Here is a 70,150-nt window from a genome sequence, read left to right as displayed (position 1 = left end):
TATGCATTGTGAAATACAAGTCATCTTTTAAACAACTCATCGGATCAAACCATAAAGATGTAAAATATGTATTGGTGAGCTTCTTGCTGTTATTATGCAAAGTTAAGCAAAACATCTCCCCGCTAATGATTTGACAGGTAAATTGTGATATCCTCTTTTCTAACTCTTCGCAAGCATCAGTCTTGCCAAAAGGGAAATGTTACGAGAGGTTTAAAATCATCGCATTGGAAGGAAAATGAACAAACACAAATCATAATCAAGAAAACAAATAAAGAGCACACTATTCATCCAGGCAAAATACTTTTTTCCATTAATTCAGAGTGCAGCAGCTCTGTCGTCACTCTCAAGCAAACTCCTCACTTGAGCAAGACAGTGAGCCAGCCATTCTTGCTTGTTGTGATGAATGAATGTGACTCACATAGTCACGTTTATTGGCTGCAATGATGTAATGTAAAAAAAAAAGAAGCGTGGAAACAGAGACGGGTGAAACAATGTGGATTGCCCGATTACAGTTCGTATCACCAAATATCACGAAACCATCAAATTATTGCACATTGTTGGAATTATGGGTTGTAAAAAGGTAGAATTACCCTTTAAATATGAAGGCTTTTAGCTCTTGCTTTTCACACAGTTCATTGTTGTCTGCTGAACCATATTTGCAACATCTGTCACAAAACAATGAATAGCTCAGCACAAGACCTGCCAAATCCCAGCGCACCCAACTGTATTTGCTGCTACTTTTCCTGGAGACACATAGTCAAACATTGATTCATCTGCTCAACACATGCAGTCACATTTTACTGCTTTCCTTTTCATGATTTCACCAAATTTGCAACGTTCATAGAGCAGAGGAGTCTTTGAAAGCCAGAAAATTCATATCAGGTGAGAAACGGTACTCCTCATATACGATCCTATATTTATCTCCAGGTGAGATGTGGCCCAATTACTTTAACTGAGAGTTTACCCCTGATGTGGAGTAAACTAGGACCAGAGGATTGTGTGTAAACTATCTACAGAATTAAATGAATCTGGAAGAGGAATATCCAAGTATAATGGAGCTGACATAAGGAGATCATTTTGCTTAAATTGTTTTCATCTGCTCTGTTTGCCTGGAGGATGTTTGATGCTGTAACAGAAACAATTATGATTCAGAGGAACGGTTAACATTTGATTAACAAAGAAAAGACTTCTTTTATATATTCAGAGAGCACACGCTCTTGGCTGAATGTCGAGGGCAACATCAAATTACAGTGAATAAAACTAGTTAGAGAAAGTTATTCCATGTGTGCCATCATGCAAATGTATTACTGAGGATCTTAAAAACTGACAAAAGAAATAAGAATGGTTTGTCATCATGCAGTGGAACGTAAACATGAAAACAGACGAACCTGATTGAAATGTACCAGTTAACTGATGGAGACAAATGCACTGAGGCTATGACTGTTCGTGTCTCTGAGAAGCGATACCTCAAAACAAATACTGCGATCACCTTTTTTAGTCGAGTGCTAATATGACATTTAATATTAGAACCTTTACAAATATACAGTATAGCAGTCAAACAAAAAATTTGGATAAATCGGAATTTGGTTTTGATGATGCTGCCAGACTATAAGTCCAGGGATCAGCGAGGTTATTTCAGTTAAGGCTGCTGGGATACGTGTCAAAGAAGAGAGATCAGAGGACCGCTAGACTGATTGTGTTCCATTATCTGCCATCAAGAGCATATACATCATGCCACATTACATCAGAGTCTATCCAATAGTTGTTGAGATATTCAAGTATGAACCAAAGAGGCGGATCAAGTGAAGGAGGCATATCCTCACGTGACGGATATACTGCTACATAATTAGACCAGCGCCTCCTGCAGCTTCTGTGGCACGGATGGTAGGAAGTGGTTTACACCACTATAACATCAAGCCACCAGTAAATCCTGTCGGGAAACTGATTGCATCTTTAAAGCTTTTTACTCCCTCCATCTCACGTGTGGCATTTCTCCTCTCATTTCCAGGCTGTAATGATACCAGTAACCACAGCATGACACCATGTTTGATCACATAGAATGCCGGCTGGGCGGCTGACTGGGTGCGTCACATTGAGAAAGCTAAGCTAAGTGTTACATTGATTGATGTCATAACGACCTGCCCGACTGAGTTTATTACAGCCATTTTGATTTTAATTAAAACGAATGATCATCTTTAATAATCAGAATGCATGATTCAACAATGAAGTTTAGTGATGTTTTACTCACTCTTGGTGAGGGTGTCATTGATGCGAAAGCTGCACAGGACCTTATCAACATTGCGCGCGTGGTGGAATCCATTCCCTCTCACCACCACCTGGAAGGACTCTGGTTGGGGGGAAGAGAAACACAAATATCAACAAACAACTAATAACTTTGAAATACGGGTAGCATCCGAACCAGGGTATGTGATGCTCAGTGTTCTTGCGTGAGGGTCTGTGCCTCACCTCCTGCACAGATACTGGAAGGCTCTGCTGCCAGAATCTCAATGCAGGATTTCTTCAGGATCTGAGTAAATGAGCAGAAAACATCATCATTTAACCTTCTGAATAGAATAATTTGGTGTCCTCCTTATTTTTTGAGCAGCTCTGTGCTTTCTTCTGATCTTTTCTTTTTTTAATCATCTCACTGATTTTCGTGTGCTTACTAAATAACTTTTTGTCGTTTAATGTTGACATCCAAACTAAGTTATGTATTGAAAATGAACTTCAGCTCTCCAGGAATATACAGACGCTGAAAATCTAAAAACAAAAACAACTGATTCATGAGCCACTGGACTGCTCACGTGAGTAAGAAGCAACACTTTTCAACTTGTTAATCAGCTGCAGATGTCAGTCAACTGCCAGACCTTTAACTCTGCTCTACAAACTGTATATCTCACAGACTGTCACGACAATCTATTTTTCATTTCTTGAGCAAGCGCATGCAAAAAATATAACTGACACCACTGAGGAATTAGATCCAGCAAAAACTTTGATCCTGTTTGGCCAGACATCAGCCGCAATGATCAAAAGCAGGAAAGTCACAGTCGTTTCTGGAATTCTATCCCTGGCTAGGCTCCATGGATGGAAGAGGTTATAGAGCTTTAAACTTGTTTTTGTCTTGTTCCCCGTGTGTTGTAGCTGTGCTGTGAAAGGTGGCATGAATTCCATTCATGCAATGAAACTCACGTGGGCATGAGTGGCATTCAGCTGAGAGAGAGAGGTGGTGAGTGAACACACAGCCGTTGGTTGCTCTTCTCTCTTTTATGATGGGAATCTCACAACTGACTGTCTTTTTGTCTATGTTCAGCAGCTGAAGGACACGCCTGGTGGCTGCAGCCAGGGGAATCCACCATCAAGGGCTGATGGTTGGTCAGGTTGTGCTTGAACAATTCTTGGAGGGGCCATGGAGTTGATACAATGCCCTTTAGACCAGGGGAGCAGCCATCTTCTTTGCAGAGGACAATCTCGCTGCTCGTCCCAGGGGCCAGGCAACTGAGCAACCAGCACCACACACCTACTTGACCTTTGCCTTGTCGCCTCTCTAATCCTCCTCATGGTCAGTGGTGACACAAGGTTAGTGACATTTGAACACACTGTTACACTTGTCATTTTCATTCAAAGTGCACATTTTTATTGTTTTGTGTAAGGCCTGGTAGACTGCACAGTTTAAATACTGTCAGTAGTGCCCCAAGGAACTCTCCAAACAATGACGTGTAGGTGCCATTTCAGTTTATCCCCAGTGGGGAATTCCAAAAGTCATCCTTACTGACAAAGACACACTGAGGGAACAAGTCAGATTATTTGGGTGATTAGAATTATTGCATATTATCCTCAAACTTGATGGTCTAGTCGAATGTCTAATTAAGTCCATGCTTGGTAAGTTCATGCTTGAGGACAATTGAGACAGGTGAGTTTTTGATTTACAATGCAGTGCCAAAGACCCCCAAGGAGTTTCCTTCCTGTGAACTGCTGTTTGGCAGGAGTCCAAGCCCAAGCGGGATAGAAGTTTCAACCGACCACAGACTCCACTCCATGGAACTGTTATTGTGGGAGATTTAACTCAAGGCTCAGTAGTACAGAAGAACTAGATTGAGACGTTCCTGTACTGGGAGACACACCTACTTCTGTCCGGCTTTAAACTACTCTGGACCCTTTGTGAGTAAGTGATGTCCAACGAGTTTGAGTATCCTGACAGGCGAGGGGCAACGCTGGTTTATCACCTCAACCTTAGAGATCAGTTCGTGCCTGGCGAACAAATTCGATCGATCCTGTGTCATTCCTTGGTGATGAGTATCTACAAAGGAGCAGACAATGCTATGTTGCCAGTGTGTTTGACTGATGTGTCCTCTCTCCTGGGTGAGACAATCATTCATGGCCACGCACAAAAGAAAAGTGGCTTTGCAGGAGTTGCGCAGAAAGTTGGAACAATAGAAGAGGGTCTTGAACCAGTTGTGAAGAAGAATGGGTTTATCTGGCTCTGTGTGGACATGTCATGGTGAATGATGTGGCATGAATCATTGTGATCCTTCCGGTGCTTCACGTGCTTCTAAATTGGTTGGACACTGCTCTCTTTACACACCAACACTGGATTTGACCAGGGCTATCAGCGTATTCCCTTGACTACAGACTCTAAGGCCCTCTCTGTGTTAGTAACAGTAAGGAGGACCAGCAGCAGGTGTGAAGTTGTACAGAAAAAGGTATCTGGGATGGGATTTGTTTGCTTCCTTGGGTGGATACGACAGCAGCGATTCAGATGCAGCCAAAGTCCAAGACTAAAAGAGTAGTGAAGCAATTCTTTTGGCAAGCCAGCAACCTGGCAAGCTGTTACCTTACAGACAAAACCAGCCCGTGAACCACAAAAAGGTGCCTGATATCTGATCCAGGCCCTTGAGAGAACCCACTTCTCCAGCCACAATACCTGTCCCTTTAGTCCAGCAGACTGATGCCAGGGACAGAGAGCTGGGAGCAGTTTGGACCCTGCAGGGTTGAGAGCTGTGTCAGAGGGAGACACAGTAAAAAGGGAGTTTGACTATGTGGTTGCTGGTTGATTGCTCTGTGGGGTGCATAAACTGTGGGGCTGTCCGTTCATCCTCCCCGTTCAGCTCAAGCTCATCTCCAATAACTCAAACATATAAGGTGTATCAACATGTGGGTGATCCCAGCAGAGGAACCCACTGTGGCAATGAGTTTACTATCACTGCAAATGTGTACCATTCATGATTAAAGCTAACATTTGTGTTACTCTTTTCAATGTGTGTGAACAAATCTGAAATACTTACGGAACCAATGACCCCTTGCAATGCCTCAAATCCATCGTTCACAGGGAAGACGTGGTCCTTACTGTCCGCAATCTTCGCCAGCTAGAAAGGTAAACAAAAAGTTAACACAATCACAAGTGAAGAGTCCAACTCAGTCGTGTCTAGGTGTTTACAAGTTAGCTGGAATTTCTCTCATATTTGTCTGACCAAACTCAACTCGCCAGATTTGTTACACGTATATGTGACACAATCACAGTAAACAATATGAAGGATTTAATTACATAACAAGAATGAGAAAATGCCACATGAACATGACATTTAGTAAAGCAGGTGTCCTTCACTCACATTGCACTCAATCTGTTCCAAGCATTTGAATGACACTATAAAGTTAGAAATATAATGTATAATGAGTATAATTGCTGTTCCGAAAAATATACACCTCATATCTAATTTCAGTGGTCAATGAGAAGAGTTTTCTGCTTGAGGGCTACTGCGAATCATTTGGTGATTGTCTCAATAGCTTGGATTGATATATGAGAGACTGGATATTTTGATACTGGGATGTACAGTACAGTGGGAAGTCTGAATCACTTCTGTAAAAACTTTAAAGTATAAATCTAGACTTCATACTCTCCCTATCCGTCACCCTGAAGCTTAGATGTCTTGAGACATTAAGAAACAGACATACAACTGGGTGAAAAACACACCTGTGTCTCATTGAAGTCCTTCACCCCCACGCAGTAAACCGAGGCACCCAGAGTTCGGGAGCGATTGGCCTGTCAGTTACACACAGATTCACAGCAAAAACAGGAAGATGTTCAGCATCTGGCTTCAATTACACCTCTACATTTTACAACATAATTCAAAACAGGGTCACATGGGCTCGTGTTTTTCTGCCTTCTAACAAGTTGTGCAACACTATGTTCCTGTTGAATAATATTATTCAGCCATCACTAGAAATGTCACCAAAATGCCAAACACAACACACAAGACAATTTCTTCTTCTGTACATAAACCCACACCTCTATGGAGTCTGGTGCTTACAGCTAAAGGCCCTAAATAGCTTGTTAGAGGTTGCAGCTCCTCGATACTTGAGCCCCACTTTATCCCAGCTGCCAACATGCATGTGAGGACAGTTAAACCTGAGCCCCACACACCTTCACCTGCTCTGGCCAGCACTGATATGCAGCTAAGGACCAGCTCTGATACATAAATCTGACAGAAGGTCTGATCACACCGAAGAAACTGGTGTTATAAAGGATATCCATCACACACACAGACAGATATTTCCCCCTGTTACACTTTTAAACATCCATGTGACCTCCGTGTGTCTCACCTCTCGCTCAGCGTAGAAGAAAAGATCCTCATGCAGCTCTCCATCAGTCAGAGCGATGATGACACTGGCAGTGCGATAACCTGCAGACAGTGGACATTTGATGACTTCTTTTGCAACTTTGTCTCTTGATAATAACCAAGCAGCATTTGAATTGTTGCAGTGATGTAAAATATCATTGATTTTCAGTTCACAGTCCAATTGTAATCTTAACTGCACAAGAGAACGGACCAGACCTCCCACTTAGAATTAAATACACTCATTCAGAACTGAGCAATGCAAATCCACATCCAGGTCCAAGTCCAAACTGTAACTCAATGGTCTGATTTAGATTTATTTTAAAGATAAATGATACATCGAAAAAGAATCTAACAAGTTGTCCATCTATTGTCTTCCACTTATTCCTGTTAAGGGTCGTGGGGGGGGGGGGGGGGGGGCTGGAGCCTATCCCAGCAGCTACAGGCGAGAGGCGGGGTTCACCCTGGACAGGTCACCAGTCCATTGCAGGGCCAACACATATAGACAGACAACCATTCACACTCACAGTCACACCTACAGTCAATTTAGTGTATCAATCAGCCTCGTCCCCAATTGTATGTCTTTGGACTGTGGGAGGAAGCTGGAGTACCAGAGAGAACCCACACAGCCACAGGGAGAACATGCAGACTCACACAGAAAGATCCCGTGCTGGAGCCAGGACTTGAACCTGAAACCTTCTTGCTATGAGGCGACAGTGCACCACTGCACCACCGTGCCGTGATTTAACACGTTGATTTAAAGTTTAATGAATCAAATTAAATTTCAAAATTCAGTTGAACTGAATTACAGATTACATTGAATTTAGTTAATTTCTAAATTCAATTAAATACATCACAACAGTGATCAGTGATTTGGACCCATCATCTAACATTCAGCCTGACCATTCAGTGTTAAATGCTGTAAAAGTGAAATGTTTCACAAAAACTGTTTAAGGGCCTTACTTCAGGACTAACCCTCATTTAGTGGCCTTTGTCTTAGTTTTGCGCCCCTAATCTGTAACAGTTAAACGCGACAAAAATACCAAGTGAAAGTAATCCATACCTTCAGTGTTTCCATAGTATATCTGTTCACTGGCCTGTGAAAAAGACAAGCAGGATTGAAACAGTGGATGATCGGCTGTAGCAGCACGCAGTGAATCAAACAACTCTTCCCTGCGCTAACACAGCAGTCATTTGTTTCACTGGGCCAAGTAGTGTTTGCTCTGGAAGCAGAGTAGAGATGGAAGCGGTGCCAGCTGGAAGTTCATCTCACCCTCAGGATGCCCTCGTGCATGAAGGTGTCTCCCCCTGGAAGAACCCTCTGGAGCTCCTCAAGACCTTTGCGTATGCGTTCCCTGAGCAGACATAGAGGAGATGAGGTCGTTTGATCTAATTAAAAATCTATAAATTCTTTTTAATTGTGCTTTTCAACTGAAGACAGACATTTTCAATGACTGGAACGTTGTAATGGTTGCCATTTGGCGATTCTTGGAGGAAATACCATCAATGTGTGACAAATAAATGACCTGAAATGGTATTTGTGTGTATTGGCTCGGGAGAGTGTTATGGAGATAGTCAGGAAATGAGATCTTGGTTCAAAAAGATAAGGAGATAAGTGGTGAAACAATTAAAAATTTTATGAGTGCTGAGACACAAAATATGTCAAAAATTACACGAAAAAGTAGTCATCCAGACTAATGAATCCAGTGAGATCCATTGAGGATTGTACATGAATCCAAATCTGGAATAACGTTCATTCTTTTCAGATGGACGACGTGAGAGTGCAGCAGGTTGGATGTGTACCCACCTGTCCTCTGTCAGGCTCATTAAAATCCTCCCCTCTGTGGAGAACACGATGAAGGACATCCGTAACTGTGGACTACATCAAAAGAAAAGAAAATATTCTGTCACATCCGGAGAAATTCATGAAAGATGCTTCATTATATAACAATGACCATTTACCTTATAAATTTGTGAGCTAGATGCTCAACAAAGTGGTAGATTTCAGTCCAGTGATTCTGCACGCTCCCAGATCTACAAATAAAAGAGTGCATCGTTAAAACGCATCCAAACAAAGTACTGTGTTGGCGTGATTGTTCGGTGAATGCTGTCAAATTAAAAACGGACTGCTTCTGAGGGAAAAGCGAGTGAGTACAAGCTTTTAGCGGCATAGCTGGCTTACTCTGAAGCGTAGCAATGATGTCGTTGAGCTCACATTACTGTTAACATCTTTCTAATGAGCCCACAATTAAATCAGAGTTATTCCAGTCAGATAAATGAAAATGAAGCCTCATTAAACATGCGACCAGTTCTGTGATCAGAACTAGGTCAGTGTGAATGTTAATGGTTTTGTACTCTTTTCCCTCTCAGCTAATGAACTGCTGGTACTCAGATTTTTCCAAGATGTTTTTTTTGGGATTGTGAACTGCTACAAGGTCCTCTGTATCCTGCACTGCTGGGAGATAAAGAAATGTTGGTCTAGAAGAGGGAAAGCTTATCGGTCAGGCCATTCATGTAATATAATACTCTGTAAATAAAAAGATAAGAGAATCTGAGCAGCTTTTTGGTCAATAAAGTCTAAGCTTGCATTGTTTATACCTTTGATATCCTTTTATGATTGCAGATGCTTATCAAAATCTTTTTCATATGCTTTTATAACACTCCCTCTTGAAACATTTCACAAAACACCCATTTTTTTTCCATTGTTACCATGACACAAGTCCCAACACTCAGGGCCAAGCCAACAGGCTCAAACATTAGAACATCTGGATCTAATGAAGAAATGGCTTTGCTGACTCAGAGATGAGATGAGAGTAGCGAGATCAGGCCGATACTGTGAGAGAACAGCAGGGGCAGGTGGAGGACAGGGCTGCAGAGAGAGCTACATCCCAGCCAGGAGAAAAAAGACAGTAAAATGAAAATGAAAACATAACGAAATACCCGGTGATGAATGCTGTCAGGTCATACATGTTAGATAAATCAGACTGTTGGAACATATGAATGCCTAATCCCCTCAGGGAAACAGCAGAGAGCCTGGAGACAAATACAGTAGGACAATTGGACATTCGTGGAGCCACGATCCAAAAAGCAGAGGGAGAGGGGGAGATGGCAGACTTACCACACCCCACCCTCCAGATGTAGAAAATGATGTGTTGGATGAAATGAATGATACATTTGTTGTTGACCTAGTTGGCAGACTTATTAGCTCGCGAGGAAAAAGCTACTTCTGCATACCACTGATGTCATAAGATGAAGGGTTTGTTATAGTCCAAGAGGAACTGCTCAGTTAAGTTGGATTGTAAAGGGAATTGTGAGCGTATATATATATATATATATATATATATATATATATATATATATATATATATATATACACACACACACACACACACACACACACACACACACATACTTTTTTTTTTATTAAAGACCCTGATGAGAATGATAAGTTTTGAAAGCTGCGTTTTCATTGGTGGGAATGGAGATCAAGAAGCGGAATCATTGGAGAACATTACTCCAAGACTGTCATTTGCGAGTATGAAGGGCTGAATAGTCTGGGGGGGGGAAATTGGCATTATTTTGACTAATATTATAATTGTGATAGCGCTGACATCTGCGGGATTTATCACTCTGCAATCATTATTCACATTTTACTGGAAAACTATTTTCGTGGGGATTTGAACCAAACAAAGATATCTCTGTAGAAAACCGCGGGCAGTGGTATCTCTCCCACACCACTACCACTCCAAAAAACATGCAGACAAGCATATCTTTAATCTGCAGTGTTTCTACACTGTGTTATCGATCAGCAATCAATAAGGCAATTCATAAAGAATGGGACTATGACAATTGATAATGGCATTGCTATCAATAAACTCTTATCAGTTCCAGTCCTTAATGACAAATTCTCCTGATGACATTACCTTGTGTTCAGCTACATTTTTAGAATAGAACAAAGAATAGGTGCTGCGAGTGATTCTGTACTTCAGGCTGTCTAACTTATTGAGTCATACTTGGACAAAAGGATCATCCAAAACTCCTAGAGGATGGGGGATGTTTAATAATACAAAATGGATTAAAGGTTGCACACATGGTCCATGTTATCTAATGGGGAGGAACACAACAGTGCGCAGCCTGCAGCTGAATGGGGGAGAACACCAACACACCGCTAATCATTACCATCTGCAAACAAATGCCATGCTCAAATGTGGCTCCAAGCCTATGAAAGCATTGCATCATCACCATCATCAGTCCATCCATCTATTTTTCTGCATGGCACCAGAGAGCACAGCGATAACAAAGACCGTTCAAAATTTTGTTGTGCCTCTGGCTTAGCGTGTAGTGATAAAGCCAACCCTTATATGCATAAGCATAAGCCTGGACTGCATTCACTTATCAATAGAAACCATCCTGTTCATGCATTGTGACGGGGAATGTGTGTGGAACTCACTTGTCTAAAACAAAGTAGAGATCAAAGCCTCCAAAGCATGAGGACGACCCTGCCACCCTTTTGTCCTGGTTGGGTCCAGCATTAACAAGACTAAGAACAACCAGCACAGCACCAAACACAACTGGAAACCAGGAGCCTCTACTCCAGCACAAAGGCATTATTCCATCTGAAGAAAAGCTCATACAGGTGAGATGGTGAATACAACCACCTTCAGCAAAGAGAGGTTGGTGAAAAAAGGGGGAAAAAAGGTGCAAAGTTAATCCTGCTGGCAGATTCGTCTTTCAGTCTTCCACAGCTGTCTGCAGCATCCACTAGAGCAATAATCCACAGGAGAGGAGTAACTCAGAGGATGAAGTGGAGAAGTGTTCTGGGTTTGCTGGCTGTTGTTGGGACTCTCATCGCTAGGTCCAACACAGACGTGAGCAGCTCCACAACCTCCCACTCTAGCTGCTTTCTGTATAACACAAGGCCATGCAGAAGAAAAATGGGGAGACTCTTGATTTCTAACTCTATTTGCAAACACTCTCTTTCTCCCTCCCCCCCCCCCCCTCAAGGTGATGAAGACAAGACAGTGGAAACAACAATATCTGTGGGTATGTCCTGCCCCCTAGAGGTGAGAAATGACCGGTGACATTCGTTATAACAAATAAAAAACGAGTGACCCAAATATAGTGGATCCTGTTGCAACAACACTATAATGAACACTACAAACCTTACTACATTCATGTGTTGGAGAGTGTACGGTCTTTTTAAAGACATTATATGGAACTTAACTGAAAAAACGTTTCATGAAATGAAATGCTGCTTCTAAAGTTATGACTGAGATGTGTTCAGACACAGTGGTCAACAAGTTCGTTATTTGACTTTCAGCTTGTGGCCCTCATCAGGGTCATCACACAACACATGTGAACATTGCTTAAATAAGGGACAGAGAAATTTTTGTAAAAAGTGAAAAGAAATAATCCGTCCATTTTCTTCTGCTCATCCTGTTAAGGGTCGGAGAGCTGGAGCCTATCCCAGCAGCTATGGGTGAGGGGCAGGGTTCACCCTGGACAGGTCACCAGTCCATCGCAGGGCCAACACATATAGACAGACAACCATTCACTCTCACACTCACACCTACAGTCAGTTCAGAGAATCAATCAGCCTCGTCCCCTCTTGATGTCTTTGGACTGTGGGACGAATCCAGAGTACCAGAGAGAACCCACACAGGAACAGGGAGAACATGTAGACTCCACACAGAAAGATCCCGTGCCCGGAACCTTCTTGCTGTGAGGCGAGAGTTCTAACCACTGCACCACCGTGCCACCCAAAAAGAAATAATAATAACACATAACCAACAGTTTATTGCCGTATACAGCTCAGCCAGTTGAGCAGCTACAATGTGAGCCAGCCAGAGAAAAGTCCCCGGTGACATTCAAATTCTGATATATATATATATTGGTTCCAACTTCACACATTTCATGGAAGTCCCACCCCCACTAGTATTATTATTATTGCGAATATGTTTCATTTAGGAGCCTGTTTGATAATGGAAGAACCTTTGAAACTAAACAAGAGTGGAGGGGTTTGTCTATCTGCCAGAAACTTCCAGTAAAATAGGGCCAACCACTATCTTCAGAATGTTTTTTTTTAATTTTACTAGATTAAATCAAAGCAAACAATAATTAAATAAAGAGAGGTAACCAAAAATGATTTTAGCTTTGAGTCAATAAAAATATGTACTTGTTTGTAATTACATTATGAAGCACTCAAGTGTCTGTCAATGTTGGCTTTATTTTTCTTAATCATGATTCCAAGAAATGTATAATCTTTTATGACAATATTCTTGCTATCTAGACTGAATACACTCATTCCAAATGGATTTGAATAAATGCGCTTGCAGAATTTAGGTATATGTTAACTTACAGGTGTTTTCCAGACAGACTCTCAGGTTCAGTCAGTCAGAGGAAACCTGGAGTTCATTTAGTCTCACACGACACAGGAGAAAAGTCCTATTAGATGAAGAGTGTTTGACCCATTGTCTGAATACGTGTGGATGTGAAGCACCGGAAGGCCCTTCTGAAAATGAGCTGCCTGCCACCTTCCTCTGCAACATCAGTCAAATTCACAGAGTATCGAGTTGTGATTGAACCTGCTGTCTCTGTTTATTTGAGTTGTTCCAGTGTTGGGTCCCGCGAGGACCATCTAATCAGTGGGATCCCGGCTGAAGTCTTGTGATTGAGGAGTTCTTGTTGTTTAATGCAGTAACCTGCCCCTGAAGTCTGTGGAAAGAATCTTTGTTGATCTACTGAGGTCAAAGACAGTGCTTTGGGGAAACTGATCGTTCTCTGAATTCTTGCTCCACAGTGCAGGTCGTTTTGCTTACCAGGCTCTCTGTTCCTGCACTGCACATGTGCCACATGGAATGACGCATGACCACCTGTTTAGTTTACCGATGTTTGAAACTCTTTGGCAGCAGAAGTAAGCAAAGAAGGTTTTTCACTTTCAGCCAACTACATCTGATCAAAATGTACTGGTTTCTCAGTGCAGCTTTTATTGTTTGAGGTGTTGAGAATTGTATAATCTCACTCAGTAATTTCGATTATTAGCATTTTGTACTTCTGTGATAAAATACACAACTCTGATATACATATAATTGCATGGCCAGTTTTGTACTTTATCAGTAATTTGTAAATGTACTGTATTGTATATCAGTATATATATTTTTGCAGGTTTTGAAGACAGGTATTTGCATTTAGGAAATCATGCATTTTGAGTCAGAAACAGCGAAGACATTTTAAGAGTCCAAGTTTCTAGTCAAGTAACTGAACTTCATATCTAAATCTGTGACCTTTTGATGTGTTTACTCATACTCATACCAAGTAAGTCAATGAGGAGCAGTAGAACAACTGTAAGATTTATTTTTGTGTTTGCTTTTGAGTTATATATATTTCATAATTATAAGAGTTATCTTAACAAGCGTTTATTACTTTGTGGGAAGCCAGAGGCGGCTCACCCTGGTTTCTTTCTCATTCCACCAACTTCATTCAGGCTCCATCACTACCCCACGGAAGCAAAAATTGGGCATAGTTCTGATGGGTTGTCCCTCTTATGCACAATGTATTCACATTTTTTCGAGTCAAACACTGACACGCAGTCATCAGGGAACTGTCTGGGGGTGCCATACCTGTACAGACACAATAAACCCACAGTAAACGACTGAATACTTTGATACAAACATTTGTTGAAAACTAAAATGCTGACATTGGTTTACTTACGCATCACAACATTCAGTGCAGCTACAGTCCTCACATGCAGAATTTCTCCAAGTAGACCCAAATTCATGCCATGTCTTGTCAGTATCATCCATACAATGGGTCATATCTGTGGATATGAGGACCAGAGGATTTTAATGATGTTGCTGAATACGTTTCAGTGCAATCACTATGTAGCCAGTTGAAAAAATGTTGTTTTGTTTATTATATATTCTAGTCTGGGTTCGTGTGTGTCTGTATACTTTTACCTGATGAAATTAGTTTCCTGTAGCAGGCAGCACTCGACAGTGCCAGAAGAGCAGACAGCAGCAATGCCAGAGCCAAGTACTTCTTCTTAGGAAAACACAGAATCCTAGTGAAACATTCTATCATACAGTATACAGAGGCAGATGTGTGGCTATAGGACACCACAGTTTAGGTGTGTATAAAGGAAATACTCTTGTAATGAACAATATTTCTAATGTACAAATTAATTATTCTGTCATATCATTCCACTCTCATAATAATAAAAAAAAAAACTGTCGCTGTCAAACCCAATAACCAACAACTTTGATGAGAATTTCTTGAGGAAAAAGAAATAAAACTTACCATGGTTGAAGCAGATCTGTTAAGGCAAGTATGAAAGATGTTCAGGTAGCAATCACTGAGCATCTCTTTTAAACACTACCTGCAGAGACCTTTGGAATTAAATAAAGTGGGTGAAGGGGCGCTCACTCACTCACTGAAGAGGTCACTCCCCTGAATGTGGCAACAAAAAGACAACATCAAGACATGTAGCTGTGGTCGGCTTATTTTTAAGATTGAAAATCAACAGTTCCTCTCACTCATGCTGACACCGACTTGTAGTAAATTTACATGCAACCACTCCTCTACAGCTCCTCTGTAACTGTGACAGACAGCTAACCTTAGATGGGATTTTGAGGGGGTTTATAACAATTTAATATATTCCAGAATGTGTGCTCATTTAGAAGAGGGGGGCTTCATCATGTGTATGTAGCTCATTGTATGAAATGCCAAACGGCTCATTAACACACAGCTTGTGGTCTTCATGTTCTTGCATGAAGCCCATTGTGTTATGCTTTAGTTTAGCTTCACTTTTCTGGAATGTATGGAACACAAATTAGCTCACGAAACACACCAAAAAATAAACATGTAATTAACACGCAAACTATTCCTCAAGCCGATGCAGGTTATAGAGGTTTTCTTTTTTCATTAAAAACATCTACAATTATGTGGGGGGATTTACAGCGATTAACATTTGCTCAGTGCTGATTCAGATATAAGGCCACTGGAACGAATACCCGTTCTAGGGGAATATGAACATTTTCCTATGACCAGCGGGGGCATTAGTCCTAAGAGGACCTTGTTCAGAGACAAAGCTCTCAAACAGATGATAGACAGAAATATACAGGTGATACTGAGATAAGGCCAATCATTTATTCATCTACGCAAGACATAAACCAACACTGATCAAGTACCACTGCTGTAACCTTGTCCACACGCAATTGTTGTACTCCTGTGTCTGTTTATCAGAGAAGAAAATATTCTAAAAGCCAATTGCAGCTCTCACTGCTCAAATTCTATCCTTTGTGTAGCCTTTTGGCCTGTATCTAACCTCTGACATAACTTGCAACGCAAACATGTCGTCATATCTGAACCAGGACAAAAAGCAGTAATGCAGTACTGCAGTGTTACTTGGATTAGTAAATGTAATGTAATTGTTTGGGAATTTTAACCGCTCGCTTTACTAGTTACTGAGAAAAGTATTGAAAATTCCCATATTACATTAATTCAGAGATGAGCTACAGAAGGTTATTTCCCTCTTTCCTCTCCCCAGCAGTTATTGTATGTTTGTAAACCTGGTAACTACTGTGAGGAGTAGTCATTATTCTTTCCATGTTCCATGATAATACAACTGCTTCCTGACAATATCCTGACGTCTGCCATCCACTTCATCTTCCCGCTTTGTTCAAAGCAAAGTAAGTCTCTTTATTCAGTGTGAAGGTCAATGCAGATCTAAGCTCTGTGGAAACATTTGACAAATCTCTACAATATTTAAATAAATAGCATTTATTATCAAGGTGTATTTGATAGCTGAGCAGACATGGAACACACAGGGAGAAACCTCCGGGACTGTATTATCATATCTTGCATTATATCCATTAATTTACTGACTCATCAAGACATAAACTAAAAGTGAACAGAAACTAAGCAAGGGGTTTTTTTTTTCGATGGAGGAAGGAAGCGTTTACACGCTGTACAATTTGTGTGTACTGCTCCCATTCTCCTTAGATAACAGCTTATGTGCTACCTAAAACAAACAGGTGGCTCTTTTCACAGGTGAGTACAAGAAGTACATGGACTTCACCCAACAGTGTTACAAGAAAACATCAAATGCTTTTACCAATTAAAATAAATTCATTCTCTTAAAGTGAACATTACACAGATTCAGATGAATCCATCAACATTTGAGCTAAAAACTACTTGTATTTTATAGTACACGAAATATAAATTAGTTAAGGTAATAGCATTTGCCCAACGTGTAATGGGATGTTGTCAGGTGCACCCTCAAAATCACATGGTGTAGTGTGTAAGTTCTCTCAGATGGTAGGGCTTCTTGAAAGCTCGTCCTCCATATCGCTGAGAGATGCCAGGACAGCATAAGAGTCATCCTCCTTCTCCGAGGACACGGCCCTGAACAGGAGGGAGCAGATCTACAGGGAAGAGGACAACATGTTCGTGCTCACTGTAATTATAATAGTTTTCTTTAGCAATATATTGCTTTGATGTTTCAGTTTATGACCTGCATCAATTGTCAGGCAACTAAACAGTTAAATGTAAGACAGGGAGTTTTTTTACAAAAAAAAAAAAAAAAAAAAAAGCTTTGAATGTGATTTATTGTGGTGACCTTGACCATAGATGTTCAATCTCTCATATCCTGTATCACCTTGCTTGGCTTCTTCATTTAAACGTCACGTGGTTAGGCATTGCTGTGGTCTGTGCGTAACTCCAGGAAAAGTCAAAGGAACTCTTCCAAATAACACCCAAAGTGTTGAGACTACAAAGCCTACTACCCTTAAGGCCCCAACACAGGCCGTTCATGAAAATGAAAAAGCAGCAGGAAGTTTGTGTTACCGTGGAGGATGCAGGAGTTGTGGCACTGGCACAGGTCTCCTCAGGTCTACCAAATCTGTCCAGGTCAGGAGTGTGAGCCAGGAGCTGCATCAGAGGGACTGGGTTGAGAATAGGGCTGCCCTGGCTGGATGGAACTAGCTCCGTCCCTGTGGGAAAATCTGTCTCACACGACTCCACAGGGACTGCAGCAGCAGCAGCAGCAGCAGCAGGAGGAGTATCTCCACTCCTGGATATATACACAAGACATACTGTATCTAGTGCATTTTTCTGTTTGAAGTGTTCCTCTGCCAACAGAGCGAAGTGTTGTGTGACAGTATGTCTCAGTGAGAGATGAAAATGTCAATTAGTCATGTTCGCCCGAGAGGACAGGGATCAGCCATACAAAGATGTCTGATGAAGAAAGTGAAGGTGGTGTCAGTGCCAGGAAATGGACAGTGTTCCTAAAATAACAAATATAACTCATGATATTCATAATAAAAATGACTTTGAATCAACTTAAATGTTGCTTCCTGGGGTTTGGCTGGGTTTACATTCCATGAGAATACAAGGAACACTGTTACTTCATGATCATTTTCAATAAAAAAAAACTGAACTACTCATCAGAACCCTCAAAGATGCAACCACACCAGAAACAGCAAAAGAAAAAGCAGAGCACTGCTTGTTAACTGTCTCCAGACAACTTCAAGCTTAGTAGTTGTACTTCTGAAGGCCCAGAGGCAGTAGACAAGGTAGTTTAGTGACTAGCATGCCACAAATAAGAAAAAATGACACGCTTGATTGCAAAGCAGCAAAGAAAAGGTCAGTGTGTTCAGGTTGCTAATCAGGTCAGTGATGTTGCGGTTTATTCCTGGCAGCGCACGTAAGAAAACCCAGCTACTACCAACACAAATGCTCAACTGCCCAGCTGGAACTGGTGTGACAAGATGTACTCAGAGGCCAAGGAAAACACACAGAATGAGTTAGCAGAGCAGAGCAAGACTGGCAGAACACGGTAGTGTAGCAGAGATTAGGGGATTACAAAAAGTCACATGGGGTAGGCATCTAACTTAACCCTGTGTATCCCCTGGCCTGCCCCCAGACATAAGGCTGGCTGCTGAAACACTTCACCCACTAAAGACAATCCATGAGGGCAAACTGCTTGGACAGATAGCCAGGAGAGAGGATCAGGTAGAGCCCTCTGTTAGGACTCAATTCTACCTTCCTAATAGGCATCACCTTAAATCTGAGAAAGTGGGCCTACAGACTTGTGACATAAGTGTTGTCTAGTACAAATGAATCATGTCCTACGGCAGGTATAACACATCAGAACCACTGCAGACAGCAAGTACAGTGATTGGAGCTAGTGCAGCGTTTGTTACCTGGGTGAAGCTGCATGCTGGGAGGGGGCCTTGCCGTCAGATTCGATTAGAGTAGCCAGCACCACAGTGGCCTCCAGGACCATGTCCTCAATAGAGAAGCACACAGGACTACAAACAACAGCAAGGAATCACTGATTCACCAATATATTTCTCTGTGTTTACAGGCATTAGACTCATTATTAGATATATGAACTGGTCCTTTAGTTATGCGCTTGGAATATAACTAGACAAATAAAATAGCTGTTCGGCTTGTGAGGTGACTGTGGTCAGTCAGGTAGACTGACAAAGGTCTCAGTAATTTGAGACACAAATACCACTCAAATTGTTGTCAGTGACAAAGAAACTTACTTTCCTGCAGTGTCAAAGTGGACTGACACTGGAAGGCAATGCAACTCAGCAAAAGAGAGTAAACCCTGGAAGAATAGAACAATTAGCTGACAGGAACTGAGACAAGGATGTCGCAACTATCAACCAGTTATGATATGGTGCATTATTGGTGCATCTGGATGAGTGACTGCAGGAGTGTTATAGCATGAGTAATTCAGCTGAAAGTCACAGCAATGAGAGGAAGATGAAAGTCTCACAGGGAGTTGGGTGCAGCATCACTGCAGTACTCTGTGTCCAGGGGCTGGAGTCACACAGAACACACACTCTCATACCATGGGAAAATGGGAAAATCTGAAAATAATCCTGTTACCCTCAGCTCCTTCAGACAGAAGGTTATGTCTGAGTCCTCTCCAACCTGAAAATAGTCAAACTCATCAGGGTGTAAGGACATCTCAGTGGACATCATCTTCATACGACCTGGGAGAGACACAAACAGTCAAATCATACTTGTACTGTGTCCAATCATACCTGTTTAAAACATAATTTAAGAACTACATAGCTGATTTTACTTTATGAACTCTCAATCTGAAAGCTGAGCTGATGATTTATAATGTCCTGTGTGAACTGGCCAGAGTCTGGCTGAGACAAATCAGTTTAATATCAGCTCACTATTTCCTCCCTCATAGTAATTCCTCAGGCTGACTCTCAGCGGCGACAAGGACAGAGTGATTTCCTCCTGAGACGCAGGAAAATGCATCACCATATCAGCAAGCAGCCTACAGAGGTAGAAAGCCAAACGAGAGAATCAAATTAACTAGTTTTACGCTGATGATAGATGATAGCAGTCCTTCAACCTTGAGTATACGTACCTGTCATTTATATTAAAATGTAGCAAAACAAAAAGTGTTTTGTCTGATTATTGCCTGGTATCAAGTAAAAACAATATTTTCAACACACAGCCTTGGTACATCTTATCAGTTTCACAATAAATCTGCTTCTTTTACACAGGAAACTCCAGGGTACGAAGAGAGCATGTACCTCTAACAAAGAGATACCAAATGTAACCTAATGTATTTTTGCTATGCTACTCGGATGTGCCCCATCGATTAAATGGGTTCTTGCTGCCAGGCTCCACCAAGTATGGTGAGATTCTGCACAATATGTTTTACATATTCCCACTTACTTACATAAACTCCTTGGCAAAGATACATTAGTATGTGACAACATAAAAAAGTGCAATAGTGCAAAAATGATACTAAGTGAATGATACAAAAAAAATTTCCATCCATCCATTTTCTACTGCTTATCCTGTTAAGGGTCGCAGGGGGGCTGGAGCCTATCCCAGCAGCCTCCAGGCAAAAGGCGGGGTTCACCTTGGACGGGTCACCAGTCCATCGCAGGGCCAACACATATAGACGGACAACCATTCACACTCACAGCCACGCCTACGGTCAATTTAGAGCAGGGGTAGGGAACCATGTGCCATGGAGAGCCGTGCGTATGCAGGTTTTCCTTCCAAACAAACACTTTCACAGGTGATTCCACTGATTAACACACCTTCAGCCACAGAAGAGTGTTAATCAGTGGAAACACCTGTGAAAGTGTTTGGTTGGAAGGAAAACCTGCATACGCACGGCTCTCCATGGCACATGGTTCCCTACCCCTGATTTAGGGTATCAATTAGCCTCGTCCCCTCTTGATGTCTTTGGACTGTGCCTTACAGCAAGAAAGTTTCGGGTTCGAGACCCGGTTTGGGCACAGGATCTGTCTGTGTGGAGTCTGCATGTTCTCTCTGTATCTGTGTGGGTTCTCTCTGGTACTCCGGCTTCCTCCCACAGTCCAAAGACATCAAGAGGGGACGAGGCTGTTTGATACTCTAAATTGACCGTAGGTGTGACTGTGAGTGTGAATGGTTGTCTGTCTATATGTGTTGGCCCTGTGATAGACTGGCAACCCATCCAGGATGAACCCCGCCTCTCACCAGAACACAGCTGGGATAGGCTCCAGCCCCACTCCAGCTCTTAAAAGGAAAGGCAGTAAACGAATAATGCACCATTCATATTTTGGATTCATATTGTAGGTTCAGTGGGTGATCATCAGTGTTACAGGTTTATTGTATGGGAGCTATTCTTGAAAATGTAGTCTTGACTAAGTTAAACTAAAAAGAAATGTGCTACTAAATTTTTATGAGCTGAGGTTGTAATAGGAGTTAATGAGGTACTAACCTGGCTGGAGCCTTCAGTACATTGGGACAGAGGTGAGAGGCAAACACTGCCTGCATAGCCTCACTCTCCTGGTAGCACAGGTTGTGGGTTTTAGTGATGCCTGTCAGAAGAGCAGAAGATGTTTAGAGCACACTGCCACCAAGTGTTGAAAAGGTATACCAACACCTCTATAAGATCTCCTTGATAGAGGTCACCAGAGGAAAAGCACATTACAGGCAAGTGTTCAGTGTTCAAACTTTTTATTCAAGAGAGAATGTACTGTAGAAAATCCTATCATCATTTATTCACCCACAATAACATGACAAAAAGCAGTATTCCTACCATGCCTGCAGAAAAACTCCACCTTCACCCGGTCAGTGGGAGTGCCGATTGATATCTGACATCGCTCCACATTGCGATCGATGGAAGTCAAACACCGGAACAGTGGTAGCAGAGACTTGAAAGTAAAAAGAAATAGTTTTCGCTTACTGAGAATTTTCTGTGCTTTAGCTGAGTTACCCTTATTTGACTTCCACCATCAATATCCTTGTAAATGTAGTGTATTTGTGGTACCTTCATGAGCAGTTTGCATTTAATAGCGTTCCCACCCTGTTGTAATCCATGGGTGTAGTGCTGGAAGAAGAGTGGTGTGAAGAGGAAGCAGGCATATGCAGAGTGAGCAGAATTCACTGCTCTCAGTGCCAGCTGGAGAACAGAGAGAGATTCAGAAAGGGGCTACAATGGTCTGGGACGAAGAGGGAGGAGAGACCCATGATACCAGAGTACAACAGATGATACCCCCCAAAACAGTTTGTGGCGCTCACCCCTTTTACCATGGGATCCAGCCACAGCTCATCACCAACCCGAGAGAGGGCATGAATGGCTTTTCCAAAAACTGTAACACAAGGGGGCCACCAGTGGCAGGTCAGGTTTAGGAAAACACACTTTATTTATAAGGATCCCACTAAGCTGATACACATGACATAGTCCCCAGAACAAATACAAATAATCATATATGAACTTATCACAATCAATATTTTCCATCCCATACACAGCAGGTTTTATACTAACCCACCCACATACATCAACACCCAGCCAACGAGCAACCACTACCGGCAAAAACCTCCACTGTACTAATTGGAAACCTTAATCATACGTCACTTACAAGAAGGTAACCTAGAAAATTAGCAGTCAATCAACACGAGCCAATAAATTAGCATCATTCACAATACTTTAATATTCTACAGCACACTTTCATACCTTATACATTTCAACGTTTAAAAATGTTTTTTTTGCTACATAATGTAGCTCATATTACGTTACTGTTGATTAAATATTACCTTTTACACAGTTTCTTTCAATGACACACTTCATTTTGACGATTGTCGAGCAAATGGGGGACGGAGCGCGCGCGGTAGTGTATATGGAGGTGACGTCATCACGTACGCCCTTTTAAATCAAGTTGTAGACATCAGCGTCTAATTCGCGTCTAATTTGAACAAATAGATGCTAAAAATGTAGTTCGCAATGAAAGGCTAATCTCTGAATTTTCTTTTAGAAGATATTGACGATTATGTGTTGCCATTTATAAACTTTTTGAAGGATTATCTCGCAGACATACATGAATTTACATGTAAAGTGTAAAGAATTTACATGTCTCAGGATGCTACTTGAAGCAAAATTTGGAAATTTGGAATAGTTTAATCTTAAACATGTAAGGCAACAACAAAACAACAATAAAAGGGAAAAAGGGAGACATATATATATATATATATGTTTGTGTGTGTCTATATATATATATATATATGCACATATATACATATATATGTATAAGTAACGATACACAAAATTACATTATCATCAAATTTAAAACATAATAACATTGATAATTAAGATTAACAAACGGCACTTGAGGTAATGCAAATGTGAAGTGACACCGGACTGGTATGTCTGATGTCAACACCAGTCCACGTTACGGCAAAGTCAGCTTGTTCAAACAGATATGCTGTTCTGACTCGTAAAAGTGAGGCACAACAAAACATCCACTTCATTATTCACATTGTTTTGAGACAATAGCATGACTAAGAATGAAAATGACAGCTAATAAAAATTTAGATTAAGAAAAACATCCGTCCTTCCTTTTCCTATCCCAGCAGTCTTCTGGTAAGAGGTGGGGTTCACCCTGGACGGGTCACCAGTCCATCACAGGGCCAACACATAAAGACAAACAACCATTCACACTCACAGCCAAACCTACAGTCAATTTAGAGTATCAATCAGCCTCGTCCCCTCTTGATGTCTTTGGACTGTGGGAGGAAGCTGGAGTACCAGAGAGAACCCACACAGGTACAGAGAGAACATGCAGACTCCACACAGAAAGATCCCGTGCTTCAGCCGGACTTGAAACCAGAACCTTCTTGCTGTGACCACTGCACCACCGTGCTGCCCTTTTAGAAAAACACAATTGATATATTTATTTTTAGCTTTATTTTTTGTAAATACTACATACAAGTACTGATCCTTGATAGCCTAAAGTATACAAAACTATCTCATCTGTTGACTATTTTTGGAAGTATGACATTAGAACTAGCTGTGCTGTTGCTGCAGTGGTTCATCTGCACTGATGGCTTGGTTCTGGTGTCAACATCTTCCATGCGCAGGGTCTTTTCTCTCTCTTGATGGTCCCCATACCTCCCTCTGCAGGAGGGATTGTGATCTGACAGATACAACACAGCATGAGACAGGTGTTAGCTGTCAAACCTCACTCTGAAAGCTTATTTGCTGGATACATACCTGCTTGAATGCATGCATGCAGCACATTTAGATAGTGCTGCTTCATCTGCCTCCTCAAGTGCTCTGTACTGTAAACATTTGCTATATTGGACAGATAGCGTCTCCGTCCAGATGTAAGGGCTAGATGCTGGGACAGAAGCAAGAACAGGTGTGAATAAAGTAGCTTGATTTTAACTATTACTCATGAGAAATGTCATAATGATTCCATTTAAATACGTTTAAAGCCTTTTGGCTTTACAAATACCTTAAAATAAATACTAGGAAATCATGCTGGGCAGGAGTTTGAGCTTGCAGTATTTACCTGTAAGAAGGGTGCAGACACAAGAGATTTGGAAATGTGAATCATCTTCATATGCTGGCCATCCGCAGGCACCCGCATGCGTGCACCTCTATAAATCTGCCTGTCTTGCTGATGAGAGCCTATCAAATATGTAACATAATTTAGCAACATGAGATCATATATGATGGTAATTATGGGGCAGAATAATGATGATTAATTGCCAGCATCTTTACCAACCACTGAGTTTTTTTTTCCTTAAAAAGTAAGTTACTTGTTTGATCAAACACATTTGAGTTTCAGGCTTTTTTGTGACGTGATCACATTGAATGGAAAGTGCTTCATAGGTTCCTCTTAAGAATGTTCTTGTACACTCCACTACATTACAGGAGGTAATTATTATTCACCCAACTATCAAAATGCTTTTAATTATATTGTATGATGAGTGTCCATCAGAATGCTTTTAATTATATTACTGGATATGATGAGTGTCCATTCAAGTCCACAGTTAGGGAGGAAATCAAAATAGTTGGGTCTTTGCTTTAACCCAGCTTCGAGAAATAGCACCACCAAGTATTTGATTGCAATGATTTTTTTGTATAAGGGCTCATTAGGGCACAAGAAGGACCAGAGTCTAGTTTCATGTCAATCGGACCAATTGATGTCAAGATACTCAACACCTCCTTAAAAAAATCAACTGTTCAGCTGTACAGCAAGGCCTATGGCGCCAAGTCAAGGTAAACTAATGGCTAACTGGACACATGGAGGACCACAATGGCTGGAGGCCCCATTGGAAGGTCATCGATTTCAACTTTGGAAACAAATGAGGAGGTTTTATATAACTCACATTACACACGATACCATCAAGCGTATCTTTTTAGATAACAAAACATGTAAATGACAGTTATTAGGGTTTGTTAGGCGTCCTTCGGTGTTGTGAAAGGCGCTATATAAATTGAAATTATTATTATTATCATTATCAGGACAATACCATGAATAATTTGGGAATTTTACAAATCTAGACTCAACAGTGTAGCAATGGGAAAGCAGTCTGTGTGCTGATTCTTATTTTTAATTATGAAGTCTAATCAAGATTTACACTGGAGACTCATGACACCCAAATCTAGATCTTCAGTCAGTCCATCATGACACATATTGTCCAGAATAACAAAGCACAGCATTCTTCATTTTCAGAAATGTAGCGTTTCCTGCCTTACTTGCAATTATGTATGTTGCACAATACCTCCTACCCCCATGTCTTCATAGTCAAGCATTACATTAATACCATACAGTACGTAACAACATACATTTTTGGTGAAAATTGCGGGTAACTAAGGAATATGCTACATCTAAAATTCTCATATGTAAACATGTGTTGACTATATCATCATCAACCACATGAGAATATTCAGCAGCTAGAAGGACATAATCTTGTTTACATCAGACCAGTGTTGCCCCAATACCTATACCAATATATATATATATATATATATATATATATATATATATATATATATATATATATATATATATATATATATGTGTGTGTGTGTGTGTGTGTGTGTGTGTGTACACAAACACACATGTGGATAGATAGATAGATAGATAGATCGATAGACACATCAGCCCACACAGGAAATAAAGCATTTGTATTTCACACAAAAGCTGAAAAGGAACATTTATCTCACCATCCTTGTATTTCTTAGCAGCCTCAGCAGACCTAAACATAAAAAAGTAAAACTAAAGAAATCCATCATTGCCAATCATCCAAGCTCTCTTAGCTGAGGTCTTACCTCATCAACATGTGACCACTTCCATTTTTAAACAGGTTCTCTCTTTTTGGGTGCTCAACAAATGTAACCTGCTTCTTCATTGTTACAGCACCAGAGTTTCCTGCGTGTGCCTGAGGGGTTACTATATTCCTCGTCAGCTCAGGGTGTGCTGTAGTCAGCCGAGCCTCTATTGTGAGTCCTGATACCTGACACTATTCCAGGGGTTCCACTTACAGAGCAGAGGTCTAAGTATACTTCAACCCAAAGTGTGTTCTCATCTAAAATGTAAAACAGCAAAACACAATTACAAGCCCCTCGGTTTACACACTTTATTGAGCATCATGTCCAATATACATTGCATCAACACAAAATGGAGAAACCAACAAACACATAATGGCGTTAGGGTGGATTACCTGGACACACCATTTTCAGAGCGTATTGCTTCATGACATTTCAAAACGCACTGAATCTGTGCAAATACAGTGAACACCGGTCAGAGGAGGTCATGGTAGGTTAGAAAATTCTGACTTAAAAAGGTAATGTTGACAGCAGTCATGTGATCATGTCTATACAGGTCTGACTGTACACATCACATTCACCCAGAATGCACCAACGAGTCCCATTTCAACTCAGCCAACTCCTTCAAACCTGACGTGCCAAAACGTGATTAGTTCATTTCAAATGTCAGTCACAGATCAACTATGTATGACAATATTGTAGTTCAAAATATATAATCATGGCTTAATATTCAGCATTAATCAAAGTGAACAAATGGTTTCCAGACTCCACCCAAACATGGCTATATTCTTCAAAATAAAAACACAAGACGAAGGATTGTGTTCTTTTCTGATGAGAACACTCACTTACACTTCGCTTAGTGGTGAGTTAATTTCAAGTGAACCAAAATTCAGTGATTAGGTAAACGAGATATATGTTGGCTACATAGTCAGAACTCAAGATGACAGCGTTCAAGAGCATTGCTTTACTACCCAAAGTCCTCAGAGTCAAATCCCACAAGTGAATGTGACAGTTTACCCGCTCACTCAAAGAAAGCCAAATGTGCCACAACAAAGTAACAATGTGCTGCCTATTTCTAGAATGAAGCCCCTAAAATTCCCAATGTGAATAGACTAAAGGCCTATTATAGATTTACTGAAGTGGAGAGAGTATCAGAGAGTCAGCTATATGGGTCTTAACTTCACTAGTTGCTGGGAGCAGCGGCAGCTCTGTAGCTCAGCTGCAGGGCAAATTTTCTCCACAGAATAAACATAAACTACATTTGTAACTATATTTTCCCACTTTACCTCTGCTGTAAGACATCCCTTTCTTTGTCAAATCAGCTGTCTGGGGTAATACAGTGCACATTATGTGTATGAATACAAGAAAGTGCTACGGTTGTAAAATGTAGAGCCTAAAGAAAGGGCCGTCCTGTGTTGAAAGTGATAGAAATGATACAAACGTAGTGTGAAGTGCACCAAAGTTGCCCTAACCCACATCTACTGAAGACAAGACCCTCACAATGTATGACTACCTCATACAACCCTACTTCAATAAATCAGAAGTGTTGTTTAAGAACTCCAACACCCAGAATCCTCCTTGAAATGTGTTAGCCTTTTAAATTGAGGTAAGTTCAGATGTCATTTAACGGTACACAAATGGACTAATCACAGCTTCCAACTATTTTCACAGACTATTTTTGGTTGCCCATGATATAGAATTAATATTAACCCAGTGGTAGTTCACAGACATCTTCATTGACCGAGAAAGGCCACGTGTTAGGGGAAGGGGAAGGAATATTAAGAGGTCTATCCTACTGATTGCTAATTGCGATTTCAGTTAATCCTGAGAAGTTGGCGAAAACCTGTTAACGTTAGCTATGCTATGAAAACTCTCAAAGCACTGAGGAGGCCATTCACATCCGCAGCTAACAACAAAAGAGAGCCTGAGGGGTTCATGCAGGTTTTAGAGTCATGTTCCATACCTGATACATGACATTCACTCCCACTGGTAGGAAACGCTAACAGGTGGCCAATTCTAAGATGAAATAAAGACTGTGTGAAAACTGCGTAAGTGCCTCAGAACCTTCTTTAACTGTCCCTCTGAACAACACACAGACTGTGAGGAAGTGACGCCAACACAAGGCAACAGTGACAGAATGACAATGCTGAAAATAATCACATGTACTGACAGAAATGGGTTGGGCCAACATTAATCTGGTTTTCAGTAGGGAGGACAAGTGATGACCTAAAGGTAACAGGCTTTCCTTTGTTTTACACAATCTTGACCACTAAATTGCATAAGAAACCTGGTATAAAGTAGAAACTGTTCAGCAGCAGATAAAAAAGCAAGTTAATTTACAGTAGTGACATATCTTACATCATTAATTTTTCAAAATAAATAAAATTAAATATACAATTCCAGGTAGGAAACAGGTGAATTTTGCTGGTAGGGTTCTAAAATTGGCTCTTCTTGCGGAAAATGACAACTGTTCACAGAAATGAGGTTGGAAGCCAACCAATTCCTTTGACTGGCAAAACAAGGGGTGCAAAAGCCTTTTGCTGAAATTTTCCCTCTGAAGGCATTTCCTTAAACTGTGAAAAAAAGAAAACCGATTACAATTGTGGCAAGGCTCCCCATGGGAGTGTTCTACTGCTCCAACAAATGCATGTACTCACCCTGGAATTTGCAACAGACTCCTAATCAAATGCCATCTCTTGACTTTTTCTTACACAGCGAGCCACTTTCCTCTTGAATTCACCATTAGGGTCCTCCCTCCACTCTTTCTGTGGAAGCAACATCACAGTCTCCACTATTTACTTGGAACAGCTACATAACAGCAGGGAAAAGGGATTTCCAGCATTAGGGGAAGGGGATAAGTGGTGGAACTCACCGCAGCATCCACATTAGCTGGTGAATCGCTGTTGGGGTCTGCCAACATGGAGATAACACTAATCATGATTGTCTCTACGGTGTGGATCGGAAGCCAGCGCTCTTCAGGCTTTTCATAGCCAAACTTGTCCTCTCCAGGCTCATGCAGAATTGAGATGCACACATCCCCATTTTTTGCAACTGCAAATTATAGAAATATTTCACAGTAAACTAAACATGCCGTTCAGCCACAGAAAAAATCTTAATGGCTGGTGCCATACGAAAACATGTCAAGGCCTAGAGATGGCATAGGAGATTTGAAGTTCAACTTCAACGACTCAGTGTGTTTACCGTTGGGGTGCCATATTTCAGTAATGAACTTCATCTTTGGAGGTCGTAGTGGATAATCAAAGGGAAAGGTTAGGTATGCTTTAAAAAATCCTCCTTCACTGCAGCAGAAATAAAAACAGAACAAGGACAGATTGAGACAAACGTACGTTTATATGTGAATATAAAACCAGAAGTCCCCACTTACAACAGCGTATCTTGTGGCCCGATTATGACAACTTCCCATTTGTAGATGTCATCATCATCTATGAGACCAGCTGAAAAGCCCTCCACAGGGTTCTTGTTGAGCTCTGGAACAAGAGTCACGAGGGAGGTTTTAGCGCACGAACCTACAAATACAACTGAAGTAACAGAGCAGAACACTTCTCCTCACCTCCACGGCATTTCAGGAAATCGGAGTAGATTTTGAATAATTCTCTTATCTGATAGACGACAGCACCAAAACTATTTTTTTTACAATTGACCCAGGCAGGAGGTTGGCGTATAGTTACCCATACCCAAATGTGCTTATTTTGAGGGTTAAGGTTCTGCATTTATGATGGAACAGCAACATCCATATTGATTCTGACACCTCTACAGTCATCTCTCGCTTGTTATTTTTATTTTAAGGCATAACCTATTGATTTGGCCCTTGTGGTTGTGGAAGTGTACTGTATTTAACGTGGGCATGTCAGTTTGAACAGGAGGGTGGAAACAGGCCTGGAGTTTAAGATTTCAATACAAATGAGGACTTGGTTTCATTTTAAAATAAAGCATAACACCAAACTTGTAGATAAACAAGTAGCACCAGAAAAAAAATCTATTCTGCTCCAAGAAATTCACTACAAACATCTTCAACAAGACATAAATGCTGTACTATCATAGTGCACTATTTTTGTGAAAGCTACCCTAAAGGTATTTAGATTTGTATCATGAGATTCAATGGTAAATTTGCTGTTTTTGCTCAAACAGTATAAATGAAAACTCTTCCATTTAAAAAACAAACAAACAAAACAAAAAAACAACAAACTTTTGGCCACAAGTCATGAGGATACAGTCTTAAGAGCTGTGCCAACATGGATCCATACACTTAATCCTGACTATTATCAAAAACGAAACACAATCAAATTAGTTGGCTTAGTAAATGGAAGAATCTGTTTCAACACATCCCAATTTCACTTTAACCACAAACATCAATTCTGATAGGATTCATAGTCTACACCGGCAATAATCCAGGGGAAATTTTATTGAATTACTTTTCTAATATTAACTAAAAATAACACTGCAACAGTGCAAATGTACCTATAGCACCATGATATTGATGATCTGAGGATTTGCACCAATACATCCTGGAGGTTTATAAACTCATTAACATAGAATCAGCATGTATATTTGCCAACAAAAACATCCGTCTCTTATTAGAATGTTATAAATATTATTATGCCACTTTAAGAAAAATCAAGCTATTTCCTCATGATACTCTAAATATCTTGATTATATTATAACTTCTTTCATCATCTCATTATTTTCAAAAATCATCCACATAGAACTGATGGTAACCTTGCAAACACAATGACTCACACACCAAAACAGGTATACCAAAATCTGCATATTGTGCTATTAGTTCTATTAAATGCTACGAGTGCTGCTTTCTGCTGTGGCATCAGCTCCTTGGGACTGGGAACTAGGATCTGGACCGCGGTTGGTGGATGTTGTGAGTTACATTCAGGTGGACGATGGACACTATGCAGACAGGTGACATATCAATGAAAAGTCTAAATGCTGAAACTCTTTGTTTGGCCTGTCAAGTAGAATTATAGCCAATTCACACTTTAATACATGACCTCATCAGAACTTTCTAATTAAGTCAATTAAATGGATTTTTTTCCCCTGCTCGGACATTGTATAAAAATAACACAACTTCATCATGGTAAACATGCACGTATGTGAATGTTTTCATTCAAATACATTTTGTGTTGATCCATGTAAAAAAAAAACACAATAAGTGTGACAATTTTGCAGAAGTCCATTGATCTCAGTGTTAGTGACCTCTGCTGAACTGGACTTTCCGTGAGCTCCAAACCAAACGGCACATCATTTGTAACGTGTATCGGTGTTCCGGTAACGACCTCCACGAGTCCAACCAGCACTGGACACACCAGCACGACCAGTAATCACTGTGTGGTGGCTGTCGTCACAATAAACCAACACACTTCACCAACATAAATGCGTCGCCAATAAAATCCGCAAACCTCCTACGTAGCATGTGTCTCAATTAGATTAGTAACGGTTATTATGTTATATAGCAGGGTGGTGAGTTAATAATTATATATCTTTTCACCTGTCGACTATAGAAATAGAAGTCGATTAGGGAGTGCGCTTTCTGCTGCAATCATTAGCCAGGCTAAAGTCATCAGAGCAGATGAGTCCCTGGATTGATTATTCCTTTGTTCCGTCCGCTAACTAATGTCGAACTTGCTAGCCAGCTAGCAAGGTTGGCGTTCCGCTTCAGTATTAGGTCTGAACATTAACTGAAGCATATACACCTCAAAATATGTGTTCTTATTTCCAGTGGACATCAGCTAGTCAAGCAGCTTGGCTATATACAGGGTTGCAGAGGTAGCAGTGTGTGTTGTTAAGTTAGCTCTGTAGGCTTAACGTTACACCTATGGCGTAAACATAGCTTCGCCTAGCTAAAAGAAAAGCTAATGCTAGCAGGCATCTAGATCGCCTTTATATCGACTTTATTTGATCACAGTGTAGTATTCGTAATACCTGCCAGTTGTTTTCGAAGAAGCAATGCTGATTGTTCGGTCATGGTACGTGGACGTAAATTGGAAAAAGAATCTGAGCGGATAAAGACTTCCCGAAAAACAGTGTCAAACCTGCCCTACTGCTACTGATTTCCCTCTGTGTTTTCACACAAGGTTCAGCTGCAGGCTTTAGCTCTGCGCATGCGTGGCTGTAGCTGTGTGGAAACCCGTTTGACTCAAGCTACTTTCAGGGGCAAAATCGAGTTCATCTAGGGACGGCAAGTGCAAAGGGGGACAAAAGGCATGTCCTCAATCGTTAAGCCCCTGATTTAGGGTCCGTGGGTTAAGTTAGGATTATGATTAATATTAGGTTATGTTTCGGTAAGCACAGGGGGTTCGGATGAGTCTCAGGGAATGAATGCAAGTCTGTCAGTACCCAAAAAGTAGTTATGGTGAGTTGAAGCCTCAATGGACATCAGGCCCCTTCAGCCATATTGTTTTAGAAAGGGTTCATTTCTGATCATAATACATATAATTTTGTTCAGAGGGTGCTTGGAGGTTTTTTTGCTTTTTTGGGGGGTCAGCTGTGCCTTTCCTGCTGTGACAGGTTCTGATCTTGGCACGATGAATTCACACGACGACAGTGAGAATTTGCAAAAAGAGGAAAATGTTTTTCCTGAAATGACCAAACAAGAATGGCTGATTGTTTTGTGTGAAGGAAGCAGTAACTTCATTCTCTATGATGACGTTTGAACCTCAGATAAAAAGCTGCCTGATCACATCTGAGTCATTTTTCTTCTCTACACTGTATCATGAATGTGAAATGGCCTGTGCTTTACCGGATGATGATACAACAAACCTCTTTATTTGACCACAGTGGCCAGGGCTGTTTCTGCCTTTGAGCATGATGAGCAACAGCAAGGGACCCCATGACCGATAGGGGGCCCCCGTGGAGGTTTTTTTTCTTTATTTTCCCCCAAATCAATCCAGACAAAACACACCATAACGGTTAGAACGCGGGAGAGTTGAAATATAAGTTCCTCTTAATTATCATGATGAGGCTTTGTGCTCTTACTCTATTTCATATTTCGTACACAACTTCCTAAGTATTCCAGAGCTTCCAATCCCTTGCTATCTTCTGGGTCTAACAGACCAATCGATTGTTATCTGTAATCAAGCAAGTGTGTGGATGGCAGTGGTTGGCAAAAGCTGGCCCACGGGCCCCAAGTGGCCCTTCAGCCCCCCCCAAAATGGCCCACCATATTAGGTCTGTCAGGAGAATGAAAAAAAAAAATCAACTTGACATGAGGAAGACTGTTGCTGCAGTAGTTCCAGTAAGTGGGCGGAGCACCGGGCTTCATTAACGTCCAGCCTGCCTTAAGTCCGCTAAAGCTACTAGTCCAATTACACGCAGAGGAGCAGAAATCCACGCATGAAGGCTAGTTAACTAACTTCAGCAAGACGACGATGGATGTGAGCGCCGCTGCTGTTTATGATGCCAACTTGAGACAACAGCCCGCCATCCGCAAGCAAGTTCCCACTCAGTGTGACCGGAGCGATGCTGCTGCCCGGGGCTTTTCATAATTTTGGTCGTGGCCCACCATGTAATGGCTTTGAAAAAATCTGGCCCTTGGTCAAATTTAATTGCTGACCCCTGATGTGTAGCAACCGGCTCACGCATACTGTACGTTAAATATTATGTTATTTATTGTTTTTACATTGTCCATCCATTTTCTACCGCTTATTCTGTTAAGGGTTGCGGGGGGCTGGAGCCTATCCCAGCAGCTGTCAGGCGAGAGGCAGGGTTCAACCTGGACAGGTCACCAGTCACCACAGGACCAACACATAGAGACAGACAACCATTCACTCACACTCACACCTACGGTCAATTTAGAGTATCAATCAGCCTCGTCCCCTCTTGATGTCTTTGGATTGTGGGAGGAAGCTGGAGTACCAGAGAGAACCCACACAGGAACATGGAGAACATGGAGACTCCACACAGAAAGATCCCGTGCCCGAGCCGGGACTCGAACCCGGAACCTTCTTGCTGTGAGGCGAAAGTGCTGACCACTGCACCACAGTGCTGCCCCAGAATCTGTTGTTTTCGTTTTTTGGGGGGCTTTGCTTTTGCTTTCTTGTGTAAAATTTAATTATGACAATAACAATGTAGTTTTGTTGAGCTACGACTTAAGAGAAACTTCCCCTCTGGTCCTGTCAGGTCTCCCCTCAGCGACTCTCTGGCTCAATCTTGTGGCCATTAAAACACAAATCAACAAGTGAGGACAGAACATCACAAAGATAAATCCCATTTATTTTCATATTAGACATTTAAAACCATTACAAACCCCAAGTAATCAGAGGGAGACTGTTGTGAGTGCTGTTAAACAAAGCTACATTAAAGCTCAGCTGGTTAAAGGTCAAAAGGTCATTCAGACAGTAACAGGACTGCAGCTGGAACTTAAATCAACACAAACAGGATATTGGCCTCAAAAAGTACAGAAGTTGGTGAGGATGTGATAAAGTTAAGAAAACAGTTTCCCCAGAGGCATGTTTAAAAAAAATGAAGAATTTGTTCCAACAGTTTATTTTCTACCTACTTCTATCAACTGATTAATATCAGGATGTCAATTGTGTCATACATACGATTAATTATTACAAGTTTATATACAGCTTCCGTTAGATTGTTAGATTAAAAAAAGACAGCACACCAACGATAAAGCATTAAATAAATTGCCTAAAGAAGAGGAACATTCATTTATTTACTGCAGGAAGATCGCACATACAGGTGAGAACGTGTTAACTATATACAGCCTTACAACGGCAGTTATATTGACCTCTTTAATGCTTAACTAGTAACCACGGTACCTCCAGGGGGTGTACAGATGAACTGTTCTCTGCACTACTCCACATTTTGGAATTTTTGGGTTGACATGAGCCCAGCAAGGGGAGCTGTAGACGGGGTGGTACATAATCTCTCAATTGAAGAGTTCAAATTAACAGCTACCTCTGCTGATTTAACCTCACTGTGGAGCGCTTTTTGATCCAAAAGCTTATTCGACTCTTCAGTTAAAGACAAAGAGTGAGGCAGAAAGCTCCTAAACTGCGATATTTCTCAAGTTAAAACCCAGCGAGGAAGCGCGAAAGAGGCTGATGATGCTGCAAATCAACATTAACATTTAACTAGAAAAACCAGACACAGCTCGTTGGTTTCACGTCTGATTACTGCAAAATCTTTTGAACTCTGACATTCTTTAATTCATTATTTTAGTTTTATTATTCAAGCAGAGTAGAAAGAACTACAGCACTGCTGAGTGAATTATGTTCAATAACCATCTAACAATAATATAATTTCGATGCAATGCTAACCCTTTAATTAAGAACGACAGCAAAAAAAAAAAAAAGAACAAAAGTGAAGCACAAAACACATATTTAAATCTTTAAAAATATACTGACCTAAAGTAGTTTAGATTAATGTTTGGTGCAAATTTAAAGCCTCACTGATGACACTGCATTTTTCATTTCAAACTACAGAAACTGTCTTTTGTAAAGGTGCACATGAGTGATAACGTTGTCTGGTGAGAGACTGCAAGAATCCACATTCTGGATTCCTCTGCACCAGAGCCAAGTAACCGTTGTTGGTAGAACAGTAAGTGGAAAAGCAGACGTGCTACAAGAGAATTTGGTTAAAAGTCCTCTAACAAATACAACAAAAAGCATCTGCATTTTGTTTTAAAGGCTTTGATGAGCTATTAAAGTTCCTAAAACGAAAGGAAATATTTGACTTCCACTACCAGAAGAATTGAAGTTACCATTAGCAAATGAATCTCAGAAGTGATAAAGGATTCACAAGGTATACTGTGCAATAGGAGGGTGTGTGTGTGTGTGTGTGTGTGTGTGTGTGTGTGTGTGTGTGTGTGTGTGTGTGTGCGCGCGCGCGCGTGCGTGCGTGTTAAAGATTTTTTTTCATTAGGTCTTTTTTTGTACTCTCAGGGATTGACTGGTTTGATGGTGGGAGTGACTATAGGAGGCACAGGGGCACTGACAGGAATGACTCCGGTCGCCAGCAGGATGATGATGAGGACGATGATGAGGACAACCACCACGATGACCACGACCAGTTTGACGTTCTTCCACCAGTAGGAGCGGGCCACTTTCTGGGAAGTCTGCTTGAAGTGCTGAGCCTGAGAGGACAGATGGGACACACCTGTAGTGTTACACTCTGATCTATTTCGCCAGGATAGATACATTAATGCACATAGTTCAATTAGAGCAGGAACGCAGAGTGCACGAGAATTCAGTACCAGTTTTTATTGTTCTAACAAAACACAAGAAGAGCCAAAAATGAACAAAGGTAAGTAACAAAGGGAATCCAAATATGTGTTGTTGAGTTTAACAGGTTGACGACTAACAGTGGTAACCTAGTCCAGGTTACTCGGGCCATTATTTTATGTGGCCTCAATCATGAAATGCTCTTCCACACTTTTTTTTTTTAATAAAACTCTGCTTAGTCTTACAGGCACAAGGCAAAACCTGATGGCAACCAAGTCCTTGCTCCTCTTAGTCAGAATTGTAAAGATGTGTAGTCTTACAGAGGTGCACAACAGCAGTCAGGAGTGAGGAGTCGGAAAATACTGCCAGGCTTTACCTCCTGGCTGGAAAACTAAATTGAGGGTTTAAAAAGAATATATAAATTTTGACAAGAACAAATTTGTGCTCGAAAACACATCTTTGAGGCTTCAGCAACAGGTTTACCTCAGCTGTGCTGCTATTCATTTGACAAACACGAAGAAAGATGTCGTAGTATCACAGATTCGCAGATTGACAAGTAAAAACCACTTAAATTGAAATGTTTTTAATGAAGTTTAAAAAAAAAGGATTCCACTAACCACTCCATTCTATGCCGCTTATTCATATCCTGTTCAAGGATACTTGGACACGGTCACTGGGGGGAAGTGAGGATCGAACCAGCGACCCTCCAGTTGCTAGACGGCCACTCTACCACTGCCATACCACCCAAAAGCTGGCCATGCCATTGTACCGGCCATGCCGACCAAAAAACTGCAACTCAATAATGGTATTTTAATTAATTCAAAAAGTAGATTCATCTCACGCTAGAAGCCTCAATCAGTTCCTCTTTAATTAAAGAGGAACAAATTCAGATTTCTTGCCGACAATGAGTCCATTTTTTGAATTTGTTTCCGGTCTTCATCTGCACCAAGAATCAAGAGCCGACAGAGCTGTGCACGGGGCCTCTACTTCCAATCAGTCGACTAGCATTCTAATCTTGTCATTAAATCATTTCTTCACTTAAGAAGTGTAATTTGCCTTTTGAGTACAATTCAACAATCCTACAATTTCATTTAGCAGACGCTTTTGTCCAAAGCGACGTACAACACACACTGTACAGTACACACTGTTAGGTCTTGAAGAGGTTTCTCCCGTGCACAAGTTCTTGGTGACTTTGGAATGCAAGAAACCATGAGTCACATTATGTTGATGGACTACCATCAACAGCACAGCTGTCTTGTTAAAAGACACTTGAGGTTCAGTGAAACAGTCAATGAGTGCGACTGGCTTGCACAAAGCTGTCAAATTTGTTCACACTCCTTCACAGCTGCACCAAACCACAAGTGTCATCATTTGTTTTACGCTAAAATCAAAGTCTTCTTTTGGATCACTGAGTGTCTGGCTGGATAAAGACGCTTTCACTTGAGTATTAGGGGGTACTAAAAATTAGGCGGGGGGTCTGGGGGTCCCCCAGAAAATGTTGAGTTTCATACATTTAATTTCCTGCATTCTGGTGGATTTTTAGACACCCATTTTCCCTTTTATCAGGCGCGCCGCCGGGATTCAATCCTGCCACTCCTGGTATGCGCACACAAATCTACCGTATCGTATGTGCACACTCACTCACTGCACTATTAGTGTTACCATTTGTAGGTCTATTGAAAAAAAGACAAACTGCCATTTGTAACAGTAGTGAGACGTTACAAGATAGCCGTCGGTGGTAAACTCACGCAGTTACCAACAACAGCTTGTGACAAGGTAGCCCAGGCAATGCACTGACAGGGCTACCCAAAACCGGGTTAAGCTAGTTAACGTTAGTCTAACTAGCTAACTTAGCTATGTTACTCCAACACAGAGGGTAACCAAGTCTGATCACTTTGAAGCAAAAATCCTTCTGATTTATTACATCGGATTTTGTAAAAACACTCAAATAAGTACCGGTAACTTTACTGTAGCTAGCTAACGTTCGGTCCATCTGTTTCAGTGTCTCAGTGAGTCAGTGAGTGTTTACAGAATTGCGATTATTAAAATTGGGTCATAACAAAAAAATGGGAGGTCTAATCTTTCCATGGATGGTTGCAAACGATTCTTGGTGCAATTTTTTACAAAGGAGAGTTGGATTTATGGACTTTTTGAAGGATTTCTGAGGGAATTCAAAACTTACATCATCAGATGGGTAGCTCTGTCTCCTACTCCATATAGTAGCCAGACCTGACTGCTCGCCAAAGCGAAGTGCAGGGGGAGATTGGAAAAGGTGGGCCAAGCGACAAAAATTGTATGTTCCAAAAGAGGGGTGTATGAATTTTCTGAAAACCATTTAAGCTATATCTAACGCATAATATGACTGTTTAGAGCCTTTGTGCTATTATAAAAGCCTATTTTGGTGAAGTAGTTATCATTCATGGTATTTTTTGGGGGGACAAATTCACCTTTTGTAAATATTGGGGGGGGACTTGTACCCTGTAAATCCCCCTAAATCTACGCCCTTGAAGACAGCGCCATAAGTAGACGACGCAGTTGACGGGAAGCAGTTGTTTTTGGACAGTTTTGCTGTTGTTAGTCGTCTGTCACCGCCAGCTCAAAGCCAAACATACGCGGCTCTTCTGGAATCACGGAGTCACCGCAAACTCATGTGGGGTAGAAACATCCCTGCAAGTTCAACACACCTATGGGTGAGTACTTGAAAGGATCAGCATACTTGCTGGGTGAAGACGTAATGCTTTAATCACAGGATGTGTTACTGTGAATAATGTCTCGAGATTTTTATGTGATTCCTCGTCCTAGTAAGAACAAGACAATGACAAAATGAGGCCTGATATGTCCTGGATATCAGCATCAGATTGTTTCTGTTCTTCAGTGAATTTGGAGACAAAATTACTCATTCAAACTTAACAAAAACAAGATGTCATATTTAGTGAATAGTTTTGTTCTTCTGCTGCTTTGTGCTCTGGCCTTGTTGCTGTGCTTGTGTGCACTGTTATGATTTTAAAGGTGAGGTTAGTTTCTTTAAGATCCCTTTCAAGATATATGTTTTTTTGTCTTTTTAAACTCACCCTTATTTACAGAGGTTTTCCTACGGTGCACATTCATTTACCATGAGTACACGTTAAGAACCGTGCGTCCTCATTCCTGTAGTTCACGTCCTTCTCCTCCTTTATCGTGACATGGTTCAGTAACTACAACGGTGAGTTTCGGCGTTTGCCGTTCACACGGCTCGTTACGCGGTCATGACTACTGGTTAGTTTGGCGTTCTGTTTCAGTGGAGTTGAGAGGTTGTTCATGGTTTTCCTTTTACCTCCTCTTTTTCCTGCTGTGACTTCATCAACATGTTTTCCAAGTGTCTAAACTATCCAGCCAGGCATTTTATCATGAGAAAAAAACTGGGGCAATGGCTCCATGGAAGAGCATAATTCCGACTTCAGTTCATCTGTGCGACATAATGACGCGAAGCTGCCTCTGCTGACTGGTTCCACTGGTTTAGCTGATGGTAATCACCCTGGTCACAGAGTACCATCCTCTTTAGTTATTTCCCACAACTTAAACTAGATTTATATCACTGGTGAGATGATGAACACACTGACCCCTGCTTGCAGGTCCTCTGACTTGCCCATGAGGTCGTCCAGCCTCTCTCCCCGGGCCAGGATTCTGTCCACATTCTGCGTCATGATGTTTTTCACTCCATCTACCTGATCCCTCAGAGACTGCACCTTGTCTACTGGCTCTGGCACAGCCCCCATGTCGTCTCGCTCCTGGAACACAGCAGAGAAGAGCAGAATGATGTCAAGTTGCCATGTAGACTTCTGAATATCAGCTTCATGTCACAAAAGTTAGGCGATGTCTACTGCATGAAATATAGTCAACACCGTTTGACCTGTTAATTCAAAAATAACTGAGACAGGAGAAAAGCACGTCCACATTGACCACGATACACTTAACAAGCACAGAGCAGTGTGGAGTTTGCAGGTGAACAGTTTCAGAGACTTCATGAATTGCACTTAAGGAAATCTGTGTTAACTATGCCAATCATCTCAGTTCCAACAATGTACACTGTAATACGCAGATATTTGTGAAGCAAAGTTCTCTGACTTCAAATTCAATTATTTTTGGAAGTGTTTTCACTGAAAAAATGCTACCTAAAGTCGTAACTTATTCTTATTCACAACTTTCACACGTTTTTCAATATGTGCAAAATGTGATTCTTTTCATAGAGATAATAGTACAATATTTACTGATGTCAATACTGCAATATCTATCATGGGCTATGCCCAGGACATTTTAATTTACTCTACATATTCCCAATGATGCTTATTTTTCCTCTCACATCATGCCATGCTTAAGGTCCTAATTAGTATTACTTGATTGCAGTTTTCTCGGTAGTCTAGTGGTTGGTGATGCTCGCTGTCGACCTGTTCATCTTGGTTTGAACTAACGACCAGCATTTGTTTTATTTTCTCAGAGAAGCGACAGACAGGGACTGTGGCCTGACTTCCTACTGCAGCAGAGCGCTGAAGTGATCTGACACTGATCTCCTGATAAATGTGGATGTTCCATCTACCAGCTAACAGAAGTACAGACGGCCAAAGAATGACACGGTCCGGATCGTAGGTCTACTCTCGTTCAAGTGCTGCAGCTCAGCAGCGAAATATGATCTCCTGAGGTACTAAAGCGTCAGTTGGATATTTGATCTTTGTATAAGTTAACTATAAGGTCTAAAATCATAACATATTAATGTCCAGCATCGTCTTACTCCTCAAATTCAACACACTTTTCTATCAGTTTGTTTAACTTTGGATGTTTTTCACCATGTGACACCCTGTCAAAGTCCTGAGTGTTATTTCCATTCCCTCCTATTTGCCTTCCGTTCCATTTCCGCAACCAGAACCTTCAATAAATTAAATGAGTCATTATCAGGCGTGTGATGGCAAACAACACGCATGAGAACTGCGTGTGGCTTTAAGAGTCTTTCCAGTCCTGCGGCTGCTGTATGTGACCGTTATTGTAACATCTCAGATCCACTGCAGAGTTTCTACACTCAACTGGAAGTAAAAGGCTGTGACCTCACATGGTTATGATGGGATTTCAAAGCACGTGTGAGTGTACACGCAGTAACCCTGGAGTCTCATGAGCCTCCACCAGACCATAAACAAAGCTGTCTCTAGGAAACAGAGCAGGTTTGCTGCTTCATTTGCTCTTTTTTTTCTCTCATGCTTCCACCACCTCCCTTCTTGCTTAATATCCTTTAACGGCTTCTCTTTCCTTCACGCCATCCTTTTTCATTGCGGTGGGTTCATACAGCCATCATCTAATTCACCTATCTTGGCAGACTTCTACTCATCTGCTTTTGATGGTGAAGAATGTTATGTTATTGTTTTCCCAACCATCTGCGCCCGCTCGCTCCTCATTATACGTCTCAGACTCAGACTGTGTCCTGCGCACCACCACCGGGTCTTCCAGTGAGACCCACTGAACGGCTGACAGCTTTCAAGTATCGACTTTCACAGAAAGAGGCATACAGACACAGCCCAGCATTATAAAAGGCAACTATTCAAATATTTGAACTGTTGGAACCCAAAAAAATGTGTTCTTCAGCCCAGTCAAGAATGTGATTTAGGTCGTAAGCAAACAAAGTCCTGACAGATAAAACACCTCGTCAACCTAACACACGGAAGGAAGAAGGGCTCAGACACGGTTTGGATGAGATTCATTTGTCTTTTAGCACAAATCCTTGCATATCCCGATCTAGTCAAAAGGTATGACCCTAATCTTTAAGTGCACATGAACATTTGACACACACACACACACACACACACACACACACTACAACAGATCTGGAGGAACCCTGAATACTGCATTACATTATCATTGCATCATCATCTGCAACAACAAAAAAGACATCAGGAAATAAACAAAAAACAACTTCCTCTTGCTTTGCATTTTGAACTTCATTCTTGTTTCCATTCCTGCTCATAGCTCGATTAGTAAGATCACACGAAAACTGGGAGGTTAACAATCACGTGAGATCATGAGGTCACGCCAAATCCTTACCAGTAGACACAAAATGGTCAAATATCGTCTAATCCTGCGTCATCCTGGGGCCACAAAGGACCCTGTGCAGTCGCTCCTCCTCACTTCACTCCGCAGGACCACTAGCTGCTGGTTTAACTCTCCCCTTGGATGTGCACTTCTCTACAAGCGTGTGTAGGCTAGACATCTCTAGTAGCCATCAAGAAACCGAGGGTCGCCAAAAGACCATGCTGAAGTGTCCTTGAGCAAGTTCAGAAACCCATAACTCCTGATGATGGCCGCTTGCACGGCAGCCAACCATGAGAGCGAATCAGGCAACAGTTTAACGCCGTTTCTTTGAGCACCACTGAGGTAGAAGAGTACTACATAAACTGACGAGTTCCACCTCCTCAAACAACAGAAAACCTATTTCCTCCCACAACAGTTTTCAACTCACAGATGACCTGATTTTGACAGCACTGTACCACAGCTCAGAGTCCTGCGTGTCTCCTCGAGTCCACTCTTACACACCTTCACCCCAGCGTTTCCCAAACAGACTTTACTTCCAGGTCAAATTGGTAATCCATCAAGTAACTAATGCTCTATCTCCCATTGCTCACCAGTTACTGCCAAGGAAAACACTTTTTGCATTTGGAAGATATGGAGACTGGTACCACAATATTACATGAAGCACTGGAACCGAACCCAACACGCAGCCCCAACACTGGTGGGTTGCTGGACTGGTTCCAGATGATTAACATGGATTCATTGATCAAATCGAGGTTTTTGCCTGGCGCTACCTGACAGCAAGGAAGAAGGATCCTTCAGGTGTGTTGAGTGATGTCATTCGCTCAACATTCTTATGTCAAAGCGTCTGAACACAGCCTGATGGCAGGTGACGGGCTCCAACTCTTACCCTCAGCAGACTTGAGTCAGTACAGTTGAAGTTCAAAACTTGGACCGGACCAGGAAGGTGATTTCTTAAAACCTGAGAGGTCACATCATCTAAGAGGTTCCTATAAGGAACACTCAAGAGTGAGATTTTATGACTTTCGTACGATTTGTTTGAGACATTTGAGACGACAACATGGAAGGAAAACAAAAAAAAAGCACCCAACTGATGAGTTTTTTGGGGGAATATAAAATGTTTCAGGAAAAGCTTCGAGGATGAGACTCTTTTCAGTTTATAATCATGTGGGAGTGATGCTCGTCTTCAGTTCATTAAAGACCTCTACAATGCAATAAACCAGAGCGGGAGAACCACTTCAACACTGTTCTGACTCAAGTCTGTCAGTTTGGATTTAGAAATTTAATTTTTTCATTCAATTCGATGAAAGCCTGCAAGGCACTCCAGAGACTCCAATGTTCATCCAAAAGCTTTAGTCGCATTTATCTTAACATTTTTATTTTGTATCTTTCAGGATGATCAAAACTTACATGTAATGAACTTTAAAAAACAACAACAACAACATCATCATTACCTGCCTATTTAGAGGTAGCCTTGTGTTGGGGTTTGTGCTGCTGGAAATTTTAACTTGGATTGCAACTGAATGTCAACCTCAATCGGTTATCCGCCACCTTAAAGTGAAATAAATAATATCTCGGATTTGGAATTAGTTTAAAACAGGACAACCGTTTTCTCCACTGAGACCTAGAGAAGATGAACACTGGGAGCCTGGGGTTGTACTTCAGGCCATTTTGTTGAACGAACTTTCCTCGACATAAATTACCAAATGAAAAGGTGATGAGCCGATCGAATATATTCTTTTAATCGAAATATAAGTTGTATTGTCCGGAAGTACACCTGTTGCATGTCATCTGTAACATGGAGTCGGCGAAGGAGGCTTTTTAAACAAAAACACAACACGATCACCTACCGGATCAATGTCCATCTTGTTGGAAACGAAGCTCTTCGACCGAAACCCGATAAATCGAGTTTCTTTGATGTATCCGCTTTTATTCAAATCACTTTAACTTTTAAAAACTTGATCGTCTGATGTTGGACCGCCGTGAAGACGTTTCCTCCTCTGTTTAACTTCCTGGTTGTTGTTTTTTTTTTCTTTCCTTCAAAGTTAATTCTTTGGCTTCAAGTGTCAAAGTGACAACAACGCACACGCACACACACTTCCTCAAGTGCGTTTCTTTTGTTAAATAAAGCATATTGATTGTTGCGTTTAGCGTGGTGTATTTTCAGAGTGAAAATTTTTAACGTACTTTGTATGAGAAGAGTAAATTCGAATCGAAAAGTGTTTTACATGAGTACTCGGTTAAATATTCAAAATACGTTTTAAAATTGCGTTTTGAAACATGAATTAATTAACTGAGTATCATTGCTTAAAGGGAAGCTTTCCCCCCCTCATATGTTGCACACTGAATGAGTGTAGTTTGGCCCTTCTCCACACATCATGACAATGACTCGCTTTTATTTTGATGGTTGTCCCCCCATTTCCGGTAAGGTTGAGAAAGCATGCAACTTGATGCGACTCTACCGTCTTCCCATGACGGCATCATACCAAGGTGTTCCCATGGTATGCTGGCTGAGGGCCCTGGTCATTAAAGATGACCCTGTTGCTCAGTACGTGCATTATTGGCGGCTGAAATACCACAACAGGTGTGAAAGCGGCCTGAATACCCGAATATTTTGTCCATCATATACAAATGGATCAGGGTTGATAAAATATTTGGAAAATCTCAATGATATTCAAAAGTACCACGAGTCCCAGCCTACAAAAATGACCGTTGCAGTTTATCAAAACCGTATAGTTCTCTGGAAGATAAATTTGCACGGCTCTTGTATTTTACTGCGTTCGTCCGATCGAGGCGTGTTCGTAATTTTGATTCAGGGGGTCACTGTGGTGTTGTGGTTAGCGCTGTTACCTCACAGCAAGAAGGTTCTAGATTAAAAGTCCCGGCTCGGGTACGGGATCTTTCTGTGTGGAGTTTGCTTGTTCTCCCTGTGGCTAATTGGACGCTCTAATTTGACTGTGAGTGTGAATGGTTGTCTGTCTATCTGTGTTGGCCCTGCGATGGACTGGTGAAACCTGCCTCTTGCCTGAAAGCCCCTAGGATAGGCTCCAGGCCCCCCCTTGACCCTCAACAGGATAAGTGGAAGAAAATGGATGGACTCTTCAGCAGATACTGATTAATGTTTATCTTTTCACATATACCATTGAATCAAATGTACTTAATAAAATAAGCCACACCCTCATAGATTTGATTGGGAAACTTTCAGCAACAGTAAAAGCACACAAACAAAAAATTAATCTCTTTAAGATCTTTAATGGTTATCGCACCTACTTAAAATGTGACGTAAATCAACGTGCAATGTCACTGTCATTTTATTGTCCGTCAAACTTCCTGAAGTCAATGTGATCTGAACCCACTGAACCTGGTAGATTATCAAAAACCCATCAATAATAATCAAAACTCTGATTGCGACAACTGATGAGAGCCTTTTTCTTGACTGATCCATGACTGAGAATAGTGATACACTGCAACTTCCAGCCTCCAGTGTGACTTTATACCGTTATGTTTGTGCTAAATAGTTTTAAAATATGACGTTGTATAATTTCCCCCAAATACTGAAACAGCTCTAAACAGCTTTTTTTTTTAATTATCCAAGGCCCCACTGGACATTTCTCATTAAATAATTCAGTTTACTTTTTCCACATCATCCATATTTACATTTTAATTTCCCAGTCAGATGTCCTGCAGGTGGACTGATGAGAACATACCTTGGCAGGAACATTCCATTCTAAAAGGTTTCATTCAAAGAACCATTATGCACGTTTTCAAAAGTGTAGGACATGATTTATGGTGGAAGGGCTCATCGCGCGTGTGTCGCTTTAGCGATAATTTTCCTAACTTATCCTCAACAGAGGAATACAAAGAGAAGACTCTGGCTCTTGCCGCGCTGTCACACTGAGTCCCACCCAGCTAGCAGCTCCAGCCCTGACCAACCGGTTCCCCTTCTCTCTGGGAAGTTGGCAGTGAGGCCTGAATACTGTTCATTAGCTGTTGTCAGACAACAGTTGCTACAGGCTATCAATCACACAAAGTTAAAAATAACCTAAACCATTATGAACCTTTAAGAAAGCAATTAGCCTGAGAGGGAATTTTTATACACAAGAAATATTATGCACTGCAGTTTTGGAAATGAAGTTTTAACTGCCATTAAAACTTTAGATGTTTTAAGTTCATTTCTACAACACAGTTTAGAAAACAGGCTTTTATTTCATTTCAAAATATACATTTTTTTTGTGTGCGCGGCCGTTAAACATTTCATTTATCTACATAATAAGCAACAAGAGTAAAGAATAGAATAAAAGACAAATGTTCAGTAAATACAGAATAAAAGACAAATGTTTAAAACACTACTCAATGAATAAAGGCAGATTTGACTTTAACAGTTTCTTATTACAGTTTTTCCTCAGAAAACTGCTAGAAACACAACCTGGAGAAAAAACGGTCACAGGGAAACCTTACAGAACAAAGACAACAGGAGGGGATCGGGGTTCAATAGAAGCATAGAAGAGCCGCAGTTATCCATTTCTCCTCAGTGGCCTTGCCTGATGATGATATCTGACATGTCATCAACTTTCTGTAGCTCCAAATTCTGTTCAAGAGAGAAAAACCAAACATATCCCAGTCACTAATGGTAGTTGGCAACTTTTAGCATGTATGCAGGTGAGTAAAACATTTCAAGTTGCCTTAACTTTTGTTGCTCCATTTAGTTTTAAGGCTGTGGTAAATTGACAGGCTTTAAAAACACAGCTGGTTTAATGTCATTTTTTAGCCACCTGGGGGCAGCATAAGCTGATAATGACACTACTGGTTTTGAACACATCCATGTACAAACCCTGTATTTTATCTATGATGTTGCTGACTTTCTCATGTAGCAGGGGCCTGTTAGCATTCAGTAAATTTATGAGCACTTGGCTAACAACAAGGTACTTGCTGCTGGAAACGATATTGGCAGCAGTGGGTGAATATTTGTGGGCTGGAAACTAAACTGAAGGCGGTTTTCCAACATAAGAACTCCCGAGCCAATTAAAGTAGCTTGCAAAAGTGCCTTCTGTCAGCAGGAAACAGCCCCCATTTTAGAGGAAAGCCCTCTCCAGGGTGGCCAGGGGAAAAAGAAAAAAGAAAAAAAAAAAAGACTATAGAGGGAAGTATTTGAAGCACCGTCGCCTTACAGCAAGAAGGTTCCAGGCTTGAGCCCGGGATCTATCTGTGTGGAGTCTGCATGTTCTCCCTGTTCCTGTGTGGGTTCTCTCTGGTACTCCAGCTTCCTCCCACAGTCCAAAGACATCAAGGGGGGACGAGGCTGATTGATACTCTAAATTGACTGTAGGCGTGGCTGTGAGTGTGGTAGGCCAACTGATTTCCATAACATTTGAACATACTTATGTACCTCAAATTATTGGCCGCAGCTTGTGTGACAAACACTCACCTTTTCATTAGCAAGATGAAGCAAGGCCACAAATGCAAGAGGAACTGACAGGTTCTGAGCCATCGTGCTGGGCAGCCTGGACCATCGGAGAGAGACACACAGTAAAATCACAATTCAAATGTTGTATTTGTTTTTTACAAAGTTGCAGTTTTGAATTCTGGTTCAAGGACGGTTTCAAATAATGTATATGCCAGTCTCAAAGGGATCCAACCACTCACTAACGTGCCCTTCTTAAATGGGATTTAAAGACGAGTGAAATCGTAAAACATAATGTGTGCAGATGCGTAAACTTGCATGTAATTCTCTTCAAGTGAGTGCCACTCATTAATTGTTGTCATTAGCACTGTGCTAATGCAGGGATGCTGGGATGGGGGTCCCCTCACCTTTGCAGCAGCATCTTTGTGGTTTGACTGAAGACTTTGTCCCCACACACCTCTGGTGTCACAGTCTCCACCTCCTGCAAAGAGAATGAAGACTTAACTGATACACAGACTTGCACAAATCAAGGCAAACAGAGAAACTTACTGCTACATCTCCAAAGTTTGGAGGAAATGACCATGGATTCCAAAACCTTAAAGTGATTCATTTACAACCTTCTGTACAGTATATATTGTTTGGCCAGCATCTTTACCTTGGTGGGTTTTTCTGGGCTGTCTGTTAGAAGAGACCACATACTGGTCTTCAGTCTCTTCATGTCCATTTTCTTGGCAGTCTTGGCATAGTTGATCTCAATTTTGTTGACCTAAATGAAAAGTGAAATTGAAAGGGTGGAAAATTGCAGAGAAAAACTCATGTGTAGTCAAAGTTAGGATTAAGAACTTTATTATGCAGCATTTTGCACATGAAGTTGTATTTCCTGTGTTAAGACAACAAAAAGCAGCCTCCACTGCAGCTGCTACTCTACAGCACACAAGACAAGTGCATACACGGTGTTATTATCCTTGTCTAAGATGTTGTGTTACGCACCCTGTGTGGTTCAGGGACAAGGTCCTCCTCCCCATAGGTGGAGATGCCTTGATCTTGTGAAGGCAGAGGTATACCCTCGCCCGAAGACTGTGTATCGTCACAACCGACAAACCCTTCGACGTCATCATCACTGTCACCACCCTGGAAGATTAAAAAAATAATATTAGTCACTAATGATAGTTGGTTAACATTTCGACATGATTACTCATTCTAGTTCAAATTTCACTGAAATAAATGTCAAACATAAAACATCCCATTGATGTAAGAGTTGTCTACATGCGGCATAAGGATTGTAAAATCAAGATATGATCACTACCAACAGCCACACGTCCTGAAATGCCAACATTGTCGTTCATTATTTTACTACCTGGAATAGTAAATAAAACTTTAGGTGCCACACCTGAAGTCCTGGACAGAAGTTGGCGGTGTCGTTGGCGTTGTTGTAGTTGTAGTCGCCGATGCCCTCCCCGAGCTCCCCAGACAGCCTCTTCTGTGCTTCTTGACACATCTAGCGAGGCAAAACCAAAAACACTCTCCTATGACAATTTTGTCAAATGTTAACAAACTTCATTATCTTGATCACCATTCAAGGAGTGTTGTGCTTTTACATGTGTTTGGTTGTCAAAATAAGATCAAATTCATGTTTGAGTACCACCCCCCCGTCAGCGAGGCCTCACCGACACGGAGGGTTTGAGGCTGAGCTGGGAGAGCGTCTCAGGGGCATACTGGAAGTCTGCTGGCAGCGTTGTTTTCTTGCTGCTCGCACTGAGGGCAGACTTGCTGAGGGTGGTGGCAGCCTGTGAGGGGAAAGCACAGAGTGTCAACTTCAGTTCAGGTGAAAGAACCTGTAGTTCACCATTTTATTTATTTTATTACTTTTCAGCTGTATCCTGTTATTCTAAATGTAATTAATTTTGAGATAAGAGTCAGAACGTTTGTGCCTGGGATATTAACAGCAGGTAGAACTATCATTGCGAGCTCAGTTACATACATAATATTCATTACCTTGAGGAGGTGAGGGCAGTAAAGTCGCCCAGACCTACCAGCTCTGACACAGCCACATCAATAATAATTCCTCAAGTGCTGCACAAGTATTGCTATGGCAACTGCATCAATAAGCACCTTTGTTCCTACCATATGTGTTGAAGCACCAGACTCAACTGGAGAGTATAAATAGAACTAAAGCTGTTCTATAAAGAAACTGGCAAAAAGAAAACCGTCAGTAATCTCGTTAACATGACCGGATAAAGATTTAAGAGATTCAAGCACTACTTGGGTATTTAAGTAAGAAATGTATAGCCCAGCAAGACTTTATATTCACTTTTATTTTATCACTCTAAATACAGCTGGGAAGAATAAACTACAGAATTACTCCCCCCCCCCCCCCAACAAATAATTTATAGTTTCACTTTGTTTCTTAATTTTGTACAGTTGACAATTCGTCAATGTTTGCCAATTTTAACCCCAAACTTTAACAAATGTTCAAACTTTAACTGCCACTAAGCTAATTTACAAGCAACGGTCATCATTTTTCCAGCATCTGGCTAGTGGCTGGTGCTCTTTTTGAACCCTGACCAGGAGACAAAACAATTATGACTGCCTCATTTGATTTAGAATAAAAAAGGTTATTGATGTACATTAGTGATTGTGGGGATGAAATACCAGTTAATGTTGACAGTGAATATATATATTCTTAAGTTCAACTATATTCCTAAGTTAAAATTAAGCATTGTCTAGTTTCTCCATCTGTTGGAGAATATTGCTTAACTGATATATTCCCCATGAGCAAGTTTACGGTATCACCTCGCAGCCATGACCAGTATGCTACGATTCAAAATGTGAATTTTTACGACCTGCAGTTTGAACTGTAACTCACGCATCACTACTCCAAAGATATAAAGAAGTGTTTTTGCTCACTATACAACAGAACCAATCACTTCAAATCCAGTGACCACTTATAGGGATGACAAAAAGTCAAATTATAATAAATGCAACTTTTTGATCAGATAGCAAAGAAGCATTTAAAAAAACAAACATATTATCATTAGTTTGTTAAGACGTGGAAAATGAACACTGAATTTAAAAGAAGTTTCATTGGGAGGAAAAAGAAATTTCCCGCCCGTAGAACCGACTGTGATCAACCCGATCAAACTTAAAATTGTCACTTTTTTGCAGTCACGTGTTTAGTTGCGATTTATTGTCATTACTCAGCAGCTGACATTATATATTTTCACACACGGACACACACACACACACACACACACACACAAAGCTTAAGTTACCCTTGTGGTGCGGAAGTAGGTGTCAAAGTTGATATCAGCGTCAAAGTCTATTTCAAACGTCTTCTTGGGCTTCCTTTTACGCGTCTCCTTGTCAGGCAAATGGTCCACTGAAAGAGACGATGAGCATCAAATCAGACAGAAGATGGTTACGGGGAATATCCTCAAACCACCCCTGCTGCTACAGGAAATGTGAAAGCATCATATAATGCTGCAGAGATGAGACATGTATATACTGACATATACAAAGGGTTGAAAAATGATCATCACATTGATGCATACACTCCAGCAAACTATGGTAATGATCTGCATCATCGTACTGCTGATGAGGTAAACTTCAGATTTTGAAAACTGTGACCACAAAAGCAGCTCAAGCAGGTAACTCAGAGATGATACTTTTAAGACAGAGACTGCAACTTTGTGTGAGAGAAATGTGGATGTCATTTGTTTAACAAGTAATTTCACTCACACTTATGCTTTGGCTTGAACTGCCAGTAGCCAGGCCCCGCCCACGTAGCCATCGTCCTGGGGCTAAAGTAGGAATACTCCCTGGGCTGAGAGGACAGCTGCAGACACATTGTGGCGATGTCTCCCTCTCCGATGGGAATCACGTCCCTAGATCAGCAGTACAGACACGCAACAAAACATTCATACAGGAAAATGAGAGGCAACCTTGATTTTGCAATGCATATAGCAGTATTCATTGCATCAATCATATCAATAATCTCAGGGTCTATCATATTAATTAACCTCCAATAAGTCTGTCAGTTTAACACATTGAGTTCTCTACTAGCCAAAGATGAACAAATGGCTCTACTGCTCTCACCGTCCTTTTCCAGAGCCAGAGGACTCACAACCTTCTTTGTGCTCTCTGGCCCCCTCCTCACAGTCACCCAGTCCCTCCTCGTAGTCTGCGTCAAAGTCATTGTCGTCATCTTCCTCAGGTTCAGGCTCAGGCTCAGCATTGACATCAAACACGTGTTCGCCCTGCTTCATCTTCTCCATGAGTTGATTTGTGGTCTGAAAGAAGACAGATGTCAGATGGACCTCTGCTGGGATCAGACACTCACTGCAGGTGCAACTTGTGCAGTTAATAAGCTTCAATGTGAGGATGAACACGATTGTTGTTTCTAAACGTCTGCTTCACACTAAGTTCGCTAACACGCCTGGAACAGTGTATAGCGAGACACAGGCGAAGCTGAAAAACATAGCCCGATTAAACATTCAGTTAAGTTGATAGATGATTACTGATCATGACTTGAGCTGATGTTCTTTTGAGCTGACATTTGTACCAACTTTCTGACTCCACAGGGATTCGAAATATGACTTTCTGATTGTGTAACTATTCACTAAGTTTGCACTTTGCCACTTGTAATGAGGTTGTTGAAGAAACTGAAAGGGTGCACGCTTGGCTTCTTTTTGTGCAACAGAATTGATTTATGTCCTTCTGCACTTTGAATTCATTTAATTTTCCATCAATCACTCCATTAAGGAAGTGTTACTAATATTTATACATGCAAACTGTATATTGATATTGTGTTGTTGTTGTTTTTTTTTAAATCCCTGACCTGCTCAGGGTTCCAGCTAGTGAAGGAGAAGTCCTGCAGTGACGGGCAGATGGAACTCTTCTCTTGGGAACGCTTCAGTCCGGCTGGCAAAATAAAAGAGAAAGATGGGAACCACCATCGGCTCAAGTGAGACACATGACTTAAATTAAATATGTGACACCGAGGACTGATGCCAGAGCATCAACGCTATCCAGGCAGAATCCTGACAGTCATCTCAGCCAGTGTAAGATCCCAAGATGTCTCACTTACACATGTCCTTTTGTCTTAGCATAAATAAAAATAAAGCATTATAGTAAATGAATAAAAGACACAAACAAATTTTAAACAAAAAGTAACATTTTCCGCTTGGTAACAGGAAGAAAAGTGGGGTTTAGTACCCATGAATGGGGCTGCGGGGACCATCAGCAGAGGTGGGGGAGAGTGGGAGGGCTTGGACTGCAGGAGGGTCATGTCAGAAGGGAACAACAGCTCACAGCGACTGCTCTCACTGAAGAGAACAGACAGGAAAACACCAGCAGTGCTGCTCTCATCGAAGGAGGAGGCCATCCGATGAAACATGGGGTCCACCTGGACAGAAGGACAGTTGACACACAAACGTGATGACAGAGCTGCATCATGTACGAGGAACAAAGAAGGCGAGAGTTTAGGGAACCATTCTTACACCTGATCGTATCAACATTCACTAATCAGTTGGAAAATATAAGCTGATTATGTTATGTTTATTGATGATAGAGGTGCGGGAACAATGCTCATCTATGACATGAAGACACTCGCTACTTTTAATATACAATATCTCAGTCTTGAGAAAGAAAGGGAAAGGGTTAGCAGACCCAGATTTTGGAATGAGGCAAATTTGCTTTGATTAAAAATTGTATTATTATTATTATCATTATTATTATTATTATCATTAATACTATGGAAGCCCTTTAAAACACTATCTTTGGAATATTTGTTGTAAAGAGAAAAGATAAGAGTGCATTTTACTTTGGAGGCAAGAAAGATAATTAAACATTTCTACTTGATCCGTGTGTGAGTTCAGGAGGAAGACGACAGCATACCTCACACCTCCTCTCAGACTCTGTGCTATTGATGTTGCTCAGGTTCTGTTCCACTGTCCTCTTGGGAGGCCTTTTCCTCTTTGGCTGCTTGGCGGTCACCTCAGCATCTTCATCTCCCTGTTCTTCATTTGGACCGTGATCTGAATTTGCACAGAAAAAGTTGAGGAAGAAGAAAAAAAGAGGGAAATTTCAGAAAAGTAGCTGAATTCAAACAGGTGTTTATACAGTCCAAATAAAATGTAAACTTTTGGCGGAAACGTTTTCCAATTCATAAGAAAACAATACTTAGGGCTGCTTATGCGCAGTCGATGTGAGGTCTAAGGGCAGAGGATGTTGTTATGATGCCATGTAAAGCGCTTTGAGACAAACTGTTTGTGAAAACGGGCTCTACAAATAAAATTGCCTTGCCTTGCCTTATGAAAATTTTCAATTTCAAAATAATTTAGTTGTGCATGAGAGAAGAAAAAATAGCAAATTGAAATTATTAAAGCTGCTGGAACTCTTCCAAGTCACAAAATCAACAATGCCATTTCACTGTTTAAAAAAATGAAATGTAGGTCAAATTAAAAGAATACAAAATAACTTTATGTGTAAATGATGGCAGTGAACTGGGATGCAGGCATACATACAATGCAACTTTTGAAAAGATTTCAGATTTTTGATCAGACATATTTATATTATGGATTCACCAGCTATCAACTTCTAGGCTGATTTGATGTCGGAGGCAATATATTGTTTGTTTGTTTAAGAGAAAGATCATTCATGTGTATATAAAAACCAGCTGGGAGAGCGCCAACATCAATGAATAAACCAGCAACAACAAGCATATTACTGCACGGAGGTCCTCACCCTCTCCTGGTTTGGTCTCAGCACCCAGACCACCAAGCACTTTGTAGGCATCAGCATGAACAGCATCCACCCGCACAGCATATATCTTTGTACTGGCATCCAAAGTGCCTGCTGCTACCTTTAGGAAGAAACACACACGCACGATGGGTTAATTGGTTATTATTCACACATTCTTCTTCATAGAAAATGTACAGATATGTGACAAAGACATTTCCAATTATTTTTTTAACAGCCACATTGATCTCACAGACTTCTATATCCATCCCCCCAGCAGCTTTGATCAGGTTAACTCAGCATGAGTAACTAACTCCCCATGGTACAGATGGAAATGATTACACATGATGACAAAATGAGCTTAAATTATAAAAACAAAGAATTCAGAGAAAATTTTAAATGGATGGGAAAAAAAGAATAAACTTAAAAAAGGGCCCTAACACAGGATGGTGACCAGTAAACATAGTGCCACATACCTTGAAGTTTGTGACTTCTGAATCTTTCTGTTTGAGAATATCAGCCATGTAATCAATGAGATGCAGCCCAAAGGCATTCTTGGTTGTAATTTTCTATCAAAAAGAAGAAAAAGAGAATCATGAGTGATCACACCCAGCATGAACACAAAGCAATTTCTCGGTCATTTATGTGCGCACATCGACATTTACTTACATTCTCAGTGGAGAGTTTGATGCAGGTGGAGTAATGCTCTGAAATCTGTGCATTGGACAACTTGGGCACAGCAGCAGGAGTGCCAGCACTGCTGCATACAAACATGGGATTGTCTTAAAAACTCTAAAGACACACAGATGCAGGGTGGACAGACATGGTCTACCTAAATTTAATTAAAACAAAAAGCGGCTGCTACCATCAAAGACAAAGTTGACAACATGGCTTTGTAAACTGTTCCAGTGTTACTTCAATCTACCTGTGAGCTCCTGAGTCATTGAAGGATGAGTCTGTAGCAGATTGAAGGTCAATGACTCTTGACCGTCTGCGCTGGCGCCTCTCCTGCTCATCGTCGTTGCCAGGAAAGGCTGCCAGTGGCGGCGTGCTGCAGGCTGCAGGAGAAAAGCCCTTGTTTTTCAAGGAGGATGGTGTCCATCCTGGACGTACCCTGGAGACAGGCGTGGATGCTGCACTCATATTCACTGGAGACAGAAATATGACATGGGGATGATGTTTGTTTAATGTTCAACATTCGTTAGTTATTTAAAATGCAAACCTATTACACGCTACAATGTCAAACCGCTGTTCAATGTAGGAACTGGCCGTCATGTTTTTTGTTGTGTATGTTAATAAAGTTAAATGGCTCACAGATCATTTAATGTCAAATCAACCTTGCTATATAGAGGTAATTATCCCTCATGTAAATGAAACTTGTATTCGAAACATATCTTTGATATTTTCTTCCCAAACTTAATAAAATAAAGTGTTAAAAGTACATAACTTTCACTTAAACGGTACATTTAATGTTAATTTTTTATAAACTATCAAGCGACGTTCACATAAACAAAAGGACTCTAGCAGAATAATAACGCGGACTGTATGCATGACTAAGTGAATGACATCAAATGTAATGTTGTCACACAGAATAAAACATTTTCTACGGAGCAAATCAAAGCAAGAACCTATCTCTTCACGACATTGTTTAGCTAAACGCTGCTTAGCGTACCAGTGCTAGCATCTAGCATGTTAACATTCGCGATCTGTTCAGGGTTTGCGGCTGTTCTTGGTTTACTGATGCTCATAAAGTCAAACAGAAGTAGATTTTGTCCAAATTGATATACCTTGAAAAGTCTCCAAACCGACGTAAATTTTCTATGTCTCGTTATAAGGCACAGACGACCACAACAAACGACTCTTCCTTCCTTGGTTTGAATTTTTGCGCCAGGCGGATACGTAAGCAAATACGTCATGACGTTCTTCTTTCTTCTCCTTCTTGGGCTTCTTCTTCTTCTTCTTCTGTTTTATGGCGGTTGGCAACCAACAAGATGGAGCATTACCGCCCTCTTGTGTCCCACCACGGAACACCATCTTTCCCTACTTCTAACACCGACAACTAAATCCTACCTCTAAATCCTACACATAATCCCTATACCTAAATCCTATCATACAGTCCTGTATCCCTCAAATAATCTAAAAAATTCCTTAACATTCTCCCTATCCGCCATCCTCAGAACTCCCTCCAGACTGATCTCACCCTTCCCCATGTTCCCCCATCTGTCCCTCATCACCCCCCTCTCCACCTCATACCTGCCACACCTCAGAAGTACGTGCTCTACTGACTCTTCCTCACCACAGCCCTCACACAGCCCTGTGTCGTGCTTCCCTAACACCTTCAAAGTCCCGTTCAGCCCACAGTGTCCCATCCTCAGCCTCACCTTCACTACTTCCTCCCTCCTCTGCCCACCTCCACCCCTACACCCTCTAGCCTGCACACTCCTCTGAACCCTATAAAAGTGCCTACCCTTCTTCTCTTTGTCCCACCTTCCCTGCCACATGTCCATCACCCTCTCCCTCACTATCACCTTCACCTCAGCCCTACTGACCCTCACATTCATCTCCACCGTCCTCTTCACCAACGCCCCCTTTGCCAACTCATCTGCCTTCTCATTCCCCTCCACCCCCACATGTGCTGGCACCCATAAAAACCTAACCTGACCCCCCCGCTGAACTATCCTCGTGACTGCCTGAAGAACCTGGTACAAAACATCCTGACGACTACCCAAGTGAAATGACTTAATGCTAGTTAGGACTGCTGCTGAATCTGAGCAGACCACCACCCTCCCCACCTGTGTACACTCCACCCACCTCAGTGCCACCAGCACCGCTACCATCTCCACTGTGTAAACCCCCAGCCCATCTGTCGTGCGCCTACTAATCCATATCCCTCTACCTGGTACTGCCACCCCAAATCCTGTCTCCCCAGACTCCGCCCTCGATCCATCAGTATATTCCTTCTCCCATCCACCATCCACACTTCTCATACACTTGTTGTGAGCCCTAACCAAGTCCTCCCCCTCCCCCTTCCTCCTCAACTCCAACAAACACCAGTCCACCTTTGGCCACTCCATCCTCCATGGTGCCATCTCTGGGTACACCACTGCTTGACTCACCCTAATGTGCCCTACTCCTAGCTCCCTAGCCAGTACATTCCCTATCCTCTCAAAGTGCTCCCTGTGTCCCCCTACCATACTCACAACACTCATCCAACACACTCTTGGTCGGATGCACCCTTGAGTGACCCTGCAGGTTAGCCCAATACCTCACCATTAACTGCTTCCTTCTTAGCTCCAGGGGCATCTCACCCATCTCCACCTGCAGTGCTGCCACCAGTGTCGTCCCTAGTGCCCCACAACACACCCTCAGTGCCTTATTGTATACCACATCCAGAACCCGCAAGTGACACTTAGCAGCCGACCCATACACTATACACCCATAATCTAGTGCCAACCTCACCATTGAAATACAAATTGACTTCAGTGCCGCACAGCTAGCCCCCCAGTCCCTACCTGACAAACACCTCATCACATTTATCACTTTCCTTCACCTGCCCTCAACCCTCCTAATGTGCTCCACCCAAGTCAACTTACTATCAAAAACTACTCCCAAATACTTAACGGACCCCACTCTCTCTAGCTCCCTACCATACATCCTAAGCTTCTCACCACCCACATCCCTCTTCCTAGTGAAGAACACTGTCTGCGTCTTATCTACTGAAAACCTGCTCCCCCACTCATAGCCCCACTCAACCCCCACATCTATAGCCTCCTGTCCTTTATCCACTACATGTGCTAAGTCCCTACCCCTCTTCCATAGCGCCACATCATCAGCAAACAGTGCTCTCCCTACATCCCCACCTACCCGTGAAAACACATCATTAATCATAACACTATACAACAGTGGACTAATTACACGACCCTGTGGGACGTTCTTCTTTTTTTTGGTGAAGCAGATTAGACACTACAAATTGATAAAGCTGCCCCCTGCTGTTTGATGTTAATGGTTCTTTACGGACAGTACTGTGTAGATTGCTCATAAATTTCTTTCTTCAATTTATTCCAAACCAATACGAGTAAAATCATTATTATTATTATTATTATTGCTTCCGGTTTCATCTAATTTTATTATCTATATTTTGATAACCTGATTTACTAGTGATGGGATTTTTTAAATAGGTCACTGAGATGTTGATACGCCTTTGCATTGATGTCCATTCAACCTCTGCTATTTTTCCTTCACCAGCACAAATGTTCCCTTCTGATCAGAGGCAATGAGTGAAAAATGAAGCAGTGATTTGCAAATTAGTAAAAGTATATCATTAAATGTGGCTCAGGGAGGATCTATCCCCATTTACTTCTTGTACATACATATAAATATAAATAAATAAATAAGAGAGAGATTTCCCAGGTACTGGATCTTTCTGTGTGGGGTCTGCATGTTCTCCCTGTTCCTGTGTGGGTTCTCTCTGGTACTCCGGCTTCCTCCCACAGTCCAAAGACATCAAGAGGGGACGAGGCTGATTGATACTCTAAATTGACCGTAGGTGTGACTGTGATTGTGAATGATTGTCTGTCTCTATGTGTTGGTGCTGTGATGGACTGGTGACCTGTCCAGGGTGAACCCCAACGCTCATCCAAAGGCAGCTGGGATAGGCTCCTGCCCCCCCCCCCCCCACCCCATACTGTTAACAAGATAAAGGGTAGAAAACAGATGGGCTGGATGGGGGGGGACAAAACAAGACGCTGCACACTAGATGGCAGTATAAAATAGGGCTCCAACAACAGGTGGGTTATCCTACGTTCTACAGCACTTGTTTTACATCTGTCAGTTGCACTTTACAAATTTGCATTGAATTAGAAATTTAGCTCTGATTGAAGTGTAATTGATTTAGCCAGTGAGCTGCCTGGCTCCTTCCTGTCTCTGAGGGCAGACTGATGCCAGCTGGATCCAGATACCTATTCATTCTAGTAGTATGTGTCAGAAAGGTAGAACAATTACATTTCCTTTTTTTCAAGTGAGTGCGCTGGCTTTCTTTGGACCTCTGCCGCCAGAAGATGATCTTTTGCTGCAGCTGTTTTAACCAATGCAGTAATCTTTTAATAATAAATCTTTCTGTCACAGAACCTTCAGGCCATTTAAAGTGTGAAAGTAACTCCCTACACACTCCAGCCCCCTTGGCTTGCTTTCATCATTGTTTAAATCTGACTTTTATGCAACGTAACACGGCAGAGTAAAAGATGCAAGCCCCTTGACTCATCTCTGGCACAGAGGCCCCTGAGAATGGATGTATGCATACACATACTGGGGAACAAACCAAAACATCATTTGTCTTCTGACGCCAGTGTAAGCCATATGAAGTAGGCAACCCAACAAGTAATACTACAAATGCTTGTCATGTGTATATTTGATACAGCAATTTCTACAAGTCCACAACATTTAAATCCTTTGGTGGAAGACTATTGTATGAGGTTGGGGTTTATTTATAACTTAAGCAACTCCCATCCTGCCTGTGTGTGTGTGTGTGTGTGTGTGTGTGTGTTTTTGCGCATTGCAGAACGTCTTCTTTCTTCAAATTGCAGTAGTTTAGTTTTATATATGATTATGGCATTACAAAAAAAGTAAAACCACAGTGTGTATATGCATGCATACATTTAAACCTCATACAAGAACTCACTCTGACATACCTTACATGCGGCAGTGCAAAACAAATGAAAAGCATTCATCTCCCAGGCAGATGTCTCACCTTTTTTTAAACAATGCAAGGCCATGTCATGTGTTTTTCCTGTTAGGTCTCTGATAGGACATGATGAGCGATGTGCCATCAGTGGGCATCAGCACTGAATATTTCGAGTGAAGGTTACAAAAGCGTTCAGCTTTGGTTTGGTCTTCTTCATCCTTTTTTTTTCCATATTCACACACTGCCTCTTGAAACTGAGACAATGGGGCATGAACTCTTAGCGTACGAAAATATGCAGTGCAGGGAAGGCCAATTAAAAGTCGTTGTTGTCTGCCTGGCAGAAGCGAGGGCAGGCTGAAGTCCATATCAGTGAAAGTGATATATGTATTGGTCGGGTGCTTTTAATGAAATTAAGTAGAAAAGAGAGCAGTGAATCGCTTGGCAAGGTTGTTAAAACTCAGAAGCAGTAGACCAGGATCAGAATGATAAGATCAAACTCAAATAGAACTGCGAAATGTAGAAGTGCTGTTTCAGAAACCTGCAGGGTTTCACACCTAAAACCTTCAACATAACCACGGTGGCTTGACAAACTCCCACAACAACAACTTGTGACTTGAAGATGGTGATAAACTCCAAGTTAACCCAGGTAACGTAAAGTGGTAATGAGCCTGCTCACGTAATGCTTTCATCATGCTATCTGCACACAAGAGGTCTTCAGGCTCTTCCAGAAATGGTGGCACCATTTTCCGAGAGAATGAATTTGTCAGGAGGCAGCAATTTTAATCTGTGATCTTAATAGGCTACGTCAGGAGCCTAGTTACCATGGTGACGTAACCTCCTGAAACATAAAGTTACCTCGCTATCTTAACAAAACTCCAAAAATCGCAATTATTATCAATTAACCATGGTTGAAAGAATCTGATATTTGCCACTTTTTTTTAAACAATATTTCTTTATTCATCCACAAGACAATAACAGAATTCACTTCAATCCATTAGACACTTTATACTATTTTACCAATGAGATGAGTAAATAAACAGCGATAAAAAAGACAAACTGCATATTAGGGTCAATAAGAGAAACAAAACCAATGCAAGGGCGGACTCAGTGGAATGAATACTACAACTTAAGAAAACTAATCACGCATGTCCAAGACAAGGGAAATGAACAAATACTGTGTGCACTGAGGCATAGGAGGTTTTAGCTCCTTTCAGAGGTGCTAAGGCACATCTAAATTATTCTTTTTTTAGATGAATATAGCTGCTCTTGCTGGATAGCTTGTGGTGCATGTAATGTAAGGGGTTGTTGTCAACTCAACTAACACTGTCTTCTCTTCACCTGTCTCTCCTACTCTACCACAGACCAAACAGAACCACCTGCGCGGAGGGAGAGGCAGAGCACAGACAGTATCACCACTGTAAATGACTGTAAACACACTAACTGTCACGGTTTGCAGCTCTCTTCTCTGGTTTCCGTTTCCCCCTGAATGTATCACCTCTCACTCACTCAGCCAACCTCCTCTGCCAATCAAGCCCAATCACCTGCACCTGTTCCCACATTATATAAGTCTGCCTCTTCCTTTGTTCCCTGCCAGATTGTGAAACATTCATGCCCAACTCTCCAGCGACGTCTCTCGGACAGACTCCCCGGCCTCGACCCTGCCAGATTTCGTTGACTCCCCTCTTGCCTCCGCCCTCAGTAACCACGTATGCTTTGTCTTCCCCAGGACTGTTTAAGCCTTTGCCCTGCTTTTGCCTGCCTGCCTGAAGCGAGGAGAGTTTTCGTTTGTTCACCCTGTGTTTGCCTACGCGCCAGCAGCGAGGACTGTTTCTGTTAGCCCCATTTTTGCCCGCCATCCCGAAGTGAGGAGAGTTTCAGTTTGTTGCCCCGTTTTTTGTCTGCCTGCCTGCAGTGAGGACTGTTTCCGTTGCCCCGTTTTTTGCTGCCTGCCTACAGTGCAGAGTTTTGGTTTTTCCCGTTTGTTGCCCCGGAGCCTTCCCCATACCTCTGCGGCCAGAATAAAGGTCATTTCCAATCCATGCCTGTTTCTAGTGTGTTGCATTTGGGTCCATATACCCCCTCCCCCCGTTTCACTAACGGCTCTGATGACCTTGGATTTCCCCTTCTCCTCATGTGTACCTCAGTCCGTTCACTTGCACATCCCATAATAGTTAAGATACAAAATTAAGGTAAATTTAAGACAAGGCAGCTGCTACATACAACTGCTATACATGCCATCATATATAGAAAATATATTCCTCAAACATACCAAAATCTTATGTATAATTTTTTCTGCACTTTACGTTTATTCCATCGGAGCAGGAATACAGATGTGAAATTGTAAAAGGTGATAATATGTTGGAAAACGCTACAAATTCCAGGTGATAATGTAAGTTCCTCAAGTTAAAATGTCTTTTTTCCAAATATGATAAAACCAAATCTCTCAAGGTGTTATTGAGACCTCATATTTATGAGGCGACAGTGACCTTTGACTACAATCTTTTTAGCTCCATCAATCTGAGTGGACATTTCTGCCAAATTTGAAGAAATTCCATCAAGGAGTCCAAGAGATATGAGCCAAAGATATTATTCCTCCAGACCTTGGCTGCACGGCATAGAGACATAATACATTTGCATCATCCCAGGTAGATAACTTTGCTGTTGGAATACTTTATTTAGCAGAAAAATGCGGCATAATATCGCTCAGACAGGATGCACTGGCTATCATTTCATTCTCTTTACCTGTCATGCCTGTTGCATGCACCCAGACTTTCCCACTGAATTTCTTTCCAAGCCACCCAAAATATTTTACACAAAATCTTGATTTTAGTCATACCTTCCATGAGTACTTTAAATTTATACTTAAATCAAGATAACATTTTAATTCTCACCCATTTCAAGTTGGAATATCTTCCCCATCAGTAGCCTCTTGGAACGTCGCTATCTCCCCTGCAGAGGCACTAAATTCCCCTGTCATCCCTGTGTCAGTATATTACATTTTGCCACCTTTTAATGTGAAACAGCAGAAGCTTGGGGTTGTCAAATAACTACCAGAGAGGTTGCTTGACCCGGAGATACAGAAACGCGTGGGAAGACAAAATTTCCCTTTTTGTGAAAGTGTGTCTTTTGTCTTTGTCTGTTTGCCTCCTTCTCTCTCAAACACACACTCCCTGAAGCACTCACAGATGTGATTTCACACACACACACACACACACACACACACACACACACACACACACACACACACACATACACACACACAACTTAGATTCCAGCACAAACATGCATATATAATGTGCATATATTTCAACATTAGTATTTATGCAATATTTACTTTAGAAGCAGCATTAATCCATCAAAAATTGAATGACTCATCAAATTCATGACATCATTTCAATATTTACTGTATACCGAGAGGAAATTGAGGATATATCAAGCACACTGTAATGACCTCATGGAGTTCCATCACTTATATCAGAGTAACCCTTCAAGTGATATCATGAATACTGATGGCTCATATCAGGAAAGCAGGTGGCAGAATTTCACATATTGATTTGATTCCTTGATCTCCTGATTAGAGGTTAAAAAAAGTGTGATTAGCAAGAGTGATATATTCACTGTTCACCCCAAGGTTCTGCTGCATTGGACTATCAGCTCGATTTTTATGACCATGCTGTTAAAATCAATGATGTGCCTGTGTGCATCATATTGCTCATTAAACTGGGAAGGTGCTGCCTGTGACTTATTGATGATGTTATGTGTCATCTCTTCAGCGATATTTGACAGAAGCCGTCTTTGACTTGTGCTTTGGAAATGTACCGTCTCTCTGCTGTTGTCCAGGGAATAAGTTCGTGCTCATGCTGCAGTTAAAGCTCTTAAAAAAAAAAAAAAAAATCCTCATTAGATTCTGAAAGTCCTGCAGTACAAAGTTGCCGGCATCACAGTAGAACAACTTCCATTTTAGGTCTTTCACAATCACTTTGCAAAGTTATTAAAAGGACTTCTGGGACATAAAGTAATTGTATATTTTCTGTTCGGCCAGATATATAAAAAAAATACTCTTGGTTTTTAGAGGAGTAAAATTCCCAGATGTACAGTGTCAGAATGTTCTGTCCATTTCTTTTCAAGTCAGTACTCTTCTTCAGAGAGTACATTGAAAAAATGCAACATTTGTGGCAGATTTTGGAGAGACGGTGGACAGAAAGCAAATACACGTTAACAGGCTACGGGTGAGCTAACAGGCTATTGCCATCTCTGCAGCTGTCTGTGGTTCTCCATTACCTGGGCTTCCACACGTGATGAAAAACACGATTCCTTCAAATGGAGTGGCATTACCATATTTAAGAGAAGAGTCCATATGGTTCTATTTAGGTACTTATGGTTCAGTTTATGAAACCTGTGAACACACAGGGAACTTCTTTTCGTAACAGAGACATGCAAGAAGGAGTCCTCAAACCTGGAAATACGTTAGCCAACATTCTAAGAATGTCCAAAGCACTGAATGGTTCATATTGAGCGGATGCCATACTTCTAGCTTGGTATCATTAGACTGAGAGGGAGGTTTGGAATACTGGCTGAAGTGTAAAACAAAATAAATAAATTAAAGGTAGACCTTGGCCTGTCATGGATATCTTCTGACCAAACACGTAAGAGGGGGTGGGACAGGCCAGAGCGAGCAGGAGGGAACTTTCAAATATAGGCTAGCCCTGTGGCCACTGCCTTGGCTATAATGATGCTGAGAGAGGCTGAGAGAGAGAGAAGGTTTGTGTGTGGCTTCACACCACAGGAAGCTGTTAACATCCTGTTCAGGCCCTTTACACTCTTCATCTTCAGCTACATGATTTGTCCGTGAGTGAAGCAACCCAGCAGTACACTCCTCTTAATTAAAAGATCAGACTGAGCACATAAAGTTGTTCAGCATACTGATTAGGACAAGCATCTATTAAATTGCACAGGTGTGAATGTGCGTCCCAAGGTGTCCCATTTAGAAGGCGCATGCTGATCCTCCAGTTTTTATTGGGAATAAAGTACTGAGGTGAGAAATACACTTTTCACATTGAAAAACGTGTGTCAGCGCGGGTTTGCTCGGCCTTAGGGCGCATTCAAGCTTCCAGAAGACCCAGGTCTGTACTCCCGCTGTGGGGGCTGTGTGCTTGCGTGCCTGTGTTTTTCTCTCTCGGATGTCATTGCGCTGATGTCGTCATTTCACATAAACGTGCGCTGGAACACTGAGAGGTAAACAAGCGTCAACATGGACATCGCCGAGTCGAACGTAAGCGTTGTCGTTGCGTGCATTGCAATCGTGTCTCTTTTGCAAAGCATACAAACTCGGCGCAGATTGGAAAATGTCCGAGCGCTAATGCAGCGAAGGAGGATGGAGTTTTTGGTGAGTCTGGAAGGGAGCCGAAGAAGCTACAGGCGAAGCCTGACAGGCGGCACAGAGGCAAAATCAGGATGCGACAGGAAGGTCCACATCCAGGTGAAACCTGAGACGACGCGGGTTGCCTTTTTCACACTGCAGACGAGGCGAGCCGCTAAACACCCGGGTTGCTTGGCGAGTTGGTCGAAATGCAGAGTCGACCCTTTCAGAGTGCCGAAAAACCCGTATTGATCCGCGTTTTTGGTGTAGTGTGAAGGGGGCTTTGGAGAATAAATGTATTTCCAAGTGAAAATGAAATGATAAACATTTACATAGCAAAATGCCAATTCAGGAGCAGAGCACGGTTCTCATTTGGTTGATATCTTGACGGCCAGACAACAATTTTAAGGAACCAGGGTCCGCCTTTGGCGCAGGGAATAAAGCTTCAGCTGTATTCTTGTTATTCATGCTTGGCATCCTTGAGGAAAAATATGATGTTTTTATCCACATGGGTGAGAATTGCTTAGAGCTTAAACTGTATTGAAAAAGCAAAACAAGAAACCTCAGGACAATTCATTTCCATTCCTTTTAGTATCTGACATTTGTATTTCAACAAATGTAAAACTTCTAAGAAGATAACAGCAAAGCATTAAAACCAGCTTTTTGTGCACACAAAATTCTGATAGAAACTTACCATAAATTAATGCACCAACATAGAGTTAAAGAAAGAGTGGAATACATGAGAGGAGAACTGGGTGGTTAGTGCACACAGCCCATGTGGAGAACAGCCCCAGGTCGGTTAGTCAAGATTGGCCCCACATCACCTTATACCCTGAAATCTACTGCAAGTGCATAGATCTCTGTAGTGGTCAAACATACCATCTCTGGAGCACAACCACTACAGTATATGGAACAAGCAACACCTACTCGTCCTCCATTGTCGGACTCAACAGGATGTCAAACATATACTATACAGGTGACACTCTTCAGTTTTGAAATAAACTCTGCGAATTGAGTCCAAAAGCAATATCAGCTTATTGCCAAAAGTGCCACCCAAGACAATGAACCCAAATCTTCACGGTTGCCGCTTAGATCCAGAGGCCTGTGTCATAGTCCAGTGGTGCCTCCTCATTTTCTTGTTGTTGCCACTGTTTTCCCCTCCCCTTTTGTGTCTTGTTTGACCTCTCTGACTGGGAGTGGCCATCCTCCTAATCACCAGCTGCCAACCTGACTCACCTGCAACCAATCCACTAATCAACTCAAGCAGTATGTCTCCCCGGCTCTTCATCCAGTCTTTGCCAGACGGTTGTCTCTGCTACAGTGGTAGTTATGTTCAGGCTGCTGCAATCTGCAAGTTTGTCTCACTCTCTGTGTTAACCTGTTTGTTTGTTTGTGCTCAGGACCATTGCCACCACCACCTGCCAGTAATCTGCCTGCCTGCTTGTCCACCTGGTCTCCAGCCAGCCCACCTCACTTACCCGCAGCCATCTCACCACCCTCTGCTTCAGCTCTGACACTTCTTCCTTGTCGGCCATTCCCGGTCCGTCTACATTTAAATAAAACTACTTAATTTGAACATCTTGAGTCTGCCTTTGGGTCAGTTGAAGCCTTACAGCCTGGTAATAATTAATGGAATTCAGGGTCAGTGATTCCTCAGTGTGTATGCCATTCATTATCCATACTGTACTGCACATCTGTTAAGAGTCAAGGGGGCTGGAGCCTATCCCAGGTGACATTGGGTGAGAGGGCAGGGCACACCCTGGACGGTTTGGATAACATGTATGATTCATTGTAAATTGATATTTGTCCACGCGTTCAAATCACTTCCCAAAGCCATCAGGTAAAAGACAAGCCAGAAACAGAGAATCAGAACTGCTGCAGAGACAACTCAAGGGTCGTGCTGGGATCTCTGTTTGGGCACATCACTGTCTCTGCTTCAGACACTCCTGGGACATCTCTTTCTGATCAGTATTTTCATCACGTACACAGCCAGACCAGGTTCAGCAAGCATTTACTCCTCTCATTCTATACATTTAGCTGGGGGGGTAATCGAAGCAGTAGGGCAGTCCATAAAATATAAATTTTCTATTACGAATGAGAAATTTTGCGGACAGTTGAAATGCATTTTTCTGTTTGCGTTGTTTGCTTTAACACAGTCATATCCAGACAGTCCTCTTCTATCAATAGTCATCTGTTTCTGTTCAACTCATATTCACATCCACAATGATTTTATATTATGGAAAATGGAAGAATTCCATCTGATGCGATGAATGGCCCTCTTATCTCCATGGGTCACGAGCTGAATATGCTCTGTGCTCAGACCAGTGAAGTGCTGACAATTTTGCTATGCTACGTGCAGGATTTAATTGAAGTGGTTCAGATGGGTGGTGCGGAAGGGGGTGCATGTCTGAATCTGTGTGTGAATCAGGATGCATCGTGCCCCCCCTGTGAATGTGGGAGTAGATGAGGACAATCACCCCCGCCCCTTCCTGGCCAGTCTAAACGACAAGCCTTGAACTTGTCCACATATTTTCTCTTGCTAATGTCAGATGAAGCAACAAAACCCAAATTTTCATGCTAATGCAACTCACATTACAAACTTTGGTGGTGAAATCCAAACTGTTGTGTAAGTGATATTGTGTGAAAATATAAAGTGATCAATCACACCGACCGTTAGGTGCCACAGAAAAGCTTCCATAAATTGAGTGCACAACCCTCAATGGGCAGCTTATGTCATTGTTTAAAAAAAAAAAGAAGTTCCTCTTCAACACAAAAAGTAGGGGTTAAAGTCTGGAGACAGTTGAGAGTAAATGGTCAAGGTCTCACAGTTTGGATAACATACTAACATAAAGGCCTGTGTTGGTGTAATAATTATACAACTGAATCCAGTTTGTGCAACAGATTTATGTATTAAAGCTTAACAGCCAGCAAAACTCTGCACCATGGTGTGTCAAAGATCAGATTTTTCAACTCTCTCATCGTGATGATTGTCAGATGAAAAGAAGAAATACAATGTTCATGTTTCAAAGTAATCATCTCCTGAGAGGGTGACATTTGAGGACATGATTACCTTGTAGCATTGAGCGTTGTGCAAATTGCAGGTCAGTATAAGAAACCTGGTGAGAACAATCAAAACTGTCAAGCTGGGCCTCACTGCAAGGCCAGACTGAGTTCTGAGGAAATCAAGAATGGCACTGGCACTGAGACAAGTGATGTGACTGGATGTGTGAGTGCCTGACCTTTCTTTTAAATTGAGATACCAGGGCATGACTCTTTGGGCCATGTCGCCGAGTAGATAACTAGGAGACTGAGCTTAACAGGTCTCCAGCTGAACCATCAGACTGACAAGCTGCCACTCAAGTGGAATACACCATTATATATAGAGCTAGAGCAAAAATTACCTTTAGAAAATTTGACTGGACCTGCATCGATGCAGCACGTAGCCAGTTTATGTAGTGTCGTAACAGCCTGATGTCAAACATTAGTTGTCGTAAATCTTTAACACTTGCAGTCTTTATAGCTTCATTTCCTGGCAGGTAAGCCTCGTGAGTAATGACACAGTTGTTGTAGCTTAAAGTATCAAATGATATTTGAGCAGTTAGTTACAGCTGCTAGCTAACAGCAGGTCATGTGCCCGTGGTTAGTGCAATATCGTGGCCACATATATGTTTTATTAGGCTTAGGAAAATAAGTCTTACCTAACATAAAAAAAGACACAGGTAAGAAAAAAACAGAATGGTTTCAGAGTTGGCGATTTATGAATTTGTTGATGTACCCCCAAAATATCAATCCGCTGATTTTTATTTGTCTCTTACTTTATATCAGTCTATGGGGAAATCCTTCTGAGTCCAGCGTACATTACAGTACTGATGTTTGGCCAGTTCTTTCAAATGGCAGCGAACTTCTTGTGTCCAGGTCTCTTTATACATCCATGGGTGAGGTCATTCCTCTCGCGTTATTTTCAGAGAAGTCAGCAGTCTAATATTTTTTTTGGAAGTTTTTAAAAATTTATCTCTGCTGAAGAGAAACGGAGGTAATTTTGTTATTCTCAGCAGAAATGTCATACTTGTTTAGAGGTTTAACAACAAAACCACAGTTTTGTAAAAGATCACCGTTTGTTCACAGTATCCATGTCACACTCACCTAGTCTATGAAATGGGGGTGCACTCCTCTGCAGGTAATAAAAAACCTCTGCCAAACGGATGCATCCAAACTTAAAACATTATGTTTCAGCTTCACTGTAGTGCGTTTACTCCTGGGAGTTTTGCAGTTCTTGACCAGCACACTGGTACAGGTGATGCCTTATTCCTGCAATCAGCTGCTGAAACTGTGGTGCATTCTGTGGATGAAAGCTCTGCCTCAACAGTACCGTAGAAAGTGACCCTTTTACATGTCCGCCAGGCCCAAATCCTGGAATCCTTTAACTCCTTGTTGAAGAGCCACTTGTTCTCCCAGGCCTTTGCCTGTTAATTTGTATTGTTATTATTATTATTAATATTATTATTATTATTATTTTCTTGCTG

At 41.6% G+C, this 70,150-nt stretch overlaps 6 protein-coding genes across 10 annotated transcripts in view; all 6 read right to left on the bottom strand.

The window, feature by feature from the left end:
* The window catches only part of antxr1a (ANTXR cell adhesion molecule 1a), a 23,169-nt gene extending 11,656 nt beyond the window's left edge, over window positions 1–11,513 (bottom strand). The window contains exons 1-10 of the mRNA XM_086205460.1: window positions 11,062–11,513; window positions 8,574–8,645; window positions 8,419–8,490; window positions 7,885–7,966; window positions 7,675–7,708; window positions 6,598–6,677; window positions 5,969–6,037; window positions 5,283–5,363; window positions 2,467–2,527; window positions 2,249–2,347 (exon numbers count right to left, since the gene is read on the bottom strand). Coding sequence (XP_086061586.1) covers window positions 2,249–2,347; window positions 2,467–2,527; window positions 5,283–5,363; window positions 5,969–6,037; window positions 6,598–6,677; window positions 7,675–7,708; window positions 7,885–7,966; window positions 8,419–8,490; window positions 8,574–8,645; window positions 11,062–11,243 — 832 coding nt within the window. The 5' untranslated portion in view covers window positions 11,244–11,513. The remainder of the gene's footprint in view (window positions 1–2,248; window positions 2,348–2,466; window positions 2,528–5,282; window positions 5,364–5,968; window positions 6,038–6,597; window positions 6,678–7,674; window positions 7,709–7,884; window positions 7,967–8,418; window positions 8,491–8,573; window positions 8,646–11,061) is intronic.
* A 1,394-nt stretch (window positions 11,514–12,907) lies between these two features.
* msmbl (microseminoprotein, beta-like) lies at window positions 12,908–15,113 on the bottom strand. Of its 2 annotated transcripts, none has more exons than XM_086207167.1 (4): window positions 14,907–15,113; window positions 14,567–14,651; window positions 14,322–14,427; window positions 12,908–14,230 (listed from the first exon to the last, which is right to left on the bottom strand). In XM_086207167.1, the coding sequence occupies exons 1-4, from the start codon at window positions 14,967–14,969 to the stop codon at window positions 14,104–14,106; spliced, it is 381 nt and encodes a 126-aa protein (XP_086063293.1). In that variant the 5' UTR covers window positions 14,970–15,113; the 3' UTR covers window positions 12,908–14,103. The 2 variants fall into 2 exon arrangements, with proteins under 2 accessions (XP_086063293.1, XP_086063294.1); XM_086207168.1 differs by having other exon boundaries at window positions 14,567–14,648.
* A 1,268-nt stretch (window positions 15,114–16,381) lies between these two features.
* Window positions 16,382–22,996, bottom strand: rad9b (RAD9 checkpoint clamp component B). Of its 2 annotated transcripts, none has more exons than XM_086207166.1 (11): window positions 22,683–22,996; window positions 22,167–22,237; window positions 21,916–22,047; window positions 21,685–21,799; window positions 21,364–21,463; window positions 19,808–19,914; window positions 19,509–19,615; window positions 19,160–19,224; window positions 18,812–18,919; window positions 17,454–17,537; window positions 16,382–17,032 (listed from the first exon to the last, which is right to left on the bottom strand). In XM_086207166.1, exons 1-11 carry the CDS (start codon window positions 22,714–22,716, stop codon window positions 16,831–16,833), a joined length of 1,125 nt encoding a protein of 374 aa, XP_086063292.1. In that variant the 5' UTR covers window positions 22,717–22,996; the 3' UTR covers window positions 16,382–16,830. The 2 variants fall into 2 exon arrangements, with proteins under 2 accessions (XP_086063292.1, XP_086063291.1); XM_086207165.1 differs by having other exon boundaries at window positions 16,386–17,032; window positions 17,454–17,679; window positions 22,683–22,770.
* A 3,503-nt stretch (window positions 22,997–26,499) lies between these two features.
* On the bottom strand, window positions 26,500–32,324 carry LOC147260547 (ubiquitin-conjugating enzyme E2 G1-like). Its single transcript, XM_086207164.1, has 6 exons — window positions 32,155–32,324; window positions 29,588–29,690; window positions 29,404–29,501; window positions 29,075–29,253; window positions 28,860–28,967; window positions 26,500–28,775 (listed from the first exon to the last, which is right to left on the bottom strand). The coding sequence occupies exons 1-5, from the start codon at window positions 32,195–32,197 to the stop codon at window positions 28,881–28,883; spliced, it is 510 nt and encodes a 169-aa protein (XP_086063290.1). The 5' UTR covers window positions 32,198–32,324; the 3' UTR covers window positions 26,500–28,775; window positions 28,860–28,880.
* A 3,664-nt stretch (window positions 32,325–35,988) lies between these two features.
* vamp8 (vesicle-associated membrane protein 8 (endobrevin)) lies at window positions 35,989–44,518 on the bottom strand. 2 transcript variants are annotated; one of them, XR_015116613.1, is made up of 4 exons: window positions 44,300–44,518; window positions 40,001–40,168; window positions 36,064–36,313; window positions 35,989–36,029 (listed from the first exon to the last, which is right to left on the bottom strand). XR_015116613.1 is itself a non-coding variant. In XM_086207163.1 (3 exons), exons 1-3 carry the CDS (start codon window positions 44,312–44,314, stop codon window positions 36,119–36,121), a joined length of 378 nt encoding a protein of 125 aa, XP_086063289.1. In that variant the 5' UTR covers window positions 44,315–44,517; the 3' UTR covers window positions 35,989–36,118. The 2 variants fall into 2 exon arrangements, 1 of the variants encoding a protein (XP_086063289.1); XM_086207163.1 differs by having other exon boundaries at window positions 35,989–36,313; window positions 44,300–44,517.
* Window positions 44,519–46,649: 2,131 nt separating this feature from the next.
* On the bottom strand, window positions 46,650–56,492 carry ncaph (non-SMC condensin I complex, subunit H). Of its 2 annotated transcripts, none has more exons than XM_086205458.1 (18): window positions 56,376–56,492; window positions 55,514–55,736; window positions 55,258–55,348; window positions 55,065–55,157; window positions 54,595–54,712; window positions 53,746–53,885; window positions 53,065–53,254; window positions 52,688–52,770; window positions 51,946–52,139; window positions 51,589–51,734; window positions 51,123–51,229; window positions 49,518–49,637; window positions 49,241–49,348; window positions 48,841–48,981; window positions 48,506–48,616; window positions 48,258–48,331; window positions 47,875–47,950; window positions 46,650–47,037 (listed from the first exon to the last, which is right to left on the bottom strand). In XM_086205458.1, exons 2-18 carry the CDS (start codon window positions 55,729–55,731, stop codon window positions 46,978–46,980), a joined length of 2,070 nt encoding a protein of 689 aa, XP_086061584.1. In that variant the 5' UTR covers window positions 55,732–55,736; window positions 56,376–56,492; the 3' UTR covers window positions 46,650–46,977. The 2 variants fall into 2 exon arrangements, with proteins under 2 accessions (XP_086061584.1, XP_086061585.1); XM_086205459.1 differs by having other exon boundaries at window positions 55,258–55,345.
* Window positions 56,493–70,150: the final 13,658 nt, after the last annotated feature.

This window comes from Aulostomus chinensis, chromosome 6 (assembly GCF_037954235.1).
Source record: "Aulostomus chinensis isolate RoL2024-O1b breed Wild chromosome 6, RoL_Achi_v1.0, whole genome shotgun sequence".
NCBI lineage: Eukaryota > Metazoa > Chordata > Actinopteri > Syngnathiformes > Aulostomidae > Aulostomus > Aulostomus chinensis.
Note: the sequence above shows the minus strand (reverse complement) of the source record. Positions and strands in the feature narration are given on the sequence as shown.

What these genes read in the sequence shown, in the direction of transcription:
- msmbl (XM_086207167.1), bottom strand. Translation starts at nt 14,969, where the DNA reads ATGCTCAGTGATTGCTACCTGAACATCTTTCATACTTGCCTTAACAGA. An exon ending in ACAGATCTGCTTCAACCATG is followed by an intron (nt 14,652 to 14,906) that starts GTAAGTTTTATT and finishes TGTTTTCCTAAG; the next exon opens with AAGAAGTACTTGGCTCTGGC. An exon ending in TGCACTGAATGTTGTGATGC is followed by an intron (nt 14,231 to 14,321) that starts GTAAGTAAACCA and finishes GTGTCTGTACAG; the next exon opens with GTATGGCACCCCCAGACAGT.
- vamp8 (XM_086207163.1), bottom strand. An exon ending in CAGAGGACCTGCAAGCAGGG is followed by an intron (nt 36,314 to 40,000) that starts GTCAGTGTGTTC and finishes CTGTCCTCTCAG; the next exon opens with GCTCAGCACTTCAAGCAGAC.
- rad9b (XM_086207165.1), bottom strand. Translation starts at nt 22,716, where the DNA reads ATGAAGTGTGTCATTGAAAGAAACTGTGTAAAAG. An exon ending in TGGATCCCATGGTAAAAGGG is followed by an intron (nt 22,048 to 22,166) that starts GTGAGCGCCACA and finishes TCTGTTCTCCAG; the next exon opens with CTGGCACTGAGAGCAGTGAA. An exon ending in TTACTATGAGGGAGGAAATA is followed by an intron (nt 19,616 to 19,807) that starts GTGAGCTGATAT and finishes TGTCTCTCCCAG; the next exon opens with GTCGTATGAAGATGATGTCC.
- ncaph (XM_086205458.1), bottom strand. Translation starts at nt 55,731, where the DNA reads ATGAGTGCAGCATCCACGCCTGTCTCCAGGGTACGTCCAGGATGGACA. An exon ending in TGAGACCAAACCAGGAGAGG is followed by an intron (nt 53,886 to 54,594) that starts GTGAGGACCTCC and finishes GTGCAAATTCAG; the next exon opens with ATCACGGTCCAAATGAAGAA. An exon ending in TTGTCCCTGAACCACACAGG is followed by an intron (nt 48,617 to 48,840) that starts GTGCGTAACACA and finishes CTTTTCATTTAG; the next exon opens with GTCAACAAAATTGAGATCAA.
- LOC147260547 (XM_086207164.1), bottom strand. Translation starts at nt 32,197, where the DNA reads ATGACCGAACAATCAGCATTGCTTCTTCGAAAACAACTGGCAG. An exon ending in TCTTCGAAAACAACTGGCAG is followed by an intron (nt 29,691 to 32,154) that starts GTATTACGAATA and finishes CTCTTGTTCCAG; the next exon opens with AGCTCAACAAGAACCCTGTG. An exon ending in CAGCTAATGTGGATGCTGCG is followed by an intron (nt 28,968 to 29,074) that starts GTGAGTTCCACC and finishes TTGCTTCCACAG; the next exon opens with AAAGAGTGGAGGGAGGACCC.